This window comes from Cibotium barometz, chromosome 19, assembly GCF_041138505.1.
Source record: "Cibotium barometz isolate CiBa-2024 chromosome 19, ASM4113850v1, whole genome shotgun sequence".
In the NCBI taxonomy this organism is placed as follows: domain Eukaryota; kingdom Viridiplantae; phylum Streptophyta; class Polypodiopsida; order Cyatheales; family Cibotiaceae; genus Cibotium; species Cibotium barometz.
Genome location: NC_141064.1, coordinates 21,987,198 through 22,059,286, shown reverse-complemented (window position 1 = coordinate 22,059,286; position 72,089 = coordinate 21,987,198).

Below are 72,089 nucleotides of genomic sequence, written 5' to 3'. Positions count from 1 at the left end.
AATTCTAGAATCAGTTTGTTTGGTTAGGAGCTCAATTTTTCCTATAAATAGAAGCCTCCCTTGTTGAAAAAAAATATATAGTGTTTATGCATCGTTACTGTACTCCACCTAAGCCAAGAACTGTGAATTCATTAATAATTCACTAGTTTTTGGAGCTTCCCTCTTTCTTCAATCCCCATTGGTGGCTCCATCAACATACTTAACCAATTGATTGGTTGGGGGTCTCTACCGTGAACAAAGAATCAAGCAATTTGTAAGGTAATTAGTGAATATTGATCTTTTCTATAATTTCTCAATGTTTCTCTCTTCTCAACCCCTCTCAAGCTTGAGAAGCTTAATTGGTATGGTTTTTAAATGCTATTGAAGTTAATTGATGAATAGTAGTGAAGAGTTACATAATTTGATGAATGCTATTGAAGTTAATTGATTAATGATAGTAAAGAATTACATAAATTTCCATTTATTTAAATTCTAATGGTTTTTATGTAATTTCTCTCTCTCACTCAAGAAATGGTCATACTCATGACCCATTCTCAATCCAAATGAAGCTTTTCATAAAGCTTTTCCTTAATCCAAGAGCTATGCTTGAGGCCGAATTAATGGCGTTTTTCTATGCTTTTCGTTTATGTATATTGATGATTCAATCCATTATGGATTAATGATCCAATTAGAGATCATTTTAATTATTTTCTTAATGATAAGCTTTATCCCTTAGAAAAATTGAGATTTATCAGTCATAGCAGCGGAGCTATGGCAAAATTTTTATAAAAATTATGCATAAAATAATTTCATTCAAAGTATAAAAAGAGGACTTCCTACCATATTCTAGGAATTATCATCCTAGATTAATTGAAAGAATTTCATTATAATCATGGAGAAATTGAATTTTTATATTATGCATAAAGGATAAGTTTTTATATCAAAAGTGTTATTTTTACCATTTTTATTTTCATGCATAGAAGTATGCATAATGGATAATTTTTTATATCAAAAGTGTTGCTTTTATCATTTTTACTTTCATGCATAGAAGTATGCATAATGGATAAATTTTTATATCAAAAGTGTTATTTTTACCATTTTTATTTTCATGCATAGAAGTATGCATAATGGATAAATTTTTATATCAAAAGTGTTACTTTTATCATTTTTATTTTCATGCATAGAAGTATGCAATTATGCATAGGAAGATACATAAAAGATTGATTTTTAATTCGAAAGTGTTAGTCTCCTTAAATGGAATTTATGCATAAATAAAAATGTAGAGAAATCTTATATCAAATATAAGAATTCTCTTGTATTCTATAAAAAGATATGAAATGTGATAAGACGTGATAAGAGGTGTATGACATGTGATAATATGTGATAAGATGCGTATGGGAAGTGATAAGATGTGATAAGAGGTGTATGAGATGTGATAAGATGTGTATGAGATGTGATAGGATATGATAAGAGGTATATGGAATGTGTAGGGTGAGAATGGATGAAATATGGATGTATGGATGTAGATACGGATATGTATGTATGAATGTGAATGTGGATGTGGATGTGTATGTATGAATGTGAATGTGGAAGTGGATGTGGATGTATGGATATGAATGTAGATGTGGATGTGGATGTATGGATGTAGATACGGATGTGGATGTATGTATGTGGAAGTGGATGTATGAATGAGGATGTGAAAATGGATGTATGCATGGATGTGTATGTAGAATAATGAATGTGAATGTGTATGGGAAATAATGCGTCGTCGATATGAGTGAATGGATGATGATGAATACATATGAACGGGATGTGGAATAAGTAATGTGGACTAAGGAGGATAAAATGGAAAAGACGAGAGTTCGATATAGAAACTGTATTTTGTGAACTGTTTGTAAATGAATGTTTTATGTCAAGAATGCTGGGAAAGCATTTTGACCGTCTTATGGATTAAGGTCAAGGAGACCTAACTAATAAAGTTGCAACTGCTAACGGAGAGTCAATGGAGGACGTCTCGCGTAGGAAGGTCGGCCGAGGTCTTGACCAGCCTCGGTTCGATTTAAATGGTGAGCTTCCGGTACGGTGGATTAGGGACCAAGGAAGCGACCTATGAGTGAAGCGCTAGGTCACCTGCGAAGGATCCTAGAGGGTGCTGACCATACGGTGCTCGGGCTCTGGGTCGCCGAAGATACCCACATGTGCGTCGTGGAAGATATTGGAATAAGGAGTAAGAGTTATTTTCTGAAACCGGGCATGGATCTGGTTGATTGACCTTGCTGGTCCTCAACGGATGAGTCCATGGCTCTTTTATATGGATCTGTGGGTTGATCTTGCTGATCTTCCACGGAGATTCCATTCTATTATATGAATATATTGCCGGTTACTATGAGCTAGGAACTATGGAAAAGGCCCCTGAGCGAACAGGTGGTGAGCGTTCTGGTTGCCAATGAGGCCATAAGTATACCGATGAATGAATGACTGGAAATAAGGATTCAACCAGAGACTGAGGATTGTCATCAGTGACATAATGGTTTCATTAAAGGATTGTTTTAAAGTTAGCTGATGCTAAGAAAAAGGCAATTTCATATTGGGTATGTAAGTGGTGTGACTAGTTTTATGTTTGCATGAACTTCCGGCTAGGGGGCCTTGGAACTCTTTTCCTTGGTACCCGGGACAAAACCTAACCAAATTCTTAATTAGATCCCATCACTACAGTGGTTGGGTGGTTGGCTAACCCATGGGACTGTAGGCTGGACTGATGGATCCGAAAATCGAGATTTAAATTCTATTATTACGATAGATGAAGTAAATCCCGGATAGTAATTGTTCTATGGATAGGAATCAACGGCTGTGCCTCTTGATGGGGAAAAAAGCGTTGATCCCAATGATCCAAGTGTAAGTTTCTTCCTTGATCTGACCAAGTATCGTTAGAGGTGCAGTCGGATCAGTTTGATCAGTAATGATCTTGACTACGTTAGAGTAAAGAGTTATCCTGGTGGAATCGCCCGTGCTTTCTGGGTAAAGGAAGTTTTTCCGGTTTCGGTTTTGGATAAACCGACGGATTAGTCTCTTGTCCGGATATCCATGGGCGAGGCCCAGAGTGTGAGACCCCTGTCCCGCGCCCGATGTGTTACTTCCGCTCCTAGTACCCTGAATCCGTTGCGTGGTGGGAACAGGGATCTCACAGTTGGTATCAGAGCCAAATTGAAAGCTAATAAAGATAATTAAATTCTTATCTCAAATTAGTAATAAGAATTCAGAAACAGCATTTTCATAATGTATTGTCATTCCGTAAGCTTCTTTAATGAAGAAATTTTAATCAAAGAAATTATTTTTTATAGATGAAAGTTCCCCATTTATCTGGTATTCCTCACCTCACCCAGTCTCAAGATATGATTGCATTTGCCTTCGAGCATCTCATCTTTTTCGCTTCAACACGAACAAGCCGAGCAAGACTCGCACGCCATTTTGAGGAATTATATTTTCCTAACCTAGTGGAGAGACAACAGCATAAGTGGTTTGCAGGGCTATATATCCACGCCTCTTGCAACCGGCATGCAATGCTGAGGCAGAACCTCTCATTGGCCATGATTTTGATAAAGTTGAAAATGACGCGTGGTGTCATTCTATATCATTCAACACCTCAAAATTTCAGACTTGCTTGCCGAGTTTATAGACTCTTTAGTCGATTTATCCCTAAGGAGAAAATATTAGCTCCCTTCGCAAATTAGAGAAATTATGTAACAGGGCATGACTATGACCCAGTACCGTCGTCTTATGCGTCTCTCGTGGAGATTTTGAATTTTGGAGCCGAGCCACTCTATGTACTTATTGCAACTTGTATATAAATATACAAATGTTTTTTTATTTAAGTGATTGTTTACGGACGATCGGATAAAGAAAAATCTGTTTATCAGACTTATGTCATAGATCTCCATAAGATCAACTGAGGAGCCAATTATGTCAAAAGTTATCAAGACGCACAAAAATGTTGTAATTGTGTGATATAATTCATACAAATTGTTAATTCAAATTGAAATTCGTAAATTAGTAATTGGGTCTTCAATTGGAAGTACTGCAATTGTATGGAACCCTGACTTGCTTGAGGCCTAGACATGATGGTATTTACCCTATAGTTTCGAGTATCATGACTATCCGTATATACCGAGGGTATAACTGCAGCTCTTTACCGGCAGTATATACGAGTAAATCCAAGACTTGAAATTATAAGCATTAATGCTATCCAGATGATGATTTCGAATGTGATTGATATGATTTTTAATTCAGTTTGGGAACTGATGAATTGATTGGGATTCTGATTGAAAAATAATGATCCTTGAAAATGGGTTGAAATGTAATAAACTGAGCGAAACCACAATATGGATGATTGGGACGAGTCCCTGTGATGATAAATGATGATAATGATTTCAGCAAATCACTATGAGATTAGTGGATTGTGCTATCAAATTACTACTGTTAACACTTGACTCGTTAGATCAAGTTAAGAAATAATAAATTGAGAACTTACTTGTCTGAAATTTTCGTGGGGAAATGTTCATAAAGAAATTTTTCGGTCTAATGGAACATTATCGTGTTAAAGATATGAATGATATGATTGAAAGAATTGTTATGATGAGTTCTATTTAGGGGATAATTATCCCCGTATTCTGTTGGGTTGACGAGAATATAAGGAACCCCAGAATAAATTGGATCTTAAGAAAAAGAGTTGCCATCTACTTTGCGAGATAAGGACATCTCGCACTTTTTAAGTGGGGTAGAATGTAAGAAATTCTCCCCCAGCCTTCGAGGTATACAGGAGTAAGAATCTCCTTTTCTGATCTTATAATTATTCCCTCTCTAAATAAAAGAAAGATTCTGTTTAAAAAGGGAAGACACTTTACCCAGAATACCTTCTCAGGAGCCCACCTGTTTTAAAGATTTACAACGATGAGTTCAGAAGTGAGAACCAGTGTTTTGGATGCCAAGGTTTTGACCATCAGTTAAAAGACTGCCCGACTCCTACCATGGAAAGGGCACAGGGAAGTCTAGAACCCAAATTCAGAGACCAATTCCTTCATATAAATCTAATCAGGGTCCGCCGTCTCGGACAAGATTGCTTAACTCCATTAACTAGGTCCGCCGACCCATTGATTAGGGTCGAGATGACCAGTCAAATGCTTGGCGACTTAGAGCAACAGATGCAGGCAATTCATAAAGATATAAACGCTGCCCAGGATCGACAGAGACAATATACAGATAAGAAGAGGACAGTCAGAGAATTCAAAGAAGCAGTTATAGTCTTCATTTGAATACGGACCAAAAGAATTTCTTATCTCTAGGGGAGTATAAGTAGTTATCCCCTAGATATTGTGGACCAAAGAAAGTAAGTGACTTAGCCTACGAACTTCTTTTATCTCCTCATCTCAAAGTTCTTAATGCCTTCTATAGAAATTTGTGCCAAACCCAAATCATGGAAAGACGGTAAAACTTCAGTGGCAAGATACCGTTGGCTTCTAGGTTACGCTAACTCCTTCCTTTATATAAGTCGTAACTTTTACTTATCGCTCACAGTAATCTTACTTCCATCGATCTCCCTTCTTCTTAATCTCTTTCATGGCTTGGCAACAGGAATTAGTTTTATCCATGGTGATTTCTCACCTTCAAGACGCAAGTGAGTCTGTGAAGAAGGATTTTATAGAACAGTATGAGCGCTCACTTTTTCCTCACTTGGGAACGTCTGTAGCTCAGACCAAATGGCGAACCTATCAAGACATAACTAGGGTAACACCTTGGGGTCAGCAGCACTTTCAATGTCCGCTTGGCCATGGTTATTGAAGCCTTGGGTTTGGGTCCCCGATACTACTGCGTCATGAGATCAAGACATCTTGGGTTTTCTGAGCGGGTCTTCTTACTGGCGTGTTTTCTTCCTCATCAGAAGATATGCCTTTACCCCGTTTTTGGCTTGCCTCTCAGAGGTCCTTTTGTTAGATCACCTCATACCACTGAGATAGGTGTGGCAATAACCAACAGAATTATTCCCATAGATGAGTTACCTTATACGTGCGCAGCTTGTGAGTGCTGCTTTTGTGATCATATGATGGACGGGCTTATGGAAGTGTAAAGAGTTCTTCTATCTTTACTGTATATGTTCTAAGAATGAATAAAGTTTAAATCTTGTTCTTGTCTTGACCCTTACTCTCTTTGAGACTTTTCTTGGTGGTTAATCTTAATTAAAAATTTTCTCTCAGTCTCATACTTGTGCATCTTGCGAAATTACCCCAGTTTGCGAGATGAGGGCATCTCGCGTTTTTCAAGTGGGAGAGAATGTAAGATTCCTCCCCAGCCTCTCAAAATGTCCAGCATCTTCCCCTGTAATCAATCCCTCTTCACAAATATAAAAGACTTGTTTCTAACTGTTTTAATCTAGAGAGAGAAAATATTCTAGAGAGAGAATATTTAGATTTTTAATATTTTTGGATAGAAAATTATCTCATCTTATTAAAATAAGTTCCCCTGAAACAGAAATTCAAAAAGAACTTTCCAATGTGCAATTGGAATTAATTGGAAATGGGTATAAAGGACCGTAGCCTAAGGGTCTAGATTTTTAGAAATTTTTGTATTATGGTCCAATTAAGGTTCCTATGGGCCAATAGCATCAATCCATGTGTAGGGAGGAGATAAATCCAATTTGAAAAAGAAGATACCCAAAAATGAGTAAATGCTCACATAAGATGAAGAGTTGAAAATGTACAAGGTTTATTAGTAAAAAACTATGCGCAATATTAAAAATATGAGATATTTTGGGTATAATGATTCTATTTTGACACATATGTAAGGAAGGGGAGTTCTTTAAAGGAGGTGCATATTTCACATAAGATGAAGAGTTGAAAATGTACAAGGTTTATTAGTAAAAAACTATGAGCAATATTAAAAATATGAGATATTTTGGATATAATGATTCCATTTTGACACATATGTAAGGAAGGGGAGTTCTTTAAAGGAGGTGCATATTTCACATAAGATGAAGAGTTGAAAATGTACAAGGTTTATTAGTAAAAAACTATGAGCAATATTAAAAATATGAGATATTTTGGGTATAATGATTCCATTTTGATACATATGTAAGGAAGGGGAGTTCTTTAAAGGAGGTGCATATTTCACATGCTTGAATGAGTTTTAAACTCATAAAAATTGAGATATTTCATCTCTCCTCTCTCCTAATTCAAGTCTAGTTACAAAAAGTTAGCTCAACTGACCTAAAAATGGTCAAAAATTGAAGCCTCCCTTGTTGAAAAAAAATATATAGTGTTTATGCATCGTTACTCTACTCCACCTAAGCCAAGAACTGTGAATTCATTAATAATTCACTAGTTTTTGGAGCTTCCCTCTTTCTTCAATCCCCATTGGTGGCTCCATCAACATACTTAACCAATTGATTGGTTGGGAGCCTCTACCATGAACAAAGAATCAAGCAATTTGTAAGGTAATTAGTGAATATTGATCTTTTCTATAATTTCTCAATGTTTCTCTCTTCTCAACCCCTCTCAAGCTTGAGAAGCTTAATTGGTATGGTTTTTAAATGCTATTGAAGTAAATTGATGAATAGTAGTGAAGAGTTACATAATTTGATGAATGCTATTGAAGTTAATTGATTAATGATAGTAAAGAATTACATAAATTTCCATTTATGTTTAAATTCTAATGGTTTTTATGTAATTTCGCTCTCTCACTCAAGAAATGGTCATACTCATGATCCATTCTCAATCCAAATGAAGCTTTTCATAAAGCTTTTCCTTAATCCAAGAGCTATGCTTGAGGCCAAATTAATGGCTTTTTTCTATGCTTTTAGTTTATGTATATTGATGATTCAATCCATTATGGATTAATGATCCAATTAGAGATCATTTTAATTATTTCCTTAATGATAAGCTTTATCCCTTAGAAAAATTGAGATTTATCAGTCATAGCAGCGGAGCTATGGCAAAATTTTTATAAAAATTATGCATAAAATAATTTCATTCAAAGCATAAAAAGAGGACTTCCTACCATATTCTAGGAATTATCATCCTAGATTAATTGAAAGAATTTCATTATAATCATGGAAAAATTGAAGTTTTATATTATGCATAAAGGATAAGTTTTTATATCAAAAGTGTTATTTTTACCATTTTTATTTTCATGCATAGAAGTATGCATAATGGATAAATTTTTATATCAAAAGTGTTACTTTTATCATTTTTACTTTCATGCATAGAAGTATGCATAATGGATAAATTTTTATATCAAAAGTGTTATTTTTACCATTTTTATTTTCATGCATAGAAGTATGCATAATGGATAAATTTTTATATCAAAAGTGTTACTTTTACCATTTTTATTTTCATGCATAGAAGTATGCATAATGGATAAATTTTTAATATCAAAAGTGTTACTTTTATCATTTTATTTTCATGCATAGAAGTATGCATAAAGGATAAATTTTTATATCAAAAGTGTTACTTTTATCAATTTTTATTTTTATGCATAGAAGTATGCATAAAGGATAAGTTTTTATATCAAAAGTGTTATTTTTATCATTTTTATTTTCCTGCATAGAAGTATGCATAAAGGATAAATTTTTATATCAAAAGTGTTACTTTTATCATTTTTATTTTCATGCATAGAAGTATGCATAAAGGATAAATTTTTATATCAAAAGTGTTACTTTTATCATTTTTATTTCATGCATAGAAGTATGCATAATGGATAAATTTTTATATCAAAAGTGTTTACTTTTATCATATTTGAATTTCATGCATAAAGGTATGCATAAAAGTTGATTATTTTATTATAAAAGTATGACTTTTATCATAATTGAATTTCATGCATAGAGGTATGCATAAAAGTTGATTATTTTATTGTAAGAGTGTTACTTTTATCATATTGGATTTCATGCATATAGAGGTATGCATAAAAGATATTCTTTTTATACTAAAAGTGTGATTTTCATCATAAATGGATTTTATGCATAACTTAGATGCATAAGAGAAATTTTTTATTCTAAAAGTGTAATTCCTACCAAATTGAATTTATGCATAAGAAGATGCATAAAAGTTTGATTTTTAATTCAAAGTGTCATTCTCATCTAAATTGAATTTATGCATAAGAAGATGCATAAAAGAATAAGATTTCAATTCAAAAGCGTTATTCTCATCCAAATTGAATTTATGCATAGGAAGATGCATAAAAGATGGATTTTTAATTCAAAAATGTCAATTCTCATCCAAATTGAATTTATGCATAGGAAGATGCATAAAAGATTGAATTTTAATTCAAGTGTCATTTTCATTTAAAATGAAATTATGCATAGGAAGATGCATAAAAGATTGATTTTTAATTCGAAAGTGTTAGTCTCCTTAAATGGAATTTATGCATAAATAAAAATGTAGAGAAATCTTATATCAAATATAAGAATTCTCTTGTATTCTATAAAAAGATATGAAATGTGATAAGACGTGATAAGAGGTGTATGAGATGTGATAATATGTGATAAGATGCGTATGGGAAGTGATAAGATGTGATAAGAGGTGTATGAGATGTGATAAGATGTGTATGAGATGTGATAGGATATGATAAGATGTATATGGAATGTGTAGGGCGAGAATGGATGAAATATGGATGTATGGATGTAGATACGGATATGTATGTATGAATGTGAATGTGGATGTGGATGTGTATGTATGAATGTGAATGTGGATGTGGATGTGGATATATGGATGTAGATGTGGATGTGGATGTATGGATGTAGATATGGATGTGGATGTATGTATGTGGAAGTGGATGTATGAATGAGGATGTGAAAATGGATGTATGCATGGATGTGTATGTAGAATAATGAATGTGAATGTGTATGGAAAATAATGTGTCGTCGATATGAGTGAATGGATGATGATGAATACATATGAATGGGATGTGGAATAAGTAATGTGGACTAAGGAGGATAAAATGGAAAAGACGAGAGTTCGATATAGAAACTGTATTTTGTGAACTGTTTGTAAATGAATGTTTTATGTCAAGAATGCTGGGGAAGCATTTTGACCGTCTTGTGGATTAAGGTCAAGGAGACCTAACTAATAAAGTTGCAACTGCTGACGGAGAGTCAATGGAGAACGTCTCGCGTAGCAAGGTCGGCCGAGGTCTTGACCAGCCTCGGTTCGATTTAAATGGTGAGCTTCCGGTACGGTGGATTAGGGACCAAGGAAGCGGCCTATGAGTGAAGCGCTAGGTCACCTACGAAGGATCCTAGAGGGTGCTGACCATACGGTGCTTGGGCTCTGGGTCGTCGAAGATACCCACACGTGCGTCGTGGAAGATATTGGAATAAGGAGTAAGAGTTGTTTTCTGAAACCGGGCATGGATCTGGTTGATTGACCTTGCTGGTCCTCAACGGATGAGTCCATGGCTCTTTTATATGGATCTGTGGGTTGATCTTGCTGATCTTCCACGGAGATTCCATTCTATTATATGAATATATTGCCAGTTACTATGAGCTAGGAACTATGGAAAAGGCCCCTGAGCGAACAGGTGGTGAGCGTTCTGGTTGCCAATGAGGCCATAAGTATACCGATGAATGAATGACTGGAAATAAGGATTCAACCAGAGACTGAGGATTGTCATCAGTGACATAATGGTTTCATTAAAGGATTGTTTTAAAGTTAGCTGATGCTAAGAAAAAGGCAATTTCATATTGGGTGTGTAAGTGGTGTGACTAGTTTTATGTTTGCATGAACTTCCGGCTAGGGGGCCTTGGAACTCTTTTCCTTGGTACCCGGGACAAAACCTAACCAAATTCTTAATTGGATCCCATCACTACAGTGGTTGGGTGGTTGGCTAACCCATGCGACTGGATGGGGTTAGGCTGGACTGATGGATCCGAAAATCGAGATTTAAATTCTATTATTATGATAGATGAAGTAAATCCCGGATAGTAATTGTTCTATGGATAGGAATCAACGGTTGTCCCAATGATCCAAGTGCAAGTTTCTTCCTTGATCTGACCAAGTACCGTTAGAGGTGCAGTCGGATCAGTTTGATCAGTAATGATCTTGACTACGTTAGAGTAAAGAGTTATCATGGTGGAATCGCCCGTGCTTTCCGGGTAAAGGAAGTTTTTCCGGTTTCGGTTTTGGATAAACCGACGGATTAGTCTCTTGTCCGGATATCCGTGGTGGGCAAGGCCCAGAGTGTGAGACCCCTGCCCCGCGCCCGATGTGCTACTTCCGCTGCTAGTACCCTGAATCCGTTGCGTGGTGGGAACAGGGATCTCACAATTCACTTCACATCTATCCCAATCATCTATCTGATTTGCATCACATCTATTCATCTCATATTCTCATCACTTCTATTCACATCACATCTATCCAATCATCTATCTGATTCACATCTTATCTCATCACATCTATTCATCTCATTTTCTCATCACTTCTATTCACATCACATCTAATCATCTCATTTTCTCATCACTTCTATTCACATCACATCTATCCAATCATCTATCTCATTCAATCTTATCTCATCACATCTATTTATCTCATATTCTCATCACTTCTATTCACATCACATCTATCCAATCATCTATCTAATTTGCATTACATCTCATCACATCTATTCACCTCACATCTCATCACCTCTATTCATATAATTTAAACATAGAATTTAAGAGGATCCTAATTTTTGATATAAAGATTCTTTACGCATCAATTTATGCATAATTCAAATTTAAGAAAAATAACACTTTTGAAATAAAATTAAATCCTTTATGCATCTTTCTATGCATAAATTCAATTTTAATGAGAATAACACTTTTGAAATAAAAATAAATTCCTTTATGCATCTTTCTATGAATAAAATCAAAATTAATGAGAATAACTCTTTTGAAATAAAAATAAATTCCTTTATGCATAAAATCAAAATTAATGAGAATAACTCTTTTGAAATAAAATAAATTCTTTCATGCATCTTTCTATGCATAAAATCAAAATTAATGAGAATAACTCTTTTGAAATAAAAATAAATTCCTTTATGCATCTTTCTATGCATAAAATAAAAAAGAATGAGAATAACTCTTTTAAAAAAAATCATTTATGCATCTTCCTATGCATAAAATTAAAATTAATGAGAATAACTCTTTTGAAATAAAATAAATTCTTTTATGCATCTTTCTATGCATAAAATCAAAATTAATGAGAATAACTCGTTTGAAATAAAAATAAATTCCTTTATGTATATTTCTATGCATAAAATCAAAATTAATGAGAATAACACTTTTGAAATAAAATTAATTTCTTTATGCATATTTCTATGCATAAAATCAGAAGTAATGAGAATAACTCTTTTGAATTAACATAAGAATAAACTTTATTTTCCACAAAATTCTGGAAAATTTTGCCATAACCTCCTTTGTATGGCTGACCATTTCTCAATTTTAACATTCAATTTATAACTTGAATTAATGCAATTTGTATTCTAATATCTCTAATCTACTCCATTTTCCAAAAATCAAGAGAGTAAACAATGAAAAGAGTTTAATCAATCTTTTAATTAAACTTTCTAAGATTAAAAAGGGCTGAATTGTAAAGAAGAGAAGGGGGTGGCCTTTCCATCAAGGCATAGCATAAGATTTTAATTCAATTATTTCAAAGCATAAATGTTAAGAAAACCATAGATTTAAAATTCACAAAATAAGTAAGAATTAAGCTTACATGGAGTTTGTAAGATTTCCTTTAGGTTGAGGGATTGAGGGTTCTACTCTTGTTTGCAAAGCAAGAGTGGCCACCACCAGTCTTTTTGGAGAGGATTTAGTCAAAAACAATTGAATTATCAAGTGAATTCAATGTATTTGACTCTAGGGAGGAGTAGAGTAACAGTGCATAAACACTATTAACCTTTTACAATTGAATTATCAAGTGAATTCAATGTATTTGACTCTGGGGAGGAGTAGAGTAGCAGTGCATAAACACTATTAACCTTTTACAAGGGAGGAGGCTGTTTATAGGAAAAAATGAGCCTCTAACCAAGCAAACTGATTCTAGAATTTTCCATATCAGTTTGGTCAATTTTGACCATTTTTAGGTTAGTTTAGCTTACTTTTTGGATCTAGTTGAAACAGGAGAGATGAAAATATCTCATTATTTGTGAGTCAGTTTAGCTTACTTTTTTGATCTAGTTGAAACAGGAGAGAGGAGAGATGAAAATATCTCATTATTTGTGATTTTAAAACTCATCCACACATGTGAAATAGGTGCCTCCTTCATGAGGGAAATTCCCCACACTGAGGTGTCAAAAATGCATCATTTCCTCTAAATATCTCTTCTTTTTTAACTAATAAAGGTTGTCCTTAGTCAACTCTTCATCTTATGTGAGTATTTACTCATTTTTGGGGGATTTTCTTCTATTCTTCAATTTATCTCCTCCCTACATTTGGATTCATCTTATTGGTCCATAGGAACCTTAATCCAAAATTTCTAGAAAATCTAGACCCTCAAGCTAAGGTCCTTTATACCTATTTTCAATTTATTCCAATTGCACACTGGAAAGTTCTTTTTGAATTTCTCTTTCAAGGAAAATCATTTTAATAAGAAGGGATATTTTTCCATAAGATATCTAGAAACTGAGTTATCTCTCTCTAGAACATTTTCTCTCTCTAGGCCAAAACAGATAGAAACAAGATTTGTTATTATTCTGAAAAGGGGATTGATTATAGGGGGAGAAACTGGACATCTTGAGGGGCTGGGGGAGGAATCTTACATCCTATTCCACTTAAAAAACGTGAGATGTCCTCATCTCGCAGGTGGAGTATGATCTCTTTCATCTTCTTCTTCTTCTTCAAAATCACTTCCAGCGTTACTGCCTTAGAAGTGGACGGCCGATTTGGGAACAACTCTCCTTGACTTCCCCTATTCTGAGGCAGAGAGAGTGTTTGAATAAGGGTTTGAAGATAAGAGAATGGCAATGACACAAAATTCTCCATTGAGGAGGCTTCATTCATTTCTTTGAAAGGGAGAGGAGGGCTCCTTTTATAGGTGGAGAATCATCCTCTCTTCCATTGTTACAAACTACAACATAAAAATCTTCAACCCTTCAGTGACATAAGGGTAGATGTCACCATCAATTGTCCTCTTAGGCTAAGTCTTCTATTGATTATTAAATTGAAGACTTTTTGACTTTGAAAGTGTGATGAGATAATAGCCAAGTCTAAGTGGCATGTAGGTGGAGATCCCACTTACACATGGTGGAATTCTCCTCTTCCATGTAGGCATTCAAGAAGAATCTTTCCCAATTATGCACCTACACACACTCCTCCACATGCCTTCCACACTCCCCAACTTGTAGCCTTATGGTGGTGAATACTATATTAATAATACAATTAAAATCCATGTGAGCATGAAGGCCCACTTTTATTTTTTCCACATCACTAGCCTATTTACCATACCAAAGTATTTATCAAGCATACTTGTGGCATTTACAATGTGTGCACCCTAAATCAAGTAAAACCATTATATTTGAAGATAGAATGTTGTTATCAGGGTAGCCGCCAAGCCGCCGCATCACCACGCCGTTATTCCATTATGGGCGCCTCAATCTTCTTGGACAAGCTTCCACCTTATTACCATTGAGAAACCATCAAAATATGTACAAAATTGAAAATGAAAGATATCAATTTTTCATGTCACAATAGATCAACCTTTTGTGCCTGATCTGTAAAGCAGGTCACTCATATATGGATGGTGACTCTAGCGGCTCTGAGTAGAGACTTGATGAGGAGCTTGGCATTCCATCTATGGTAACTCCTAGTGTAAGGAGAGTGAGGGTTGTTTTGAGAACACCTCGCAGTGATCCAGGTGTTACTGTAGAGGAAATATGGCTTGGATATGTCGTCCAAATGGTATGACAGGCTGTAAGCCTATCTTAGTTCCATTGGAGCAGAACACAAAGCTTTCCGTAGATACAAGTGAGCTTTTGGAGGACCCTACTGCGCATAGTGGGTAGCTTGATCTACATAAACATTACTAGGCCAGACTTGAGATATGTTGTTAGACTTGTGAGCCAGTTTATGTAGGCCCCTAGGAAGCCACGCTTAGATGTGGCTAGACAGATTCTCAGGTACATAAAGTCCACAATTAATCATCATGGACTTTTCTATGAGACTAGTATAGAGATACAACTACATTGGTACACAGATGCTGATTGAGCTCGTAGTGTTGTAGATAGGAGATCTACCAATGGTTTTATGTTCTTATTTGAGAGTGCTACTGTAAGTTGGAGCAGTAAGAAGCAGCCAACATTTTCCTTGTTGATTACAGAGGCAGAGTACAGGGGTGCTGCTATGGCAACTGCTTGGCTACTTGGTGATATGGGTGAGCTCGTGGATAGGGCGGTTGTCATTTATTGTGACAACATGGGTTGCATACAGTTGGCCAGTAACCCGTATACCATGCTAGAACAAAGCACATTGAGGTGCACTATCACTTTGTGAGGGAGAAGGTTCTAGTAGCAGATGATGTAGATCTGGTATATGTCATCATAGAGGATCAGGTGGCTGACATCTTTACGAAGGCATTGGACACAGAGAATCTCCACAGGTTTAGGAGCTTACTTGGAGTGTAGTGTGTGGATTTGATCTTGAGGGGGAGTTTTGAGATATCGAGCTCAACTAGTGCTACAACAGACATTGATGACCCGTGTGGTTTGATAGCTTCCGCACTTATGTCACTGGCACGGTTGGTGCGATTATGGTTGATATGCCACCAGTGGATAACAGGCTTTGTGATAGCCACTTTGGAGTACTAGAGTTATGGCATAGATATAGCACCAGCTCATAGAGTCGTTGTATTAACTACTTTGTATGTTGTTGTAGGAGAGTACTTTCCCTTTATGCATGTACTCTTATCTATTTAGTTATATGGTTGTAGAGAAAAAAAGAAGATAGAAGAAAATTCAGCCATCCATCTCTCTCTTGTGTCTTGCACTCTCGTGTGTGTGTGTTTTGCTTGCAAGGAATTGAAGCTCTCTCTCTCTCTCCCCCACATTCTCTTTAGGAAGTGCTAGATGACACTGGAATGGTCAAAACCGACTCAGAACTGGGTCGGCAGCAGGGATAGTCAGTTAGCTGTTGTCATCTCTAGTCTTGCAAAGTTAAGTCTTAGTGTTATAAGTTTTTGAGGGATTGGAAGTGCTAGAGGATAGTAGGATGGTCATAACTAAATCAGAATTGGGTCAGCAGGGACAGTCAGTCAACTATTGTTAGCTCTAGGCTTGGGAAGTTGAATCTTGGTGTTATTTGAAGTTTTTGAGGGATTGAAAGTGCTAGAGGACACTGAGATGGTCAAAACTAACTTAGAACTGGAGGACTTATAGGAAGTTGGGTCTGGAGGACTTATAGGAAGTTGGGTCTAGAGGACATTCTTTGTGCCTGGAGGACTCCTAGGACATCAGACCATGCACCCATAGTTTTTCTATCTCTATAAACTCAATCAAAATAACAAAAATATAACTCCATATCATAAAATCTCATCAATCCAACAACATAAATATACTTTGTGGAAATGCTCAAAAAATGTCTGCTTAAAAAAATTTGCTCGGATATTTCTCTTCATAAAATGTACCCATCCATTTAAGTTCATGGTGGGATACATATGGGCTCAACACATAGACCTCCAAAAAAGAGAAGGCTACTCCTTTGCAGAATTTCCACCCTCTGTTGTTTGACTCTTTGCATCTGGATGTGCCCTTGACAATGGCTTAAGGAACACATCCAACATGACATCATCAAAATCCATAGAGACACAATGCCTTCCAAGCTCCTTGCATGCTTTGGACATGTTCCCTATGCCTGCAAGCACATCCACAACTACGTCTCCGAGTTGTGTGGTGAAACAATGTAGCAAGAACCTACAAGCATATGGGATCGAATGTGATCTCACCAACAAATCAAACATGTTGAAGAAGGAAAAAATAAACTATTTAGGGTTTTAAGACTACTAACCTGCTAAGATCAATTTGTCTCTTAGAACCTCCACATACATGCACTTGCTCATGTTTGCTCATTTTGGCCTCATCAAATGCACATTCTCTTATCTAGTTGCTACTAGACACTGCAACATTCTCACCCACTGATTTGTCAACTCCTAGCCTATCAAATAATTTAGGTTGGTAGTGATCACGCTAAAACATACTAAGTACCAACTAATTCACCTATCAAAAACCCACATTAGAAGTAGTTCGGAGCATGCACATAAGGTATATATCCCATCACAACCAAAGATCCATGGGATCACAATGTCCTTACCATTTCATGAGGCTCTTGCATAATGTACCCATTGTGGATATACACCATCATGGTTTGATAGATCCTAAACATCCATGCACTAGCCACCTTTTGTATCTTATAAAGATCATTGGCAATACAAGTTGTTATGAACCAGCCTCCATCAGCTAGTATCTTGTCCGCAAGTGTAGGAGCTCCACGTACCAAGTCATGTGTCAATACATTCCACCATGGCATAGTAACTTTGTGGCCACATTGTGATACAGGAGTGGAAGTTGGGTAATCAACCCAAACCATATTGGCTATCTTCTTTGTAGGATCCCCTTTCCAAAGCAATCCAAGTGGACTAGTCACCTTCAAGAAGTTCTTCACCTTTTTGGTTGCTCTACAAGGAGTGGAAGTTGGGTAATCAACCTAAACCATATTGGCTATCTTCTTTGTAGGATCCCCTTTCCAAAGCAATCCAAGTGGACTATTCACCTTCAAGAAGTTCTTCACCTTTTTGGTTGCTCTACAAGGTGCACAAACATAATTAAAAACTATAATGTCTCACCCTTTAGGCTCAAATTATACAAACTAAAAAAGAATGCAAGATATTTTGCTTACTTATGTGGTTCTCCTGCATTTATTGCTCGACCAACATCTCCTATGCTAGCTTTAACCACACGATGGTATACTTGGTGACTTGCGTGTCACTTCCATTTATACACAATTCTAAAATGAAGGGTATAAAATCATGATAATGCCATAGAATTTTGCAAACATAAATCATACCATTTATGTCCATGGTCTTATCTACAAACCCTTACTGGCTCCCCTCTCCTGGGGCTGAAACTCCAAGTTCTTCTTCGCTCGTGAGTCTCAAGAAAACTTGGTCCTTTTCTCCTTTTGCTTTAATGATGATCCCAAATCTGTTGTGCTGGCTAATTATTCTTCTTCACCCATTCATCAAACTCTGTTGCATTTATAAAAGATGATAATATAGTCGACATCCAAAAATTAGGTCTATGCAACATGAAAGTGTTGAAAATCTTACATTGCTGAAGGGGAATCTGAGTAGGGTGGATCTTATCACTTGGATAATCCAACCACCAAGGGCAAACCATAACCTCCCAATGAGTCATACCTCTAGCCCACCACTCATGTGGGTACATTGAGGTTGGCCCATTCTCCATTAGCCAATCTTGGCATTCTAATGGAAAGTCTCCGATGGAGTTTTCCATCTTCAATCTTTGTAACCACATATAAACAACACATCACAACAAAATCATACATACTCTACCAAACATGATTGAGTTTATCCAATGGAAGATGTAAATGATTTCTTAACATAAATGGAACTATCCCTATACACTAGACGATGAACGGATAGGTGTTATTTTGCTTGCTTCTTGGGAAGTAGGGAGCTCCTCATCTCACTCTGTAGAGAATGGATGCATAAGTGAAGTGCAACTGGCGACACGCTCTAAAAAACTTTAGCGCATCACCAGGCACTTGCACATTAGATGCCACCTCTATATCTAGGCCCACCACCAAGGCACATGCTAAGTCCATCATTTGACTCAAATAGGTCTCCTTAGCAATATAACGTCGCCATTATTTGTTATCCTTGGGAATATCAAGCTCTACTTGTAGCCTCTCTTCCCTCGCCAAGATCTTTAACACCTCTTTCTTTCTGGACACACATTTTTGCATATCACAAGAATATGGTAGAGTAAGAATATAAATACAAATTATTTAATTAGAAATAAGACAAGTGAGTACCTTTCATGTGATATCTTAGTCGAGGAGAGAATTCCAAGTTTGTCTTCAGTTACAACGTGAGATTTTGCCATCCAATCAATTGAAAAGAGAGTTTGAAAGAAGCCCTCACCCCATTGGCAAGATTGGTAATAGATTGGAGTTTGTAGCCTCTATACTTCACCTTGTCTTTTGCATTCTTTGCTGACTTCTCTTGTGCTTCTACGCATTCTTGAAGACTCAAAGTAGAAAAGTCTACCTTACTGAGCTCCTCATGATACTTATTTTCATATTCCTCTTAGAATATAAGACCCATCAATTTAAACAGATTACATTTGTACAACCGATCTTATGAAAGTAGAAAACCATTAGGAGCTTACCCTTAGCACAAATTTCATGTGTATAAAACCATTAGGAGCTTACTCTTAGCACAAATTACATGTGTAGAAAACCATTAGGATCTTACCCTTAGCACAAATTGTGAGAGAACCACCATAGGCATGTCATACCATGGCTTCATCCCAGCACTAGTTCTCTCTTTTTCCATCATCACCTCAACATGTATCAGTTCTTCTTGGGTGAAGTAGCGCTTGAGGGTCTCCTTCTTGGCTTGGCCGAATTTTTGCATCAAATATATGTCATGTGCAATGGTGGGGCACATGAAGTCGTGAAAGCCTATAAAGAGATTATCATATCATTTATATAATTTTCACATAAACAATTTGTGGAATGGGAAGGTTGGGAAGGATGCATACCTATTCATCTCTACAAGTGGAAGGAGGACCTCCCCTTCTTGTGTATGATCAAAACTAAGAAATTCGAGGCACACCTTGACATGCCTTTTCTTGCTATCAGCTCACACTACACACCAAAAGAACATAATTAAGATGTTGACATTTAATTGGATAATAATCAATGTGTTTATGAGTATGACAAGGAACCTGTGCTTATGCGTTGCAACCATGATTTTAAGAGATGGTTTCCATCCCACACAAGAAATTTCTTTCCTTTGAGAATTTGCCACTCATGGTTTTGCTGACTTTCTGCCTCAAACTCTTTGCACATTGTTTGCCACACAGGGCCCCAATGCTGAATATCCTCTTTGCTCACCTTCACATGTTTCTCCCCAAGACTTCCAAATATGACAAGGAAGTCTCCCCTACTAAACACATATCCTTAGCTCTATCAAATTTGGTTGCTAGTTCCTGAATAGTACCACCCACAATTTTAATGGCCTTGTTTGGGAATAAGCCTATAAAGGGACATGTAGGGAGGCTCTGTTTGCTTCTTCAAAACTGATGTTGTCCATCACATCCTGCAAGATGTCAGTTTGAATCACCTTCCAAAACTTGTCGTAGCCCACATTCCTCTGTACCTTTTTCTTTTCTCTTTCTTTCTTTGCCTCTGATGGCCCTTTTGAAGGTGCTACCACTACCTTCTAGAGCATGTTTTCTCCATTGTCAGGAGTCTTCAAGATCAACTTGTGATGCACCTATCCCTCCACTTTGCACAAGCACCTCAGATGCAATAGAGGCCTCTTGATCATTGAGCGCAATGCCTTTATTGGTATCTTTCCTTTTTGTCTTGAGGTGATCTCTAATAGGTCAGATGCTTTGTCTTTTTCCCTTTCCTCTCATGATCTACATTGAGATCATAGGGAGTACATGTGCTTAGGAAATTTTCAAATTAAATGAGTCAAGTAAGAAAAGATTACATAAGGCAAGTAAGAGAAAGGCTTCATGCCCCTTGTGATGCCCTGTGTCAGCCACCAAGTGGTTTTTTCTTGGCAAAAATGTTGCTTTGGCTGGAAGCGGGGAAGAGAAGGAGAGAAGGAAATACCACATAATTACCACCGGGGCTGGTTTTTTCCCAGCAAAAACATTGGCATGGTTGGTCGCAGGCGGAGAAAATGCACTCAAGTTGCCATGTGACAGCCACCGGTGAGTTTTTGCCTGGCAAAAAAGCTGGCTTGGCTGGAAGGGGTCAAGAAAATTGAACTCGGCCACCGACATATTTTCGCCCACTGAAAACATTGGCTTAGTTGGAAGTGGCGAAGAAAATTGAACTCTAACACCGGCTGGTTTTTTCCTAGCAAAAACGCTAGCTTAGCTGAAAGCAGGCAGAAAAAATTGACCTTAAACAACCACCAACTGGTTTTCACCTGGTGAAAACCATCTCTTGGCGTGCACATGCGCCGTCCCACCCATGCTGCTGAGATACAGTATTTCTTCTCTGACTTGCCCTTCAATGACTTCACAAATGCATTGCTGGGATGCATACGCAAGGCTGGATTACACTAAAGGTTCTTGGATTCTCTTACTTGACAGCAAAATATCACTTAATTGTTTAGTATGCGTATGTATCCAGCATGCGGGTGAAGATAGAATCCTTGTGTGACGAATATAGTGGCACGTGGGCAAGTCCTTGTTGCCATCTTTGCATTCCACCTGGCTTGATTTAAATGTTTTGCCTTTCAATTGCATTTCCAATCTATTAAGAACTCTAGTGTTCGCTTCAATTTCTCAACTTCATCAGTAATCAGTTGGTAGCCCTATACTTAAATAGGCACCAGCTACATCCCATAACCCATTTCAAGCAGATTTAAGAAGAAGAATATGTCTGATAGCTAATTTTGGGTGGGTCAAGATATTATATATGCTAACCTGCATTCAAAGAGTTTGAGCTAGAGGAGTTCAAAATATTATTGTATTTGGTTCTCATATTCACAGACTGAGACAGAATCATAATTAGGTTATAATATTCACAGAAGTATATCATGGAAAGCATCAGTTGGTAGCCCTATACTTAAATAGGCACCAGCTACATCCCATAACCAACGGACGAGGAGCTGGTTACCTTTTATCTCTCCAAAAAGATTGAGGACGCCCACTTCACTGCGTTAGCAATTGCAGAGGCAGACCTTAACAAGGAGGAGCCTCCACTCCTTCCTGGTAGGTTTAACCGCCTTGTAGAGATACCGTGCTACGATGACGTCAAGTCTACTTAATCACCTTGTGCAAGCTTACTCTAATTAAAAGAATATGTCACAATACTGTTTATGGACACGGCGTAAACTATCTGTCCTTTACTGCTGCAGCAGCTTACTTTCTTTAATTTTCTTATTGCGAATATATATGGTTGATAGGGAGAGCTACGATGGGCGGGGAGAAGGAGTGGTATTTCTACAGTGTGCGTGACAAGAAGTATCCCACGGGGGTACGCGCCAACCGGGCCACCCAGGCGGGCTTCTGGAAGGCCACCGGCAAAGACCGCAAGGTGACGAGCAGTGGGGTGCTAATGCTGAGCTGGCATGAGAGGGAAAGTGTTTCATGCACTCCCCCGCTACACGACAAGGGGGAGCGCATGAAATATATCCCCAAGCCATGTGCACAGGGAGTAAATGCTAGTGCTGAGCTGGCATGAGAGGGAAAGTGTTTCATGCACTCCCCCGCTACACGACAAGGGGGAGCGCATGAAATATATCCCCACCCCCGAGAGAAATGGAGAAAGGCATCTTGACCTTAAACAACCACCAACTGGTTTTCACCCGGTGAAAACCATCTCTTGGCCGAGAGAAATGGAGAAAGGCATCTTGATGTAGACAAAAGCTTTGCAAAAACACAGAGGTAGGGCTGGTGCAGAAAAAGGACACGAACGATACCATACCAGATTCGTATGCTCTTCTTCTCCTTTGGGCTTCTTTTATGCTCTTCCTTTCTTCTCCTTTACGCCTTTGCTCTTCCTTGCTATCCACTCTCTTTCACTCTTTATTTGTTTTCTCTTACACCCCTTAGCACTCTTTATTACTTAAACGGGCATATAATCCACATTAAGATTTGTCTTGACCTTTTAAATGTTCAAGACCACTTTTACCCATATTTTATTAATGAGGCACAAAATGGATCATCAATATGGTGGATGGGCGCCCGTTTTTTAAAAACATCTACATTGTTTTTTTTAATACAACTTCTTTTATGTGGTGGCTGGGCACCCATTTTTTAAAAACCTCTACATTGTTTCCTATGTCTTATATTACACCCCCTTAAATAAGCTTGTTAATGGTTTGAAGGTTGTGCACCATCTATGGGTTTTTTTACAACTTTTTCTTTTAAACCTCCTCTCTTGCAACCTATCCACATCCCCCTTGATGGTGGAAAATGTGTTGTTAGCAAAAAATTAATTAAGTCTCCAAACTTCCTCTAGGAACTCATCTACAACATCTCAATGTAGTAATACAGATGCCAGAAAGCACGGACTCTGTGTTTCCCTTAGAGGAACATAGGGACATATAGATTTCATCATTGATTAGCCTCTCTTCATTGTATGTTTCTTTAGTCCATGGTTACAGTACTGATGTTGGGTTACAACCATCTTCATCAAGGCCTCCAATGGAGCATATTGACGATGGTGATCTTAAGAAGGAGGAGCATGCTACCAGTGGTCCAACATCTTCACATGTTCATCCAATCAACATTTAATTGGATGTGTCAAACAACACTTCTCAATAAATCCCTATTTCTATGCCATATGATGCTGAGGATAACCATGATAGCAGTGATTGGATTGAATGTATAGCACCTCCAACATCTATTAACTCAGGGTTAAAATCATCCTTGCATGCAACCAGTATTTATAATACTCTCTCCTCATGGGCAACAAGCTCTCAAGCATGTGGGTCATCCTCAAAATTATCTATTCTAGTTGGAGAGAATACCTATAAAGGAAGTTGACCCCACTGGTGACACTTGACTTTAGTGATGATGAGATACTCTTCAAAGATGTCCTTCAAAAGGAACAACTAGGTGAGAGCATTATTCCTATCATAATGTCAAAGTATAGCAACACCATCTGGTGAGGCTAATAAGGAGGGTGGGAAATGTGTAACTTGTTGATGAGATACCTCGAACATACAATGGGGATTGTATTTTTGAGATGCCACTCGGGCAAGGTATGGCTAGGATGGAGCAAAAGTACGATGGACACCTATGGGACAAAGCCTACGACAAGCAACATAGTGTTTGATGGTGTTGTGTGCATTACTCATTGTGGAGGAGATTTTGAGTGTTGTAATCCTTCTTGTCCACATTTATTAAATATAGGATCCATGAATTATTATCTCTTCCAGGGCCTATTGACAAAGAAACTTGAGCCCGGGTTTCTTGCAACAACAAATGGGGGGTCATTGAAATGTCATTTTTGCAAGAGCATTATGATGTGTGTGGAAAAATGTCCATGTACTTGGCATGTCACGAATTAATGATACACTTGGGCTAAAACTCCCACAAAGTTCAAGAAGGGACTTCACGAAATCATCTCCTATGGGTGAAGAAATTGGTCAAAGATACTATCCAATTGCAACACAATGTAGGTGCACGAAAGGTTCAAATGGATGTTGCAAAGAGGCTAATTGAGGAATTGGTAATGAGTAGTTCTACTAACACCATGCATCAATTTGGTGACGCTGAGCTAACCCATATGTTTGAGGAGATGGGGCCTCTTGTTGCAAACAAAAATGTATGTTTTAATGTACATTATTTTGAAAATATTACAATAAGATGATTTTGGTTTTTAAAGAGTCAAGGCATTCCAAGAGATACACAAATTTTAAAAATATGTGGATCTCCTTATTCCCAAGGCATTCCAAGAGATACACAAATTTTAAAAATATGTGGATCTCCTTATTCCCAAGGCACCTTTCACATGTATTGTAAGAGAAATCATATATAGTTACTCTCAAGACTATCGTGTTGTGCAAAGCCTTGCCTTGGGAGATTTACAAGAAGCTGTAGAAGCCTTGCCTTGGGAGAAATCATATATAGTTACTCTCAAGACTATCGTGTTGTGCAAAGCCTTGCCTTGGGAGATTTACAAGAGAAATCATATATAGTTACTCTCAAGACTATCGTGTTGTGCAAAGCCTTGCCTTGGGAGATTTACTATCGTGTTGTGCAAAGCCTTGCCTTGGGAGATTTACAAGAAGCTGTAGAAGCTTTTTTGGTGACCTTTTTTGAGGATGCAAACCTTTGTGCTATCCATGCCAAGAGGGTTACTATTATGATGAAGGATCTTAAATTAGCTAGACTTTTGCGTCATCAAGACTTGTAATCAACTGTGGTGCTATGTAAAAATTTATCTTTTTCAATAGAAAGGTCAAATTTTTTTTGTGTTGTCTCATTTTAACCTTGTATAATCATGGATTTTTATTTTGGGACACATTTTAAGTTTGAAATATATTTTTATTAATGTACCATGTGCAAAATTGAACTAGATTGCACCAATTCACTCATAGCAAGTCATAAAACACATAAATGCAATTCCTTTTAAGAGTTTACAAATTTACAAAATTATTTTATTCAATTGAATTGTAAAATTGAATTCTAAATTTGTAAAAGAAATTTCAGAAAAAATGAGATTTTTTTTCCAAGAATCTGAAACATTTTTTTCAAGTCCATGTGCGCCTTCTTCCAAGCCCTCCCCCAAGCCTCAGGGGGGCTAGATGGGCCCAAAAGGCCCCAGGCTAGCACGGTTGACCCAAGGCTTGACCCAAGGCTAGACACGCTTGGCCCTCCCCCAGGCCTCAGGGGGGTTGGATTGGGCCAAAAGGCCCTAGGCCAGCACGAGGCAACTTGGGGCCATACATGCCCCAAGTCGCCTTGTGCTGGCCTCGGGTCTTCTGGGCCCCAAGGCCTGATGGAGGGCTTGGAAGCCCCACAGGGGCTTCAAAAAAATATTTTGGATTGTTTGATTTTTTTGGGGAATTGATTTCAAAAATAAATTGCTAAAATTTAGGAAATTAAACTCACTCCATTCAACTGCAAATTCAAAATCAATTGCACAGTTAAAAAATTCACTTCATGTAAAATTAAACTACAGAAATTAAAATTGACCCTGGCGTAGCTGACTTAAAAACAAGTGTATTTTTATTTCTAAAAAGGGGGATTACATGAGAACCATTACAATTTACATCCCCATTTTTTCAAGTCTTTTGATTACTTCTTTTGAAGCCTTGTGCCTTCTCTTGTTGAGGGGAAGAGTGCTTGACACGATGGAATCCACAATACACTCGGCATCTATCTCTCCTACACTTTCTATGATGGCTGTATTTATTGACAAGGACCTTAGGAGCATAGCCTCCTTGAAAGGTTGCAAAAACGGTCGACTGCGCGTTCGTGGAGATACTAGACAAGCACAACACTTTAGATAAGGCCTTGAGAGAAAAAAGTTGGAATCCTCCCATACGGCTAAAAGCATTGTGGACAACCACAATGTCTTTAGTTGGAATACGGCCCATGTAATGGGCCAATTATGAATTAGTTTCAAAGGGATCCCTTGTGCTGCCCTTACAATGTGCCCAGGCATCCAACTCCATGACATGCTGCATACAAACCACATTTTAGTAATCAATCATGCTATGAATAGGAGTAAAAAACTAGGGATTATTAACTTACTAAGTGTAATTCATCAAATTCTATCACATTTAGCTACTCAATGTTAACTGAGGTTCACAATAAAATTATCCAATTATACTCCTAATTGCAATTCCACACCCCGGTCCCTCCAAGAATGACGAACCATGAAAGACTTCTCCAATCTACACAAACACATATGAATAAATATCATCAGAGCATGGATGGTTAAGAAAAATCAACTCAAAAATTAATGAGGAAAAAGCCAATACCTTTTGACGTTCTATCTTGAAGCTTGCATCTTGTACTTCCTCAAATCCCATGATTAGTAGGTGTTCTCGAACATCTGCTAAGCTCTATTCTTTGCTAGTGTCGACAAGGTCAAAGGCCATTATGTAGTTTGACCAGTAGTTCTATGTGTGAATCAACACCCTCACATGACTGCAATGGTATCCACTCCCCCTTTTTCTTCATCCATCACGCGTAAAAGAATCGGATGTATAAATTTGAGTGTGCTTTCAAGTATTGAAGTGTGATACTTAAAATCACAACTCTGAAAGAATATACATCTCCCTTATGCACCCCTTCCACTAGATTCCATGCATTTCCAGATAAACCATTCATCTATTCAGATTGCAATTTCTTGCAAATGAACATTGTTGGAGTGCCTTGTGGTAGGAGCTTACAAAACACGTGCACAAGAAGATGAATGGGAGCATGCCAACTAAGACCTACTGGTCGAGAGGGCTTCGAAAATTTTAAAGAGCATTGGATATCACTAATCAACTTTTGTTTGAAGGCATCTACACTCCATTTACTGTTGGGTCCTCCCATTCTCCAAGCGAAACTTTTTGAGCAAGGAAAAAATCGAGCGGCACATTCCAAGGAAGAGACAAACTAGAAGGCTAAGGCTAGTTAATGAGAACACCATAGGTGTGCAACACAAATTCAACACATCTAGGAATGGATAACTTGTGTTTTTGTATAGAGCTTTTCCTTCACAGCATCTAGTACCCCTTCAGACTTCATTAGTAAATGGAAAGTCACATGCAAGTCATTACGATTCAAAATCAATTACACCATCACAATGAGCACTTAGGAGTCTGAACCAACACCAAGCATACAACACTTTTCAAACTTCCTTAATAACAGTGCAAGTAGAAACTTTCCAAAAATGCATCAACTCTAGTGGATTACAAAAACATAATGTGGACAAGAAGGCATAGCCCACCTAAAGCAGTAGAGCCCCAAAATGTGGCACATAAATACTAAGATGGATGGGGATGATAATATCAAACAATATCAAGAAGCAATGTTATGGTGTCTCCCACCTAGTGCTTGAAACAACTCCACCTTAGTGAGCTTGTACCACACGCTTCAAGCCAAGCACCTAGATGTAAATATAGTAAATATGCTTGCATCAGACATCTGTCAAATTTTTTCTCTCTTTTCTAAAATCCTTCACATGAGCACCTAGGGAACTCAGTGATTGTCTCACTGAATAGTTCAATCCCAAGGCCCTTGACCCTTCTATGCTAACATTAAACACATGAGACTCATTAACAAACTGCAGGTGCTTCCTTCGCATCCAATGTTCTCCCTTTTTGAATATTTTCATGAAAGTCCTTGGTCAATTTGTTCCTCCACTTAACAATCTTTCCATCCAGGAACATTCCTCATATTGTTGGTGGTACCTTGCAAAGGAGACACACAGGGAGTAGCAGCCCTTACTATCCCCATCATAGAAAAGGGTGAAGGTTGAGGAGATTCTTATGCTTCTCATGTACAGAGCTTAGAGGAGGCTCTCTCTACCCTCTTGTTACTTTTTGATTTTTTGGGCGTCCCTTCTCTCCTTTCATTTATCAAAGCTTTGCGAGGATGTGGACTCATGCGCAGTAGTCACCCATGGCATACACAAAAAAAATTGCCTTGAAGGGGGCCACACTAGCGTGGCCTCCTCCACAAAAAAAAATGGTGATGACGGAAGTGTTTTTCTTTGTTGTATCTATGGTTATGGCATGTCTCCAATTTTAAAAAAAAGAAATTCATAAAAAAGGAAGTCCTAAACATCTTTCACTACATACGCATGAAATTCACCATAAACAAAATGCCCTAAAGGAGGCTGCACCTCCTTCAGGAGGGTAGCTTTTTTGTGATGGAAGTGGTGTTCTTTGCTGCATCTATGGTTATGGCATGGCTCCAATTTAAAAAAAGAAATTCACAAAAAGGAAGTCCTGAAAATCTTTTGTTGCACAAGTATGAAATTCAAAAAAAATTATTGCAGCGTCCTTCAGGGATTTTTTTTGGTGACAGAAGTGGTTCTTCACAAAAAGGAAAGGAAGTCATCGCTGCATAATCATGAAATTAAAAAAAATAACACATTATCCGCATAATCTTGCATGTTAGGCAATGGGGGTGGATATGCCATGGCAATGCCTCACAAAGAGAATTTCCCACGTGAATCCAACTGCCCTGAAGGCACCCTCACACAATGAATTTTCGGGGTAATTTTTTTTGTGTGAATTTCATGGATCCATGCTATAGCCACACCTTAACCATAGATGCAATAAGAGATTTTTAGTATTGTCATTTTTGTGAATTTTATGACATCTATCTTTTCTTTTAAATTGGAGCAATACCACAACCATACATGCGACCAACAACAAAGGATGATTTTTCATCTTTGGTAACCCAAAAAAACAGCCCCTTCGCTTCTTGCATGGTCTTGATGAAAGAAAAAAAATGGGGCGGCCTCTTTTAAGGCTTTTTTTTTGCACCCCACCACTAATAGCCCTTCGCTTCATGCATGGTCTTTATGAAAGAAAAAAAATGCCATTTCACCCGTGCACAACCATAGATTTAGCCAGCAACAAAGAATGATTATGTGTGGTTGTGTGGCCATAACCGTAGAGAGCAGAGAGAAATCATTATGCACAATATGTACCCAATATCTTTTTTTGGACGCATGGAATTAAATTCTCAACATGTCGCTTGATTTTGTTTTGTAAGGCCACCTAACACGTGCTCACACGTGTCAGCACATGCAGAGTTAAGTTTTGCATGGACTGTGCTCCTCTGTCGTCTGCTCGTAATATATCACCCTCACTCGTCTGTTCGGCTCGTCATTCCATCTCATCTTGCATGCTCCCCGTCTGCTCGTAATATGTACACCCTTGCTCATCTGCTCGTAATATGTACAGGAGGGAGCACATGCACAGTTAAGTTTTGCATGGACTGTGCTCCTCCGCCGTCTGCTCGTAATATATACACCCTTGCTCGTCTGTTCGGCTCGTCATTCCATCTCATCTTGCATGCTCCCCGTCTGCTCGTAATATGTACACCCTTGCTCATCTGTTCGTCTGCCATCATGCCTTGTGCTGACTGCTGGATTTTGTTCCATCTCATCTTGCCAATAGGGTGGATTTTTGTTGTTCCATCTCATGCAACCAAAGATGAGTGCTGCTGTTGACTGCTAGATTTTTGTTGTTCGCCAAAGACGGGTGCATCTCTCGTGGAATGCCATCATGCCTCGTGCTGACTGCTGGACTTTGTTCCATCTCATCTTGCCACAGTAGGGTGGATTTTTGTTGTTCCATCTCATGCAGCCAAAGACAGGTGATGCTGTTGACTGCTGTATTTTTGCTGTTTACCAAAGACGGGTGCATGGAATGCTGTTGACTGCTGGATTTTTTGCTGTTTGCTGTTTGCCAAAGACGGGTGCATGGAATGCTTGTAACTTGCTATGTCGTAGAATGGTGGTAACTCGCTGTGTTTTTTTATTTATTTAAAAAAGCTAATTTATTATTATGGCCTGCTCTGGGTAAGTTTCTCTGTCATCGTGGAATGATCGTAACTCGCTTTGAACTGTGGTAATTTATTCAATTTATTTTATTTACCTTTCTAGATAACTGTGTTAATTTATTCAATTTATTTTATTTGCCTTCTAACTGTTCCGCGTTTCTGGATTCTGTGCACATTCTAACATGCAACGGACCCAAACGTTTGCCACGTGCATAAGGCACATGCTATTTCTTATTGCTGCTACTGTAGTGACTTCTAATTGTTCCACCTTTTTAATTTGAACTGTGGTAAATTATTTAATTTATTTTATTTTCCTTTCTGGATATGTAGTAAATTATGGTGCTGAACCTACATCATACGCATGCAAGCATCAAAACGACACATGCTATTTTTTACTGTACTGCCTTCTAACTGTTCTGCCTTCTGGATTCTGTGCACATTGCCACGTGCATACGACGCATGCTATTTCTTACTGCTGCTAAACTGTAGTGCCTTCTAACTGTTCTGCCTTTTGGATTCTATTTCTTTGTACATGCAACGGACACGTGTCTATAGATACTTAAAAACTTTTGACAACTGCATGTAGTTCTCTCTGCAGCACGATGTTTCTTCTTTTGTTCGTCTTTCTTCTAGAAGTATAGATTTCTTTATCTGGTATGTTGTACGAATCATTTAGCCCATACTGTCCTATGGGTTTCTTATTCTAGACATAGCATTGCTTATTTAAGACCTTTGAACATAATAATTTCTTCGTTTTACTGATTTCTGCCCTGCTTCTGTTCTGTAACCGAGATGCCTCCCAGAAGAATGCCCTTTGATAACATTACTAATATAATGAAGATAGATCGAGGCCCTTGTTCTTCGTTATGTGAACGCATGGACCCTGGTCCATCTTGTACGTCGTTACTCTCTGTGATGAGGCTCAACCCTTTGCATCGACTGTTCCAAGAGCCGAGTGCATTCCTGCAACGTCCAGAATCATGATGCTACCAGAAGGATCCTTTGTTGTTTACAATCTGCGTGCGGTGAAGTAGAAAGCCCGGTCCTCAGGTGTGCAAGTAACCCATCAAATATTGTACTGCTATCTTTTTTTCATGTCACTTGATTGTTTATTACTACATTCAATCCTGTTTGTGTTGCAGGTTCATATGAAGCTCCAAAAAAAAGGCAAAAAGCTAATGACACCTTCTGTTGCCCCTCTGCCCAATGATAAGAATACAAAGTCTGAACCTTCTGTTCAAAAAATCCCTAAATATCCATCTGAGAAATGAACTAAATTGTTTGAAGTCTCTGTCACAGTTGCTATAGGAAGTTGCTATAGGAAATAGAGATATTGATATTCACTCATGGGAACCACTAGAAGAATTTGTTAGGATGGAATGCCTCAAGGGTTTGTTTGCCGTTGAAAAAGGACGTACTCTAAATCACCTCCATTTTCAGATGGTAATAACTATCATGGCTCCTTCACTCATTAGTATTGGTAAAACCATCAGACGATACATAGGATGGGAGTTCTCTAAACTGAAAGGAGCCATAGTCATGTGCAGAGGGCTACAACAGATTCGAATGCACACATTCGAAGGCATTGTCGATTATTGCATGAAATATCTTCACAATGCACACTTTAAATTCTTCTCGCACAATGTATCATCAGAAGAAATAATTAGAGGCAGACAGCTTTACGCACTGTACGGAGAGGCTGATCTTAAAAACAAAGTTTGTTTGTCTCTTGTTAATCTTTTTGAGAGAGCCTATGTTTTTATGGACAACTATGTATCTAACAAGCTAGGTGCATCACTTGAAAGCACACTTTTGAAAATGGTATGCACAGGCAAGTACTACCCTGCTGCGTCGTGGATAATTCCAAAGACAGGAAATGGGATGAGCAGGAGGAGGTCAGCAGCAGCAGCAATCTGTAAAGTAATGAAATTGCCTCACCTAACACAATGTATGGAAATAGATGAGATTTTTTTTACAGAGAACCCAGGTGGTAGAGCGAGATATTATGATCCATTGTACCAACATCCAAATAGTGATGAAGATGAAAATTGCAGGAATGAACGAATAGATGCTGACATGCAGCCCGGGAGTCAGAACAACCCTATTATTATAGATGATAATGATGGAGGTTTTGAAGCAGAGCCAAATTATAGTCAATCTTATCTCTCTGTTTATGAGAAAACATATAACTTCAAACAGCTATCGTGGATGGTGAAGAGTTTGTCCCGCTGTCACCTTCGGTTTATATATATGTTGGGCTTACAAAGGAAGAGGGTTGATTTCTCTAGTCATTTTTATCTTTGGTTTGTAACAGTCTGGTTTTGATTTGGAGTTCATTTGTAACTTACTATGCTTTTCACAACGAAGATAACTTTGATGCTGTCCTCTTGAATAGGATCAACAGTTTTCGAACTATGTATTTCTCTGAATTCTCTTGTATTTTGGCTCGTCGATATAATATAATATGCAATTCTTCGTTTAGGACTTTTGTCTCGTTGGTTTTACAACCTTCTTTTTTCGATGAATGTTCTGTAAATTTGTTATTTACTTCAGTATTAATTTGAAACCTTTCTTTATCGAAATCACGATACATTAATTAATTAATTATATGCACCCACAAGGATTTTTTTCTCCGCTTGAATTAAATAGATGCGAATTTGCTAAAAAATGCAAGCCAATCTCTCTCTATCATGAGGGGCGGGACGTTGAGATGCTTGGGAGCCTAAGGTCAGACATTAAATTACATTAATTATTTAATGTACCCACGATAAAAAACTTGAATACGTACCCACGATAAAAAATATGGTGATTGTATTAAAAAAAACCCCTAGGGGTTTTTTTTAGTTACAAATGACAGGCCACGCAGTGACGTGATCTATGCTCGCCCTGTGGCCCGTTCCAACCACGTGCGCACTTTTCGGCGGCCGATTTTGAGGGTTTCTCTCTCCGCAGATATGGCGGCGTGCTTCTGTCCTGCAGGATCTGTTTTCGTCGGTTCGTCGCAATCCTGTCCAGCCCCTCTTGAAGGGGTTTTTTTTTTTTTAACAACCGACGCATAGGTGAACTTAAGCAACTGTATATGTTGCGCACCCACGCGGCCTCTTGAAGGGGGGGTTTTTTCTTAACAACCGATGCGTAGGTGAACTTAAGCAGCATCGCCGGCTGTATACGTTGAGCACCTCCCTCACTCGCCTACCATACTTGATAACAACAATCGCCTACCATACTTGACAATAGCCATCGCCTACTACTGCATACGTCGAGCACCTCGCATACTTGACAACAGCCATCGCTCTCCATCTCTCTCTCTTGCCCCATCAGCACCGCCTTCCCCATCTTCTCTCTCTCTCTCTCTCTCTCTCTTTCTTTGCGTGTGTTGCACCCATCGAGCGCTCCATTCACCTATCTTTGCATGCGTTGCTCCCTTCACCGCAACATTCTTGGCCAGATCCTTCTAGGTGGCCACCGTTGTTCCACAAGATTGGGAGCGAAGAAGAGCATTTACTTTGACTTGGAGGACATTGGGAGCTGTTTTTGCGAGAAGAGCATTTACTTTGACTTGGAGGACATTGGTAACACTACCGGTGCATGGGATCTCTACGGCTCCGCCATACAACAATTTGCAAAGCAAGACTTTCTTCGAGACATTTCGCGGTGGCTTCACTAAGCATGGGCTTTTGCTCAAATTCTTGGTTCTGGTGGTGCCCATTCTTACCTTTCTCAGCTCCTTTGACTCTGGTGATATCTTGCCCATATATCCTCTCCACCAATAAGCACCCCGATCTCCACTCCTCATATTTTTTACAACTGTTCAAGCAAACCCCCCCACAACCCTGCCTTTATATTGTGCCTTTATATTGTATAGTTCAGGACCTAGATAGCCACCCCTCCCTCGCAGTTGCTCAAGGGCGAGTGTGATCATCTTCACCCATTGCCTCGTGTTTTCTATGTATGCCTAGGTTATCTGCTAGATGCTTTTCCCGAGAGGTTGTGCCAAAGAGGTGTGCTCTTTTTACAGTTGGGTTGTCTTGGCAGATGCTTTACTTGTTGGGAGGTAGCACCAAAGGAATTGTCTCAGGAATGAGTTCATGCCTCGAAGTTATCTTGTTGGATGCTTTACCTAGGGGACAAGCTTGCAAGATGAACAAGTGTATCTACTTCTCTCAGTATTCACTGAAATGGTGAATGGAGTAGTGGTGGGTGACCTATAGATGGCTAGCCATGTCCTCTACCATCTCTCCAAGCTCTCTAACCTCATCAGTCCCACTGTAAATCGCTCGATTAGACCAATCTTTTGATACCTTGACTAAATCAGTTTTGACTGAATCAGTGCTGATTGAATTATTTTTTACCGAATTAATTCTGACAGTGCCAATTCTGACTGAATCAGTGCCAATTCTGAATTAGTGTTGAGACTGAATCAATTCTAATTGAATCATGCTGATTGAATTAATTCTGACTGAATCAATTCTAATTGAATCAATGCTGATTGAATTAATTCTGACTGAATCAAAATCAATTATGGCTAAATCAGTGTGTTGACTGAATCAGAATCAATTCTGACTAAATGAATCAGTGTGCTGACTGAATCAGAATCAATTCTGACTGAATCAAAATCAATTCTGACTGAATGAATCAAAATCAATTCTGACTTAATGAATCAAAATCAATTTTGACTGAATCAGAATCAATTCTGACTGAATGAATCAAAATCAATTTTGACTGAATCGGTGGTGCTGGCTGAATCAGTGCTCGTTGATTCAGTGCTGAATGAGTACCGAGATTGAATCAATTCTGACTCAATCAATTTTGACTCAATCAATTCTGACTCAATCAATTCTGACTCAATCAATTATTCTGACTCAATCAATTCTGACTCAATCAATTCTGACTAAATCAATTCTAACTGAATCAGTGCTAACTGAATCAATTCTGACTAAATCTTTTCAGTCGTATGCTTGGTGTTGGTTCAGACTCCAAAGTGCTCACTATGATGGTGTAATTGATTTTGAATCGTAATGACTTGCATGTGAAGTCTGAAGGTGTACTAGCTGTGAAGGAAAAGCTCTATATAAAAACACATGTAATCCATTCCTAGATGTATTGAATTTGTGTTGCACACCTATGGTGTTCTCATTACTCGCCTTAGCCTTCTTGTTTGCATGTTCCTTGGAATGTGTCGCTCGACTTTTTCCTCGCTCAGAGAACAGGAGGACCCATACTGCCTAATGAGGGAAATGGAAGCTTTTCAAGTCTTCCATAGTCTTTAGGCCTAGAGGGAACTATGTAAGAGTGTGTGAAAAAGAATATTCTACTACCAAGAAGTGTCCTAGGTTCTTGTTAGGAAATAAAACCTCACCTATGGTGGAATGGAAAGCATTAAAGGCCCCTATTATGCTCTTCAATGGTTGTTCCTCTATGTAACTTGATGGGAATATGTCTGCATACACAAAACCACCAAAAAACATGAAGTGAACAATAAGGGTATGGCAAATTGATTTTAAGAGAACCACATTAATAACAAAATGCTTACAATTACAAGGAAACTTGGTTTTTTCCATTTGAAGAGGAAGATGAACGTTTGAAGCCATGTATACATGTTGAGCCACTGCCACCATGCCTTCATTTGGAGTTTTCTTGAAAGCTAGTAATATTTCCTTCCAATGATGTTCCAAAACACCAAAAGCTTTGACTCTGTGTGGCCCTTTGGAGCTTAGTTGTAAGTAAACCCAGTCATTAACCTTGAATCTCTCTCCAACCCACATACCTTGCTCATTCCTAGAGTTGTTAAGAACATACTCAGAGATGGAATCACTAGGTCTCCTATTAGATGTTTCCGTAGCTGAGAACTTGCTTATAAGAAGATAAAGTGACTTGAGTGGGATTAGAGAAGGAATAGGGAGGTTAGAACGCTACTAGAGGATTAGACAAGAGCTTAGAGAGCCATTAAACCTTGCAGCAAGATTTAAAAGTTGTTGGAGATTGATTAAAGAGATTATAGCAAGATTAGTAGAGATATGGAAGCTTGTAAGACAGTTAGAAACTTGCTGCAAGATTAAGGAAAGATTAAATATAGACAAGAGGATTGGAGAGAGATTACAAGCTTATAACAAAGATTAGAAAGAGATTAGAAGGTTGCAGTCAATATTAAGGTGGTTGCAAGATCAGGGTGCCCAGTTTTGTCCACTCAGGCACCCTGTAAACAGTAAAAAAACAGGCATTTGTTTACCTTTAGTGGCTAATCTCTCCTAGTAAATGAAGGAATTTCGTTTCAAGTTCTTTTGTTGGAACATCATATTCAAAGGTGGAAATATAGTTGCATAATTTGATTAAGCATTAGATAGTCAAAAGTCCTCATTTTCTTAGGTACAAAGTCAATGTATACACCCTCTCCCAAATTTGAACTGATTCCATAAAATGCTAATATCTTTTACATATAAACTCATATGAGATTCCCACTTTGTACCTTAGATCTTCACATAATATGGAGCTTAACTTGATTTTTTGAGAAAATTTTAAGATATTTGTCTATTTTCTTTAATATTTCAAGGTCTTTAAAGTGTTATAATATACGCCACTTTTTGTACCCACAATAGCTACCACTTAAAATCCTCAATCTTGTAGATCAAAAGAGTGGTTAGATACTGAGACATTAGTAGAATGTGGTGATTAGTAAAAATTGCAAATCCAATGGTTGGATTTTTAATGATATCTTTTTCAAAATTCTTCCAGACTATCAGAAGGCCTGCAAATATTAATAATCTAATTCGTAAAATTACATTTTTGATGTGAATCATCTAAAATCTATAAGGACTAGTGTACTTGTAAGGGTGCATCTATGGAAAAATAAATTGGATCACTCTAAGTATGGAAAGATCATTTGTTTATCATTTCATCATATTTTTGATTAATTTTGATTAATTAGATTAATTTATACTAATTTAAGTTATATTGGGTTAATTTAAGGGTAAGCGTATTTTCTATTATTTGCTTGATCTCATTTTAAGTACCTTGCCCCCCAAAATTTGCTCTCCAAGAATTGTCCCAGTCCAGCATAAACTGGATAAAACTGGACACCCTGATCTTGCAACAACCCATTAGAGAGGGATTAGAGAGCTCTAGGACTAATGCGTTACAGGTGTAATTAGTTTAAGAGCATAGAAAGGGGCTAGGAAGCTTGGAAAATCCTTTTTTCACTATAGAATAATATGGAAGCACTTTTTTGGGGGAAAATCACATTTTTGGAGGGAAACAAAAACTTTCAGTTTTTAGGGTTACTATTTGGCCGAGCAAATGTGGTGGGGCCCAAGGGAGGTGAAGTGACCCCTAAAGACACTAGTGGGGCTACTAGATAAAAAGGTGAAGTGACCCCTAATGACACTAGTGGAGCTACCAGATAAAAAAAGGTAATGTGATTGGGGTTACTAGGGGGACAAGCCTAGAGTATAATAATAAATACCCCTACTTTAGGTCCTAAAGCTAGTGGATAGAATATGCACTCCCCCCCTCCCATTAGTCCAAACTTGATTAAAATGTCATTGAAATTAATCCTAAAGGGTCATTTTTGTAGTCCATATTTCCTTTAATGTTTTTTCCTTGCAACAAGGAAAGACATCGGAGGATAGATGCTTTCTCTTTAAGATGTCGACAACAACTAGTCCTGGCTCTACAATGCAACAATGACTAGTCCTGACTCTAGTGTAAACACAATGCAACGAATGGATGCAGATGGTGGTGGAAACATGCAGCACTCTGAGTTTGTTTTGATCATGTTCATTGTATTGAGAGTGGGTGGCATCCCATGAAAATGGGGGCCCATGTTTATGATCACTTATAAGTTCCATTGTCTTTTTGTCTATTAAAGGCACTAGGAAATTGCATGTGTAGCTCATTGGCTCCAATATTTGAACAAAGTAGGAGAGTTGTTAACAATTACAACCTGTGATTTCAAAGAAGAGGATGAAGTAGCACAGATTATGTTTTGGGAGACTGTGAATGAAGTGATGATTGAGCATATTGGTAAACCTGCCAATTTCTTTGGGTTTATGGCAAATGAAGTGGGTGCCAATTGTAATGCTATCCAAGTAGTGTACAATGCTGGGAAGGGGATGATCGAGAAGGAGAGATCTTGAATATTTCATTGGAAGGACAATCTTAGGGTCCATACTGAAAGGTATATTTATGCCCAACATAGGGAAACATACTTGGAAATGTGTAAGAGGTGGAGGACCTCTCCTACAAAAAATGATGCTCTTGTTCAATTTCGCAAGATATATGCTTGGTGGGCAACAGGCAAGGCAACGAACAAAAACATTCCCAACCTAGCTAGCTAGCTAAGTTGGCATTATAGAGCAAATCGATGGGAACATTTTATTTTGAAAGTACATTCTTTCTCAATGTAACCCAATGCAGCATAGTAGCTTAATGGTTGGTCATAAACTAAATAATATTGTGTTACTTACAATAAACAGGAGGGAGAGCCAATTATCAATGCTTTGGTGCCTAGGACAAATTTATCAAAGTCCAAACATGCCAGTTGGCTTGCAAGAGAGGGTTATAAACACAAAAATATGCCCTATACAATGCATGTGTTATAGATCTTATTAGTGTCTCCTTCCAATGTGCTCGTCAGCTCACCTTCATGGAGGGAAAGTATAGTGGCAGTGGTCTTGATCTAGAAATATTGATTGAGAGAACCTTGTCAAGGAAAACATCAGCTGCCTCTCCTGCTACAACATCAAAAGCAATAGATGATGCAGTTATGGGAACCCCAATGTTTTCAGATAGAATAAAATTCAAGGGTGTGAAGAAGACTATACAAGAAAAATGTCCATTACACCAAGTAGAGGAGGGTAATGTTGGTAGCTCAAGTCATTGACCTGAATATGTGTATGTGACAGTAGACAAGTACAAAGGATTTGAATGTCAAGGGTGTTGGAGACAATGTACAGGTGGAAGAGTAGGAGAGACTAGATGAAATAGAGAAAGATGTTCATCCGACAAAGTGGGCTATACATAGAATTTCAATTGGGAGCAGGCTTAAATGCAATCATTGGGCATCGTGTCGAAAGTGTGATCTACCCATACGTAATGGAGATGCCGCTTCATGTTTTTGGAGTGATTGCCAACTTTCTTCATGGAAGAAGCAAAAATATTTCTATTTTTGCAATATTGATGTGAGGCACACGTGGAAAATAAGTAGTTTGGTGTTGCACCCTCCCACTAATGTCCCCAATATGTGGCCTGTTGTTGCTAAATGTACTACGCTCAAAATTGCAAAGGTAAAAAAAAACTTGTGAAGGGTGGATTTGATATTGGTGTTACATTGGAGGAAATTGCAAACAAAAATCATATAGATGCAAGCAATGAGTGTCAGGAGTTGGAGAAACAAAAGTATCCATATCGTAGAGGCATCTCCAAAGTTGCATACGTCCATATCAACAACATTGCAAATCACTACATAGGCCATTGGTGGCCATTTGCATAAAGAAGGGCTCAAAGAAATGTTTGGTTTGAGGATAACCAATGTCAACCAATGAGCAGATGCTTCCATATGAGGAGGTGGTTATTCAAACACATCCATCTTGTTCGTGTGCAGAATTTAAGCAAAGAGCAAAAAATAAGAAGCCATATCTTCTATATGTAAACATATATATTTTGTATCTGTAAGATTCCTCCTCAGCCTGAATATTAAATAAGCCTCTATTTCAATCCCTTGTAATCATTCTATGTTTCTGAATACAAGAAAATATCATTTTTTCTTGTTTTGCCTAGTGAGATAAAAAAATTCTAGAGAGTGGTAATCAAAATTGGGATATTTTTAGATAAATAAATTCTTCAAATATCAAAAAAATGTTTCCCTAAAATAGAAAATCAAAATAGATTTTCTAAGGTGCAATTGGAATTAATTAAAATTGATTCAGAAGACCTTAGCCAAAGGGTCCAGATTTTCAAATTTTTTATTATTATGGTCCAATTAAGGTTCCTATGGACCAATAAGATTAAACCAAGTGTTGGGACAAGATAAATCCAAAGAACAAAAGAAAATACCCAGAAATGAGTAAATGCCCACATAAGATGAAGAGTTGACCAAGTACTAGGTTTATTAGTTAAAAATTATGGTGTATTGATAAAAAATGAGATATTTTGGAGTAATCATGCATTTTTGACACATGTGTAAGGAAAAGGGAGACTTTTAAGGAGGCGCCTATTTCACATGCTTAGATGACTTTAAAACTAAAAAATAATTGGATATTTTTGTCTCTCCTCTCTCCTAAATTAAACCAAATCAAAAAGGGAGCCAAACTGGTCCAAAACTTGTCCAAATCTAGCCAAACTGAAGCTGGAAAATTCTAGAACTCAGTTGGACTCAGTTAGTGGCCTTCTTTTGCTATAAATAGACCCTCATTCCTTTGTATTATTATCTGTGAACTAAACTATGTCGGTATTACTCTAAACTAAGCTTAATTTCTATTATCCTCTAAAAACCTCTACAAAATTGAACAGATTGGAGCTTCTCTCTCTCTTCAATCTTCCTTGGTGACTCCCACAACATACCAACCCAATTGATTGGTTGGGGCCTCTACAGTGACTAAAGAATCAAGCATTTTAGGAGGTAAAGAGTGGATTATGGTCTTTTTTCTATAATTTCTAAATGTTTCTTTCTTCTCAACCCCTCTCAAGCTTGAGGAGCTTTAATTTGAATGGCTTTTGACTATTATTGAAATGTTTTAATGTATTGTAATAAAGAAACACATAAATTTTCATTCATGCTTAATTTTAATGGTTTGTAAGCATTTCTCTCTCTCCTCCCAAAGAAAGGTCATTCCTATGACCTATTCTCAATCCAAATGAAGCTTCTCATGAAGCATTTCTCTAATCCAAAAGTAATTTTTATGCTTGTTTAATTGGAGGCCAAAATAATGACTTTTTAATGCTTTTATGATATTTATTTCATAGAGAAATTATGAATCAATCCATAATTGGATAATGATCCAATTAGTGGTCATTCTAATCATACTAATAATATTAAACTTCATTCTCTCAATTAAATTGAGAATTATCAGTAATAGTAGCGGAGCTATGGTAAAATTTCTGTAAAATAAACACATAAAACATTTTCAGTCATAATATGAAAAGAGGACTTCCTACCACATTCTAGGAATTATCATCCTAGATTAATTGAATAATTCTCATTGTAATCATGAAGAAATTTATTTTTATGATTATGCATAATTAGTAAATTAGGAAAAAGAGAAAATTTTGATAATTTATTTTTATGAGTAATTCCCAAGAAATTGGAAATCCATGTATTCCAATGATTTAGAGAATAAAATTGGAATGTTAAAATAATTTATAATTTATGAAAGATTTTAGTTAAATTTAAACTTTTATGATGAAAGAGGAATTCCCACCATATTGAAATTCAAATATTTAAATAAGGAAAGTATAATTCCTAGTGCAAAGAAATTAATGAAGATTTTTATTGAATTTTCAAGAGAAAATATAGTTAAATTTATCTTTTTGTATAGATAAATTTTTATGATGAAAGAGGAATTCCCACCATATTGGAATTCAATTAATTAAATGAAGAAAGTATAATTCCTAGTGCAAAGGAATTAATGAAGATTTTGATTTAATTTTTAAGAGAAAATATAGTTAAATTTATCTTTTTGTATAGATAAATTTTTATGATGAAAGAGGAATTCCTATCATATTGGAATCCAATTAATTAAATGAAGAAAGTGTAATTCCTAGTGCAAAGTAATTAATGGAGATTTTTATTTAAATTTTAAGAGAAAAATTTAATTAAATTATCTTTTTGCATAGATAAGTTTAAATGATAAAAGAGGAATTCCTACTATATTGGAATTCAAATGTTTAGATGAGAAAAGTGGAATTTTTAGCTTAAAGGAATTAATGGTTATTTTTATGTAATTTTTAAGAAGAATTTTAATACATTTAATTTAGGGAAAAGAGGAATTCCCATGATAATTGGATTGCACTCATTGAAATGAGAAAAAGAAGGATTTCAAGTTTATTCAAAAAAAAGGTATTGATATTTTAGTTAAAAGATGAATTTCCATGATAATTGAGAAAAGATGGATTTGAATTAAATTCTAATTTCAAAAGATGAATTTCCATCATAACTCTACCTAATGAATTAAGGTTGAGAATTTATGTGAGAAAAAGAAAATCTTGGATAATTTAATTGGTAAAATCACTAAATGGATATTTACCCAAAAATTGGATGTTTAGTTGAAAGTAATCCTGGTAGAACTAAACTGAATGATTTTAATTAGACTACGTGAGGTCAGACAGTAAAGCTAATTGTCCTTCTCTCGAACTGAATCAAATGAAAACTTCGTGACCAATTCTAGTTACTAAATCCAAAGAATAGACTACCGGAACTAATCTAGTTTTTCCCTGACCAATCTCACCAAGAATCTAGTTGGATAAATGGATAAAATGACGGGTAGATTACCCTCATGAGAGATCAAGGATCCTCATTATTGAAACTGGGAATTATTGGAAAAAGGGTCTTTGGAACCAATCTCAAACTGGAATCTCACTTGCATTGGAAACTCTGTTTTTCATTCAAAGGACTGTTTAACGCCAGAATGCTGGAGGAAGCATTTGGTTTATGTTTTTCTAAAGGAGGTTCGTTGGAACAGCTGGCAGGGAGTCATCAAGGGACGTGGCCCGCGGCAAAGCCTGCCGAGGTCCTGACCAGTCTCGGTACGGTTAAAATAGTGCACTTCCGGGTACGATGGGTGAGGGCCGACTTCCCTGAGTGAAGTGCTAGGACACCTAAGGAGGATCCTAGAGGGTTCTGACCAGGCGATGCACGGGCTCGCGGTTTCTAGGACACCTAGGCGTACGTCGAGGAAGATATCTGATGGACAAAAAGGAAAGGTTTTTGGGAACAAAAATTTGATACTGGATCTCGTTGGTTGGTCAGCTGGTCTTCAATGGAGAGTTCAGATGATGCATTTTTGTAACACAATGGACTTGGAATTTCGGAAAATGATGATCGAAAATATTATGATTTTATTTAAGGAGTCTTAAAGCCTGTCGAATGTGTTATAAATGGCAATTTCATATTAAGTGTGTATGTGGTGTGCCTATTTGATTTTTGTATGAATCGCCTCGGCTAGGGGGCCTGGGAACTCTTTTTCTCGGTACCCGGGCAAAAACCCAATCAAATCTTTATAAAAGAATCCCACCAATTCAGTGGTCAGGTGGTTGGCTAACCCATGGGCCGGATGGGGTTAGGTTGGATCGGAGGAATCTTGAGAAACAACTAGATACGATTAGTTACGTTAATCAGTTTAAATCCTAAGAAGACCTTGTTCTGTGGGAAGGGATCATCGGCTGTGCCTCGAAAATGAGGAAAAAAGCGATGATTCCATGGACCAAGTGCAAGTCTCTTCTTGATCTGACCATGTGACTTTAGGAGTGGTCAGATCAGTTTAATTTAGTGAAGACTTGACTCGTTAGAGTAATCTCCTAGTTAAAAGATTTTTCACCTTCCTGGCGGAATTGCCCCCGTGTCTTCCAGGTGAGGGGAGTCTTCCGGGCCCGGTCTCGGAGGGACTGCCCCCTAGGCTAGCCTCTCATCCCGGACATCCGCGGGCGAGGCCCCAAGTGTGCAGGACCCCCGCCCCGCGCGGGAGGTCGAATGCCGCTTCCGTCGGCAGGAGCCTCGGAGCGGGCGGGCGGGGACCTCACAGCTGGTATCAGAGCATTGTTGAAAGCTAATAAGGATAAACAAATTCTTATCAAAAATTGATAATAAAAACTCAGAGAAAGTATTTTTCATAATGTATTTTCATTCCGTAAGCTTCTTTAATGAAGAATTTTTAATCAAAGAAATTGTTTTTATAGATGGAAGTTCCCTATTTATCTGGTATTCCCGACCTCACCCACTCTCAAGATATGACTGCGTTCGCCTTCGAGCATCTCATCTCTTCCGCTTCAACTCGAACAAGCCGAGCAAGACTCGAACGCCATTTTGAGGATTTATATTTTCCTGACCCAACGGAGAGACGATAGCATAAGTGGTTTGCAGGGCAGTATGTCCACGCCTCCTGCGGTCGGCGTGTAACGCTGAGGTAGAACCTCTCATTGGCAATGATTTTGTTAAAGCTGAAAATGGTGCGTGGTGTCATTCTATATCATTTAACGCCTTGGAATTTCAGACTTTCATGCCAAGTCTACAGACTCCTTAGTTGCTTTATTCCTAAGAGAGAAGATAATAGCTCCCTTGTTAGTAAGTGAACGTTTGTATCAGGGCATGGCTATGGCCCAGTACCGTCGTCTTATGCGTCTCCTGAGGAGATTTTGAATTTTGGAGCCGAGTTGCTCTATGTACATATTGCAACTTTTATATAAATAAAGAAATATTTTCTAGAGAAAAAATCCCTGTTGTATAAGTGATTGTTCATGGATGAACTGTTAAAGAAAAATTTGCTATCAGACATATATCATAGATCTCCAATAAGATCATTGTCTTGTTTAAGAAATTATTTTCCGAACCTCTTAAGTCTTAGGATCTCGTGGACGATATCAAAATACAAATTTAATAATATATAATTTTTGGCAGAATCATGAGACGAGGAAACCGTGGTGGCTGTCAGCTAGACCCTGATGTTCGCAAGGCTCTTTATAGGACTCAGCTAGGACCCTTCAAAGGAGAAGGGGAGAACCTGGGTGAGACTGTGGAGAAATGGGTGGAAGCCATGGAAGAATATTTTGACGTCACAGGCTACAATGAGCGAAGCAAAATGGCTCTTGCCAGGCTGAAAATAGTGGAAACAGCCAGGGTGGCATAGAGGAACCACTGTGACACCAACCGTCTGGACAGAAATACTCAGTCCTGGACCGATCTCAAAACATATTTGAGAAAGAGATTTTGTCCCCCTGGATTTTTGGAAACCAAAATGAACGAATTCTTAGAACTAAAGCAGGGGAGCAAAACCATCAAGGATTATCACGAGGCCTTTGCTCTTCTACTCAAATATTCACCACCTCTAGATGAAGAGCAACTCATGGCCAAGTTCATTTGGGGAATGAACGAACCCTTGGATACACTGGTCAAAAATGCCAAGCTAGTATGCATGGCAGAAGCTGTCAGAATGGCGAAGGACTTTGCCAAAGCCTTCATCGTAAAAGTTTCGCCAAAGCCAGCTCCCTCATCCTTCAAGAGATTTCAGACACCGAGAAGTTCTTCCAACTTTTCGCCTCCAAAGAGACACCAAGGTTCTAACTAGAATATGGAGACGCGAAGCTTCAGAACTGAAGGAAGACCTTTCCCCCGAAGTACATTCTCAGGAACTTCGGCTCTTTCCAGAATGCAAAGGGAAGACCTTCGAAGCGAGAACAGATGCTTCGAATGTCAAGGACTTGGGCACCAGCTCAAGGATTGCCCATCTCCTTTTGTGGGCCAAGGAAGCTAGGGTCTTAGAGTTCCGAGACAGACTCCTTCATATTAGTCCAATCAGGGTCCCCAGTGCCAAAATCAAGGTAATCCCAGAAGAGTGCCAGCTCAACCTACAGCCTCCATGCAAAGCAGTCTTCGAACTCCCTCCCAAAATTGGAATAACCAAAGAGAGAAAGTTCCACCACCTCAGAGTGCAGCAGCCAGAGCAGTCACCATAGCTGAGGAAGTGGAGGAAGAGAAAGGACAGATCTATGCAGCAATTGAGCATCAGGGGAATAACTATCAATTCTCAGTCCTCCAGACTCCAGCAGAGTACCAAGGTAAGAAATTCAAGCTTTTGATTGATTCAGGCAGTACTCATTCTTTTATTTCCCTAGGATGTCTACGTAAATTAGTCCTAAATAAAAAATCAGGAAAACCTATGCAAGTGGAATCAGCCACCAATGGGAAGATTCTTTTCACTCACCTTGAGACTGACCTTATTCAGTTTAGCTTAGATGGGAACGTAACAAAGTGCCAGTTCAGAGTATATGACGGAATCCTTGGGATGGATTGGCTCTAAAAGAATCACGCTGACATTCATTGTCACAAAGGAACCATCTCTTTCCTAGACCTTCACGAGAATAAAGTTCAAGGAATTGGAATTTTCGGATCCCCAGTGCTACAATTAGTCAAGGCTTCCAAATTATTAAAAGGGCTCAAAAAAAGGCAAGCTGTGTATGTTGTTAAAATGAATCCGGTAGACATAAAATGCAAGGCTAAAGAACCATAGTGGTTAAGTGAGTATGCAGATGTATTTCCTAAAGAGCTGACTGAGATGCCTGGAGAGACGGAATAACTCTCTCACTTGTAGCAAGAGTAGTATGATCCACACTTAGCTCAATCCAATGGGATTTGCATCCCTTTCGGAGCTAGGGATTCAACCCGTACCGGTGCACAAAAGCTTATCCATTTGATGGAGAGAATGTGAAGAAAACTACTACTATTGACATAGACTCAACACACACTCAAGCTCAATCTTGCTATTGCTCAACTCCACATTCCATTCATCCATACATCCAAACAAGAAGAAAGCCTAGCTATTGCTTACACAAGATCAAGCATTCTTCATTCTCAAATACTCATTTCCCTAGCATGCACACAACTCTTGAAACTATCAATAAGAAACATGCATACTAGAGAATTGATAAAAGAAGAGAGACAAATATCAACTCATTGCATTGAATTAACAAAAGAATAGAACTTACAACAATGTGGATGGGGAGTGAGAAGAGTTTGCACCTCTATGGAAGAAGAGGGAGAGCTAGTCTCAAGAGAGCTCAAACATGAGTTTGCCCAATGTGTCCATGCTCTCAAATGAGCCACCTTTTATACAAAAATTCTAGAACTCTCAAAAGTTCCCATGTGGGATTATTGTGAAGCCCTCTCCCACATTCATCTACAAAGTGGAACTCTTTACAAGAGCCCTAAGTATCTTTTTTGTTGCTTCCTTGTATTGATCTTCATTTGCATGCAACACTCCCCCCTTTCTATTTTGCGCACGTCCTCGAGCGCGGTAGTAGCAAGAGCTGCAACAAAAAACAATTGATACATTAAAGTCTTTTATTGAAAAGAAAAGAAAAGAAAAGAAAAATCAGCAATGATGATTTCACACGTGAGTATACAAGTGCAAGGCTGATTAAAGTTTTAATGAGTCCTAAAATAGGTGAGTAAAGACTAGTCCAAATGAGACTTAAGTGGTAGATAACGCTATGCAAAGGCAAGTGTGCTTTGTACACCGCCGGTTATGACCGCAGTCTCAATGTTCTACAAGTATGTAAGTTATTCCTAAGTGGCAAACCTACTCCTAAATATGAGCAAAGGTGATTGGAACTCTTTTTTTTTTCTTTTTTTTCTTTTTTTTTCTTAATATGTGTGTGTAGAAGGTGATAAAGATTAAGGTTCTATCCCAAAGAGACCCAAGCATTGGCCCAGAGACCTCCGCCAAGAGAATCTAAAGACCGCTAAGTATCTCAAGAGCGACAGACCCTTTTTCTTTCTGTTATGACCTAAGGAGTACCCCTTGAAGATGAAAGCATCGGTCTTGAGGGCCCATAGTGTACCCCCGAGTCCTACCAACATCTATCAAGGCGATAGATTCCTCAAAGTTCTTCTTCTGAAGTTTTTAGACATCAGTGTTCACCCCATGAAAACCAAGGCATTGGCCCCAAGGTGCTAAGACAACCTCAGGTCCTACCAAGCATTTCACATGGCGGTAGACACTTCATGTCTCAATTCACTTTGTATATATATATATTTTTTAGGGTATATTTTCGTAAATTTTTATTACTCCTAGCACCTAGCTCATATCTAAGAGGTAACCACCACTAGGGATAACTAATATACCTTGAAAGCATAAGAACTTGGCATACTCCCTTGGTATATATCCTACACTGTCTTTAGATAGAAATATCTTTTCCTAAGTCTTCTAAGACTCTAGAATTCACTCACCATATTTTAACAACTAATCAAAAACTTTAAGCAGCCAACATTGTGTGAACATGCAAACCATATATTCGAAAGATAAGAGCACATAAAGAAATAAAGATTAAGAGTTGAATACACCTGTTGTAGTGCCCTGTTGATGTTGTTCATTTGCATTGATGAATTGCTGATTTTGTGCAGATTGTTCCTCCTTGATCTTTGTAGGCGTAGCATGTCTCCCCCCTTCCTAATTTGTTTGCACAATAGGTGGACTAGTGGGGCGTGTTTGATGCTCTTGTTTTTTTCGGAGATTTCTGTAAAATTTTTATTAACAAATATGAAAAGAAAAGAAAAAAATAAAATAAAATTTGCCATTGGTGCCAAACACCGAATATAGCCGAGGGGAAAAACCCAATGGGAGAAAAGTGCCCTGGCTTGTCGATCTTATTGTGGAGTCGATGTGCTTACCCTTGCGCTGGTGGTGGATCCGTGTCCTTGTCTGCTGGAAAGATGGTATCAATTTCCTCAGGATGCAGAGACAACCCCTCACAAAAACCTGCCGCTGGAGAAGGTGGTAGAGGAAGGAGTGCTTCCTCACTAAAGTATGGCATTGGTTCTATGGGAAGGTTAATCAGACAGTTTCGATTTTGGAACTGTGCAATGTAGGTACTCATATTGATCCAATATTGACATGTGGAGGCTTGGGGAAGGAGGGCTTGCAAGATCGGTGGTTGCAAGTCATTTAGGCTTGTATCCCTCCATTGTTGTGCTTGAACCTCCTCAGGTAATCATCGTTGATTTGGTCCCCTCTCTGGTATTCTCACATTAAGAAGATTATGGCGTTGGGGTGTAACTCCCACAATTTGCTTCATTAAGCCCGTGCCATATCGTCTAAAGTAAGAGCGGCATATCCAACAAATATGTGAAGCTTCTTCTAATACAAGCCGTGCACACTCTTGACAATGTGGAAATGGGTGATGCTGTTGATAGAATAATGTGACAAAGTGATGCCCACAGCAATTTTCACCTAAGGGAGCATAGAAGTACCTAGAATGTGTTTGAAATGGAGGAGCACTATAACCCCCGCGATGATCTGGTCGAGTACTATCAGGATCAATGCATGGTGGACATGTATCTCGCCAAATATCCATCAGGAGTTATCTGGACGTAGAACAATGAAATTTAGAACACTCATATCCATCATGACAATTCCAATCAAAAACAAGATTATTTCAAAGAAAACACATTTCTAAAGGCATAAGGAACTACATTATTCAAACATTGATCTACCAAAGAGCTTTAATTGTAGTGTTAATGCCTTATCATTAGTTTTTGGTATATCCTTTTTAAGAGGTGGAGACTTTAGCAATTGTCTTGGAATTTGAGCAAGATAAGAGGTTTTAGGCATTGAAATGCTAGAGTCTATGCTCAAATGAGACATATTTGTACTTGTCGTAGGTACACAAGTTGATGGTTGAATTGTGTAACCAGGTGAAATCGGGACAACAGGTGTTTCAATACTTGTTTTAGGAAGATCAACACAAGTAGATTTGTAGGTGCTATCACAGCCACCTTTTCTTTCTTGAATAGTTTGCGTTGATTTCTTTTGCACCCACTGATATGGACAATCAATTGTGGCTTTTGGAATCTTTCTGAAACACTCTTTTACCCCTGTCAAAGCATGGCATTTTGGAAGCCAAATTGCTGTTGCACCCTCATAATAGCCTTGTGCTTTGAGAACATGTTTTGGGACCCATCGAGTAACAATCCGAGGTTTAGGCTTGGAAATGATGTGCTTCTTAAGAGGCTTAGCAACTGGACTAGATGGTACAATTTTGTACGCATCTTTGGGTAGCCACATTGATAATTCCTTGTTGCCTGGCCTTCTTTGAGCAGCAACTAGATTAGTTGGAACATGCCAGCCATGGCCCTCACTTGAGTACTCATCAATTATCCACATCATTTGTTTTGGAGCTTCAAGAGCAGATTTTGAAAGTGGGTTTTTGAGGGTAGAAACACCGCCCTTTTGACATGATAAAGCTTGTTGAGTAGCAAAGACTTTCTCTACATACAGTGCTGTTGTGGATGCATTCCTATAGTACAAATCATCTAGAAGATTACGTGGTTGTACCATTCGTATAGGAATAATATCATATCCATCTGAGTCACAAAATTGAATTGGCTTCGGTAAAGCACATGTCGATAATGTTGCAAGGACATGACTCCATTCTAATGGATCAATTAAATGCTCAGGGAAGGGTTGTGGAATGTATGCCTCGTCTGATACACTTCGATTACCCTTAAGTCTCTCAGTGTTGAAATCCCTACATGAGGCTCCGCACATCCATAGATCTTCTCGCCCATCGGACAATGTAATTTTTGAGCCCTCAGATGAAGCAGAATCAAACTCATCTATTGGAGACCTTGTTACATCACGATATGAGTGATTTCTTAGGTTGACCCTTGTGATGACAGAATCATGTCGGAGGTACAAATAATTGTATCCCCAATCTTGAATCATTTGAAATTGTCGCATGAATGGTCTACCCAATATCACTTCGTAGTTTGGATGTTTTCCAAAATCCACTACTGCGAAGGTGTGCTCATATTCAATCCCACATGTGGTGACCAATATGTTCTCAAGCAGCCCAAGGGGATGTTCTAAGCTTCCATCTGCTAGCTGCAAGCACATCCTGGTACTCCTAATAGCTGGTTTGCCGCACTTTTCCCAAATGGACCGTGTTACAATGCCCACTCCTGCACCACTATCAAGTATTGCAGTTGAAGATACTTTTCGCACTTCTAATGGGAGGGTAGCATTTCCCTGATCGTCCTCACAAAATTTTCCCACTTTGTTGATAGGAACTGGCATTACATGCTTTGTCTCAGGGTGTATAGTACACTCATGGTGACCCTTTTGTAGCAATACCTGCTCTGACAAACATGTGGCAATATCATTCCACAACTCAGGTCGAATTTTTATCAAATCAAGCAAAGGTAAGGTACAAGCCACTGGTGCTGACAAAATAGCTTGCACCATACTCATATCTTTCTCCTTTGTCAACCTTTTATGCATGGAGGGTATCCTCAAGGTTTGAGAACAGTTCTCATATTCTCCCAGATATGATGGTAAGGTTTTCATTGTATGCTTACTTCTAGGAGAAACAATTGTTTGAACTTCCTCCTGAATGCTTGGGTGTCTAAATTTGTTTTCCGTGCCTCTGGTAAAATCCACCTCAGAGAATGGAGGCGAATTAATAGAAGACATGTGCTCATGAACTTTCTCGTGAACTGCAGCCCACATCTCATTTGCCATGTCCTCATTAGCATCAATAACTTCATCATTGCATGGGAAGACAAGGCTAGGTGATGGCAGAATGTCATCTTTCAATGGAGTGTCAATTGGTGCAGACCTTTCACTTTTCATTTCCCGACTTGATGACACTTCTGGTATGGTTTCTAATGTTGGCTTAAGAGAGGTTGGGCCCCGAGGAATAGGTGGTGGTGGTCCCTCAAGTATTGACTGAGCTTCCCTAATGAGTTGCTGATGTACAGCTAGATTGATCTTCTCCTCACGAGGGTTTGGGTATTCTTGAAGCTTCTTGGGTAGCTCAGATAAAGCTGCAATGCGACTTCTATGAGCATCAATGATGGCATCTAGAGTCTCATTCACTTTATCCACAAAAACAGAACCCCCAGAACTATCCTCAGTCGTACTAGCCTCATCTTGTTTAACACTAGGCCCAGGTTGAGGTTGATGTTCCTCATGCACTTCCTGGGATGTAAAAGTTTTATCCTTTATGTTTTGTTTAGAGGCTTCTTGAGAACTAGTGGATGTACTTTTAGTTCGCGTGTTTCGGTTCTTCTTCCTCCTAGTGGTCTTTTTTCTATTGGACTGTAGGGTCTTGTCCACTAGATTTGTCTTTGCATCCCTAGTTCAAGGTGTCTCATCAGTTTGTATTTCAGCGTTTCTTGTCTGTGATCGAGTCATGACTCTAAGTGGCACAACATCCTCATTCTCAGATGAAGGTGGTGATGGAACTGTGCCTACAAGGTTGAGTGAAACCTTTGGTTGAGAGGTGCCTTCCTCATGTGGTTTCAGCAGACAATCCTTTGGGAAGTGTTCTACACAACACCCTAGACAATATCTTTCAATTGGTGGAAACTGTTGTACTGTGGTATTTGACCGAGATGCTTGCCTTGAGCGATGTGGACAATCACGAGCCCAATGGGGTTCTCCGCACTCATAACAGGGGCCCATTGGTTTGGCCTCTACTTTCCTTGGCTGCCATTGACCTGAGGGGCCTGGAGTCCTAGGTTGGTAGCCGCCTAGCAACATTAAAGAGTTTTGTTCCCCTGATTGAGCGTCCAGTGCTGGGCTTGGGTATGCGGGACTTTCAAAGAGATTATCCTTGGATGAATATGATGCGTATTCTTCTTCCACATAGCCTGGGTTTACCAAGTCTCTACACATATTTGAATTGTCATAATCGACAACCCTCACAGGAGCAGTCCCTGGAGCAGGAGGTTGAGCACCAAGAACAGGTCGTGCTTGCTCTTGTGTCATCGGTGGCTTACGTTCAAAATTAGTATATTGTTGATACATTTGTGGAGCCACTCCACCCCTTGGCTGCTCACGTTCCTGTCTCATTATCGCAATGCGAGTACATTCCTGTGTAGTGTGGGTAAAGTTCCAAGCACAGGCTTGGCACCACTTCTTTGTGGGTTGGTTTGTGACTAGAGGAGAAAAGGTATTACAGTCCTCTGTTTTATGGTCACCGCCACATGCTCCACAAAGATGAGGGCCTTTAGGAAGTACACTCCTCATTCTCTGCTGCTGTTGTTGTGGCTGCATGGGTGGACGATAGGTCTGTCCCAATCTCCGTAGTACTAGGTTAGCTATCTGGTCTGGATTTACTAGCGCGCTAGACCCTGATCTTTGGTCATCACCCCACTGATCTCTAGGTTTCACCTCGGGGCCAGAACCATCTTGGAACTTGAAGTTATCGGTGAAATCCATAGCATCATGGCAACACTCATTGAAATTTGTATGTTTCTTCGCATAGAGATGTGTATGCAGTGTCGAATTTTTGAGGCCTTTTAAGAAGAGAGAAATTAATCGACTTTGGGCGGGCTTCTCATCTTCTGGGCAACGATTAATGTACTGCTTCATTCTATTTACACAGTCTCTAACACTCTCGTTCTCGCCTTGCTTGAAAGAGTAGATGTGTGCTACCGTGTCATGTTGAATTCCCATCAAGGAAAAAGCAGCAATGAATCTCTCTTCCAAAACTCGTAAAGAAGATTTGTCTGAAGCCTCTAATGCCTGAAACCAAGCCAGGGCTTTTCCTTCAAGAGTGAGTCCAAAGCCTTCAATTTGAGTATGCTTATCAGCCACTTGCTCAGCTCGAACTGCTTGCCTAAATGCTGCTACATGGTCGTATGGATCTCCCGACCCTTCATACTTCTTTACCAGTTTCTGAAGAGTTGATGGCCTTACTTGTCTTGAATACTCGTCATAGGGCCTACGGCCTCTCACTCTTAGCGGGAATTGTTCCTCTCTTTGGAAAGATGGTCCACATGTATCCAAAATTGGTGTGGGTACCCTATTACCAGCCTCACCAAACCCCTCCAAAGATCTTGTCACCCGCATTTCAGGAGGTGCATTTATGGGAGGCCGAGTTGGCTCCCCTATCCTCCGATTGTTATAGTGAGAAAGATGTTGGTGTGGTGTGACCTGTGGTCGCACATTTGGTGTAGGACGATATCTTGGTGCTAGAGTTGGGCTACTAGCAGTGGTCCACTTAGATGTTGAAGGTCCCTCTCTAGTGAACTCTCGTAGGGGAGGAGCAACAGTTTCTCCAAGAGAGGCTGTCTCTCCTGGTTTGGCTGTATTTAATGAGAACACTTCCATAAATAATGGTTGTCCTTTCCACGTGAGTTCCCGAATCTCTTTCCAATCTAAGGTTCGGTATTCATTGGCCCATTTATCAATTATTCTGTTCATGTGTCCTGCAAGCTTCTCAACTACCACCACATGAGCTAGAGGAAGATCCAGCTGTGGCAATTTAGTTGTGGCATAATATCCCTCTAACGAGTCCTTATAGACCTCTTGAAGTGGGTCATCCTGTAAGACCTTTGTCACAGGAATTTGTCGTACAAACTCCCATTGGCATTCAGCCCCCTGATCCATTTTACTCTTGCCTTTCCTATCCCTTTCCAAATTTAGATCTACAAGAAGTAAATCATCTATGGATGGCTTTGAGGACTGGGCATTGGATGGTCCAGGCATGTCCGGCTCGATGAGCCAATCATCTCTAGACACCCTTGCTCTGGAAAGTTCTGATAAGTCTAAAAACTCGGTTTTAGAGAGCTCCCCTAATTTGTCTACCTTTTCTGGATGGTAGGTGACTTCGTAGCGAACACCATCTCCACCCATATACATGTTACCCTGGTCATTGACTAGAGGTGCTCTATCAAGTTCTGAGAATATGTCGGCGATCTTAACAAGATACCGTTGTTGTGGATCCCTAAAGATCTCAGCTCCTTGAGCATTTGTGTAGACATATTGGAGTCTCACATTGAGTGTTAACCCCATGGTGTCGGCTTCAAATGGATTAAAGGATCTTGAGGGTGTCCTATTTGGGGCTATGGAATGACTATTTGTCGGCCCTAGATTGTCCATGGACAATGAACTAGTTGTTCTAGAGGAAAGGGTATCGGATTGAGATTCAGAAAGGGTTTCAGCAATATCTGCCAAGTTTCCTACCGATTGGGTCCCACTTTCTTGCGTAGGTACTCTAGAAGGTGCCCTAGGCCCTATGGCAGAATCTACAAGACGTCCCGACCGTAAGTGCATAAGGTCAAAATTTTTTTGGTTTTTGGGTTTTTATGTGTTTTTGTTTTTGTTTTTGTTTTTTTTTGTTTTTTGTTTTTTTTTGTTTTTTTGTTTTTTTTGTTTTTTTTGATAAATATATATATATATATGTATATATATATATATTTTTTACCCTACCTAACCACTAAAGACAACTAAAAAAGAATATGTGGCGTAACTATCTATCCTATTTTTTTATTTGTTTTTTTAAATGTTTTTTTTAATGATTTTATGATTTTATGATTTTTACTTTTTTTTAAAAAAAAATAATATACACAAAATTATGAATCACACTAAAAAAATACTAATTATGCACAAAGTTACAAAAATTAAAAAAAAATGCAGGTTACACTAATTATGCAAAAAATTAAAAATATGAAGAATTACAGAATATGCAAAAAATAATAGACTCCTAAAAAATCAAAAATTTTCTTTTGTCTTCTTTTGTTTTTTCCTCCTTTTTTTGGTTTTTATTGTTTGTTAGTTTGTTTGTTTTTATTTTTATTTTATTTTATTTTATTTTTTTTAAAATAAATTTCGTGCCAAAAAATATGAGTTTACTAATTATGCATCATTTACATACTTCTAAAAAATAAAAATAAAAAATGCAAGCTTCTTTAATTATGCAAAAATTTAAATGATGAACAATGATTTCAAAATAAAAATTGTTTTTTTTTCTTCTTTTTCTTTTTCTTTTTTTCCTTTTGTTTTGTTTTGTTTTGTTTTTTTGTTTTTTCTTTTTCTTTTCTTTTTTAATCTCTTTTTCTTTTTTTTAAAAAAAATATTATTATTTTTTTATTTTTTTATTTAAAAATATAAAATAAACATAAAAAATTAATGAAAATAATAATAATAATAATAATAATAAATAAAAAAATTCCACCTACCTTATCCGCCTCGCCGCTCGCTGCTCTCTGGAGGTGTCGCTGCATCCACGTGGGTCGCCGTCAACGCCTCCTCGTGCTTCTGGTCGCCTGCTACTACAGCTGTTTTCCACGCGGCCTTCTTTACACAGCCTTCACGCCATCACTTCGAGTTGCTGCATCGCCTTCACGACTCCACACAGGCCGACTTCTTCCACGCCTTCAGTGTACTCGTTTTTTTTTAAATTATTTTTCTTCGCTCTGCTCGCGCTTCAGTGCCAGCCGCTTCGACGCCACCTTTGGCCACGTCAGCTGCTGCAGCCAGGCACTGCTAGGCCTTCCGCCTGCTGCCCTTTTTCTGCCGGTGCTTCAGCCGCCTTCGGCTGCTGTCCACGCTCTGAGGCGGCTTCTTGCCTCTACGCACTCTCCTCTCCTCTTCGACTCGCCTGCTGGTGCCTTCACAAGTGCTGTGCCTCCCCACGCCAACAGCCGCCCTCTACTCCTTCGCTTCCACACAGTCACCTTCCAGCCGCCGTCTGCAGCTGAGGCCTCTTCACCACCTTCTTCTTTCTCCTTCGGCCACTTCACCCAGGCGCCCTCCACTGACCAGCCTTTGCTGCCCGGCCTTCTTGCAGCTGGGCGCCTTCGCCTTCGCTCGCCTACGCCTCACTGCAACTGGGCGCCTACTTCCACGTGATTATATATATATATATATATATATATATATATATATATATATATATATATATATTATTGCCGCCTTCGCCTGCACTTGTTGGCCTCGCGACCCCCTCCACGATGCACCTCTCAAAGCAACTGTAAAATAGAAATATATATCTATATATATATAGATTTATATTTTTTTCTTAAGGCCGCCTTCAAGGCTCTTTCAACGGCCACTCAATACTTCCACGCGGCCATTCTCCACGATGCAACAGCCTATGCCTTTTGTGTGTTTTTTTTAAAAATATATATATATATATATAACAAAAATAAAAAATAAAATTTGCAACCACTCTCCTCCTTTTTTTTCCTTTCTCCCTTCTCTTTCCCTCTCTCCTCTCTTCCTTGAGTGGGCTTCACGCTTGGGAGTCTATGGAGCTTGCATAAGCTATGGAAGAGCTTAGCAACGCACCTCTTTTCTTTTTTTTTTTTCTTTTTTTTACTAATCACGTGTTAACGAAGAGCATGAAAGCATGAAATGGCAAAAAACAATGAATGTAAGCATAATGACGGTACTTGAAAAGGAATAAAATCAATAAAACTTAAAAAACAATGCGGGAGAAACCTCAACCGCTCAATAGTTTTTTTCTTATCCTAACCTTATCTACTCACACCGGGATCGCACACCCGAACTTAACCTAATCACTCAATGGTTTTGCAACCAAAAGAGGAAATAGTGGTGGTTTCCACACACTCTCAACCGGATTTGAGTCTTCTCCTCGGCAGCGGCGCCAATGGAGAGACGGAATAACTCTCTCACTTGTAGCAAGAGTAGTATGATCCACACTTAGCTCAATCCAATGGGATTTGCATCCCTTTCGGAGCTAGGGATTCAACCCGTACCGGTGCACAAAAGCTTATCCATTTGATGGAGAGAATGTGAAGAAAACTACTACTATTGACATAGACTCAACACACACTCAAGCTCAATCTTGCTATTGCTCAACTCCACATTCCATTCATCCATACATCCAAACAAGAAGAAAGCCTAGCTATTGCTTACACAAGATCAAGCATTCTTCATTCTCAAATACTCATTTCCCTAGCATGCACACAACTCTTGAAACTATCAATAAGAAACATGCATACTAGAGAATTGATAAAAGAAGAGAGACAAATATCAACTCATTGCATTGAATTAACAAAAGAATAGAACTTACAACAATGTGGATGGGGAGTGAGAAGAGCTTGCACCTCTATGGAAGAAGAGGGAGAGCTAGTCTCAAGAGAGCTCAAACATGAGTTTGCCCAATGTCTCCATGCTCTCAAATGAGCCACCTTTTATACAAAAATTCTAGAACTCTCAAAAGTTCCCATGTGGGATTATTGTGAAGCCCTCTCCCACATTCATCTACAAAGTGGAACTCTTTACAAGAGCCCTAAGTATCTTTTTTGTTGCTTCCTTGTATTGATCTTCATTTGCATGCAACAATGCCTCCATCTCATGAAGTAGATCATGAGATCGAATTAACCCTTGGAGCTCAACCAGTAGCCCAGCGTGCATACAAAATGCCAGTCCCTGAAGCCATAGAAGCAGTTAAGACAACTGTTAGAGCAGGGATTCGTCAGACCCAATGTCTCACCTTGGGGTGTGCCCGTTCTCTTTCAAAAGAAGAAAGATGGAATGTTAAGACTCTGTATTGACTACAGAGGACTGAATCAATTAACAATTAAGAATAAGTATCATATTCCTAGGATTGATGAACTTCTCGATCGATTAAGTGGTACCCAAATGTTTACAAAGATAGATCTCAAATCCGGGTACTACCAGATCAGAATCAAGGAGCAAGACATCCCAAATACAGCATTCAATACTCGCTATGGGCATTATGAGTTCAGAGTCATGCCGTTTGGATTAACTAATGTCCCGGTGACATTCAATCATCTTATGCAAGATATTCTCAGAGAATACTTGGATGATTTTGTTCTTGTCTTCTTTGATGATATCTTAGTATACTCGAAGAATGCTGCAGACCATGAAGATCATGTGCGCAAAGTCCTGGAAATCCTAAGGAAACACCAACTCTTTTCAAAGAAGAGCAAGTGTTCCTTCTCTGTTGACCACGTGGAATACTTGGGATTCATAGTGTCAAAGGATGGGATTTCTCCTGACCCCACAAAAATCCAAGCAGTAGTTGAATGGCCAGAACCCAAGTCAGTAAAGGAAGTTAGAGGATTCCTACGATTAACTGGATGGTATAGAATCTTTATACCTAGGTATGCTCAGATAGCATCTCCTTTAACTAACCTTCTCAAGAAAAGTACACTTTTTCAGTGGAGTGCAATGTGTCAGAGTGTCTTTGACAAGCTAAAGACAGCCTTAGTAACCAACCCTGTCCTTAAATTGCCAGATTTTACCAAACCCTTTGAGTTACTAATGCCAATGGATTTGCCTTAGGCGGTGCTCTAATGCAGGAAGGTCATGCAGTGGCCTATGAATCTAGAAAACTCAGAACACATGAGAGGAATTATGCTGTCCACCATGACTTGGAGTTACTCTCAGTACTGTATGCTGTGAAGTTGTGGAGACATTATCTTTTGGGACAAAGATCACCTTGATGACAGATCATCAAAGTCTGAAGTGGATCTTCACCCAAAGGGATCTCAACATGCGTCAAAGGAGGTGGATGCAGACCCTGCAAGAATTTGATTTTGAAATAAAGTATCGGTCAGGGAAAGAAAATGTGGTTGCAGATGCACTTAGCAGAAAAGCCTCCTTGCTTGCAATTACACTGGTGTCAAATCCATTGATCAATGAAGCAAAGGAGAAAATCATGCAGGACAAATTCTTTGCCCCTATTGCTATCCTTCTGATGCAGGAAAGCAAGACTCCTCAGGAAATGAGTTGAGTTGTTGGATACAAACTGGATGAAGGATGCATGTATTATAATAATCGGCTATGTATCCCCAATGATGTGAGAATAAAGGGAAGAATTCTGAGAGAAGCCCATGATAGCCTGATAGCTAGACATCCAGGGTTTATAAAAACCTATATGTCTGTGAAGAAAAGCTTCTTCTGGCCAGGACTCAAAAAGGATGTACTTGATCATGTAAGGAAATGCTTAATGTGCCAAAGAGTCAAGGCAGAGAGAGTCAAGATGCTAGGGAAACTACAGCCTCTAGACATTCCACAGATGAAGTGGAAATGCATCAGTATGGACTTTGTCACTGGATTACCTTCAGTGCAATCAGGTTACAACTCCATTTTTGTGGTAGTTGACAAGCTAACCAAAGTTGCCCATCTGATTCAAGTGAAAGAAACATACTCTGCAGTGGATGTTGCCAGAGTTTTCCTTAAGGAGATCTTCAGATTGCATGGTTTACCCAGGACGATAGTAAGTGACCGAGATCCCAAATTCACATCGAAATTCTGGACTGCATTCTTTGAAGCAGTAGGAACTTTCTTGGATCTCAGCACAGCCTACCACCCCGAAACAGATGGCCAGACGGAAAGGGTGAATCAAGTAATTGAAGATATCCTTCGGTCATACTGCAGCAGCAGGGAACCCAAGAAGTGGTTAAGTCATTTGCATATGGTCGAATTTGGTTACAATGCTTCTTATCATCGGAGCATTGGGATGAGTCCTTTCAAAGCTTTGTATGGACAAGATTGTCTTACACCGTTGACTTAGTCTGACCCATTGATCAGAGTCAAAATGTCCAGACAAATGCTTGATGACATGGACCAGCAGATGCAATCAGGCAGCCCAAGACAAGTAAAAGCAGTATGCAGATAAAAAGAGATCTGAGAGAGAGTTTGAAGAATCAGATGTGGTCTTCATTCAAGTACGACAAAAAAGAAGTTCCTTTTCCTTAGGGAAGTATAAGAAGCTCTCTCCCAGATACTGTGGACTGTATGCTGTCATAAAGAAAGTGGGTGATCTAGCCTACAAACTTCTTCTGCCTCCCATCTCAAAGTACATGATGTATTCCATGTCAGTTTGCTTAAGAAGTATGTATCTAGTCCGAATCACGTGCTGGATGATGAGCAATTGATCTCTCTGACTCAAGGTCAGATGGTACTCAAACCTGAGGAAATACTTGACGCTCGGGAGAAGATTCTCAGGAGCAGAGTCCTCAAAGAATTATTAGTAAAGTGGAAGTTCTTCCCTCTAGAATATGCCACCTGGGAGAAAGAAGAAGAGTTGGCGAAGGATTACCCTCACTTTGCGAGATGAGGACATCTCGCGTTTCTCAAGTGGAAGAGGATGTAAGATTCCTGCTCAGCCTGAATATCAATAAGCCTCTACTTCAATCCCTTATAATCATTCTATGTTTCTGAATACAAGAAAATATCATTTTTCCTTGTTTTGCCTAGTGAGATAAAAAAATTCTAGAGAGTGGTAAATCAAAATTGGGATATTTTTGGATAAATCAATTCTTTAAATGTCAAAAAAATGTTTCCCTGAAACAAAAAATCAAAATAGATTTTCTAACGTGCAATTGGAATTAATTAAAATTAATTCAGAAGACCTTAGTAGCCTAAGGGTCTAGATTTTTGAATTTTTTTTTATTATGGTCCAATTAAGGTTCCTATGGACCAATAAGATTAAACCAAGTGTTGGGACAAGATAAATCCAAAGAACAAAAGAAAATACCCAAAAATGAGTAAATGCCCACATAAGATGAAGAGTTGACCTAGTACTAGGTTTATTAGTTAAAAATTATGGTGTATTGATAAAAAATGAGATATTTTGGAGTAATCATGCATTTTTGACACGTGTGTAAGGAAAAGGGAGACTTTTAAGGAGGCTCCTATTTCACATGCTTAGATGAGTTTAAAACTAAAAAATAATTTTATATTTTTGTCTCTCCTCTCTCCTAAATCAAACCAAATCAAAAAGGGAGCCAAACTGGTCCAAAACTTGTCCAAATCCAGTCAAACTGAAGCTGGAAAATTCTAGAACTCAGTTGGACTCAGTTAGTGGCCTCCCTCTCCTATAAATAGACCCTCATTCCTTTGTATTATTATCTATGAACTAAACTATGCCCGATATTATTATAAACTAAGATTAATTTATATTATCCTCTAAAAACCTCTACAAAATTGAAGAGATTGGAGCTTCTCTCTCTCTTCAATCTTCCTTTGGTGACTCCCACAACATACCAAACCAATTGATTGGTTGGGGGCCTCTACAGTGACTAAAGAATCAAGCATTTTAGGAGGTAAAGAGTGGATTATGGTCTTTTTTCTATAATTTCTAAATGTTTCTTTCTTCTCAACCCCTCTCAAGCTTGAGGAGCTTTAATTTGAATGTCTTTTGAATATTATTGAAATGTTTTAATGTATTGTAATAAAGAAACACATAAATTTCCATTTATGCTTAATTTTAATGGTTTCTAAGCATTTCTCTCTCCCCCCAAAAAAAGGTCATTCCTATGACCTATTCTCAATCCAAATGAAGCTTCTCATGAAGCATTTCTCTAATCCAAAAGTAATTTTTATGCTTGTTTAATTGGAGGCCAAAATAATGGCTTGATATTTATTTCATAGAGAAATTATGAATCAATCCATAATTGGATAATGATCCAATTAGTGGTCATTCTAATCATACTAATAATATTAAACTTCATTCTCTCAATTAAATTGAGAATTATCAGTAATAGTAGCGGAGCTATGGCAAAATTTCTGTAAAATAAACACATTAAACATTTTCATTCATAATATGAAAAGAGGACTTCCTACCATATTCTAGAAATTATCATCCTAGATTAATTGAATAATTCTCATTGTAATCATGAAGAAATTTATTTTTATGATTATGCATAATTAGTAAATTAGAAAAAAGAGGAAAATTTGATGATTTATTTTTATGAGTAATTTCCAAGACATTGGAAATCCATGTATTCCAATGATTTAGAGAATAAAATTGGAATGCTAAAATAATTTATAATTTATGAAAGATTTTAGTTAAATTTATCTTTTTGTATAGATAAACTTTTATGATGAAAGAGGAATTCCCACCATATTGAAATTCAAATATTTAAATAAAGAAAGTATAATTCCTAGTTCAAAGGAATTAAGAGAATTTTTATTTAATTTTTAAGAGAAAATATAGTTAAATTTATCTTTTTATATAGATAAATTTTTATGATGAAAGAGGAATTCCCACCATATTGGAATTCAATTAATTAAATGAAGAAAGTAAAATTCCTAGTGCAAAGGAATTAATGAAGATTTTTATTTAATTTTTAAGAGAAAATATAGTTAAATTTATCTTTTTGTATAGATAAATGTTTATGATGAAAGAGGAATTCCCACCATATTGGAATCCAATTAATTAAATGAAGAAAGTGTAATTTCTAGTGCAAAGTAATTAATGGAGATTTTTATTTAAATTTTAAGAGAAAAATTAAATTAAATTTATCTTTTTGCATAGATAAGTTTAAATGATAAAAGAGGAATTCCTACTATATTGGACTTCAAATTTTTGGATGAGAAAAGTGGAATTTTTAGCTTAGAGAAATTAATGGTTATTTTTATGTAATTTTTAAGAAGAATTTTAATAGATTTAATTTAGGGAAAAGAGGAATTCCCATGATAATTGGATTGCACTCATTGAAATGAGAAAAAGAAAGATTTCAAGTTTATTCAAAAAAATATGTATTGATATTTTAGTTAAAAGATGAATTTCCATGATAATTGAGAAAAGATGGATTTGAATTAAATTCTAATGTCAAAAGATGAATTTCCATCATAATTCTACCTAATGAATTAAGGTTGAGAATTTATGTGGGAAAAAGAAAATCTTGGATAATTTAATTGGTAAAATCACTAAATGGATATTTACCCAAAAACTAGATGTTTAGTTGAAAGTAATCTTGGTAGAACTAAACTGAATGATTTTAGTTAGACTACGTGAGGTCGGATAGTAAACCTAAGTGTCCTTCTCTCGAACTGAATCAGACAAAAACTTCGTGACCAATTCCAGTTACTAAATCCAAAGAATAGACTACCGGAACTAATCTAGTTTTTCCCTGACCAATCTCACCAAGAATCTAGTTGGATAAATGGATAAATGGATAAAATGACGGCCCTCATGAGAGATCAAGGATCCTCATTATTGAAACTGGGAATTATTGAAAAAAGGGTCTTTGGAACCAATCTCAAACTGGAATCTCACTTGCATTGGAAACTCTGTTTTTTATTCAAAGGACTGTTTTACGCGAGAATGCTGGAGGAAGCATTTGGTTTATGTTTTTCTAAAGGGGGTTCGTTGGAAGAGCTGGCGGGGAGTCGTCAAGGGACGTCGCCCATCGTGGCAAAGTCTACCGAAGTCTTGACCAGCCTCGGTACGGTTAAAATGGTGCGCTTCTTCTGGTACGATGAGTGAGGGCCGACGAAGCGGTCCCTGGGTGAAGTGCTAGGACACCTAAGGAGGATCTTAGAGGGTTCTGACCAGGCGATGCACGGGCTTGCGGTTGCTAGGACACCCACGCATACGTCTTGACCAGCCTCGGTACAGTTAAAATGGTGCGCTTCTTCTGGTACGATGGGTGAGGGCCGACGAAGCGGTCCCTGGGTGAAGTGCTAGGACACCTAAGGAGGATCTTAGAGGGTTCTGACCAGGCAATGCACGGGCTTGCGGTTGCTAGGACACCCAGGCATACGTCGAGGAAGATATCTGATGGACAAAAAGGAAAGGTTTTTGGGAACAAAAATTTGATACTGGATCTCGTTTGTTGGCCAGCTGGTCTTCAACAATGGAGAGTTCAGATGATGCATTTTTGTAACACAATGGACTTGGAATTTTGAAAAATGACGATTGAAAATATTATGATTTTATTCAAGGACTATCTTAAAGCCAGTCGAATCTGTTATAAATGGCAATTTCATATTGGATGTGTATGTGGTGTGCCTATTATATGTGAAATGAGAATAAGTGACATATATCCTTTGGTGATCAATCGAAAAACATATGTGCATCATTGTTATTTCACTGAAGTCTTTTCTTTCGCGTTTAGAAAGTACATATCACTCATTAAACTATTATGATAAATAATTTAAATTTAACTAATCAATAAACATACCCAAGAATAAATTTTCCAATCTTGCTTGACAAAAAGGTCACCTATGGACTCTAAATTCGTTTTTATATTGAACAATGTAATAGAATGAGTTTTAGGCTTACCTTGCTAGTCATAGAAGTCATGATTTGGAGTACCCTCTTGATTTGGTTGGTTGCCATTGCCTTCATCTTCAATCGTTCATGACTATTCACATTATGGACCGCTTGTATATACTCTAGCATGTGTGTTAGTCACTTTATCTCCTTAGTAGACCTATTTTGTTGAAGAAGAAGGAGAACAATTTTCAGCCTCTCACCTTGTGTGTTCTCGTCTAGGGTTTGTGAGAGCGTGTGTGTGCTTGCAAGATCTCAAGCTCCCTTGTCCCTTGCATCTTTTCATGATTTTCAATAGCTCGTATCAAGTTGACACTCCACTAATCCAAAGTTGGTACTCCACTAATCCAAAGTTGGTGGACTTTGGCAAGTTGTTTAACGCCTCTAAAATTTGCTAACTTGATAAAGAAACTCACCGAAAGCATCAACAGAAGTTTCCAATCCACACTTAAATCCATCAATTTGAATTGGAGAGGTTAAATGCAAAAGTGGTAAGTGGCTAGAAATTTGACCAATCTGTTGTAGAGGCTGTGAAGAAAATTCAAAAATTTCTTGGGTAACTTTTTGGATTTTTCGGGCTCTTTAAGTTTCTGTAGGATTTTTGTGTTAAGATTTTAAAATAGCTAAAGCTTTAAGTTTTAAAGCTTTTAAGACTAAGATTTAATCAAAGCTTTTAAGACCAAGCTTTTAATCAAAGCTTTAAGTTTTAAAGCTTTTAAGACCTATTAGTGCTTTCATTTCTTGCTGCAACCTATTAGTGCTTATTAGTTGAAAAGGAAATAAGAAAATTATAGTCCTCCACACCACCATTTATGGAATTCAAACACTCCTACTGGTCTTTTTTTTTGAAGGTACAAGAAATTTTAGAAACACACACACACACCCAACCTCCGTGAGGTGGAGGCGGCCCTGCCGGGATGAGGGCTGGCAAACCCATCGTACATGCTTATAATCAACCCATCAAGGGTAGGTACCTAACAAGGCCCCCAAGACTTGAACACAAGACCTTGGGAGTAGAGACCAACGCTCTACCAGATGAGCTAGCACTCGTTGGTTCACTGCTACTGGTTTAGCAATCTTGTTGCCTGTCTAATGATCCTCCTCTTGCTAATTCCATCTATAAGGGTTGGATTAGGGAGAGGTTAAGATATTCAAAAAATCTCTTTTGATCTTACAAATCCACTTGTGGTTTTCCACCTTCTTTTACCTTGTGGTTATTACCTTTTGGGGGTAAAAGCTTGAAACCTTTCAATCCTTTGATTTTTTAATAAACCTTGTCTTTGTCCAAAGCTCTTATACCCTTGCTGCAGATTCTCCTCTTCCCTTGTAAATATTTTGAATTTGTAAAAAAAGCCTTCAAATTTTCTCCAAGCTAATAACCTTTTGAGAAAAAATCAATTTCTTGATTTTTCTTTAAGTCTCCGAAACCCAAATTCAATACTTGAATTTGTCGTGCTCTGATACCACTATTACAAGACCTTTGGTATATGGAGATTTGAATATTCCATAAATTGACATAACAACAATTGGAAATCATTCACTACCATGCTTTACACATAAACCATACATCACACATAATTAATCGGATTCATTCCCACATTGGATTCACTCACAATGTCTTCACATGCATCGCACGTGTTGCAGAGTTGATCGGATTCATTCATAATCAAACTCACAAATTCCTTACATGTGTCACACATGTCACAACTAGTTGGATTCACTCACAACCAACTTAGGTCACCCTCTAAAGAATTAATCAGATTTGCTACCCTCTAAAGAATTAATCATATTCGTTCTTAATTCTTATACCACACTTGGGTCACCCTCTAAAGAATTAATTAGACTCACTCTTACAACTAATTCTTAAATCACTCTTGGGTCACCCAAGATAAATAGTCAATTTTATTATTCGTAACTCTTCAACTCTTTTTCTCTCTAGTTCTCTACCTCTCCCTCTCCCACTCTCCCACTCTCCAACTCTCTCTCTCTCTCTCTCTCTCTCTCTCTCTCTCTCTCTCTCTCTCAATATTTCTTACTCTCTCTAAATCCCTTTATTTCTCTCTCTAACTCACTAGCTCTCTCTCTCTCTCTCTCTCTCTCTCTAACTATCTATCTATCTCTAACTCTTTCTCTCTCTCTCTCTCTCTAACTATCTATCTCTAACTCTCTCTCTCTCTCTCTCTCTCTCTCTCTCTCTAACTCTCTGTAACTCTCTCTATCTCACTTTCACTCACTCTCTCTCTAAGTCTTTCTCTACCGCACTCTCACTCATTCTCTCTTTAACTCTCTCTCTCTCTCTCTCTCTCTCTCTCTCTCTCTCTCTCTCTCTCTCTCTCTCTCTCTCTCTCTCTCTCTACTATGCTTTCATGCCATTGTCACTCTCTCTCTGTTGTGCTTTCATGGCTTAACATCAACATAGAGCTATTAATCCAACATTACTTGGCCTTGGAATTCTTTTCTCTACTTGGAGCTCATCCGGTTGTGCAACTTGTCACCTAAGTAGAATCATGACCTTGTGCGAAATCACCAATGCGAATGTGCCATCACAACGATGCAAGGTGGATTTGCATGTTCGAGTGTTGGAAGAGTATGTATGTTTGGGCAAGGGTCATCTCACAGAACAAGAGAAGATTGCACGAAGATAAGGTGTTCACACAAATGTGGATCTGTGGGTTGATGGAAATCTATACCCAGCAACACGGACCCTTCTATGTGATACTCACCAACTTTCAGAGACTTTCCCTCATTTATTCTGGGAGATGGTAACAATGGGATGCTCGGGTATTGCAAGAGATTATGAACAAGTGATGCTGACATAGTATTCTACTTGTCCTTGGCAATTGCATGCTCTTCAAGGTACGTTAGGTGGTTTGCACCAAGCCCTACTTCAGTCTCACGCCAAGGTTAAGGAGCTCGAGGATGCAAATCGAGAGGGTGCAACATGCATTGAAAAGCTAAGGCAGACCACATCGGCCACATGAAGAGCACCCTTGTTGGAGCCAGGGAGTGTAAGAGGCCACTCAACCACATTGAAACACTTGCTATGGGAGGGGGTGCTTGTAAGCGAAGAGTTCATGTAGTGCGGTATGGCTCTTAACCATTCTACTAATAACGTCGATGCACTGTCAGTGCACTTCCAAGTTAGAAATGTCAATGCTTTCTTTTTGCTTTGTAGGGTATTCCTCCAAGATGTTACATGTGCTGATAAGTTTGGGGACTATAATGAGATCTTGCGCTCAATCACAAAACGAGGAAGCATGTGCTTAAAATGATCAAGGGTCCATGTGGCACAAGAAGATACGTTTGGTGGTGGCCAATGATATTATGTTCGAGGTAGCCCAAACTATTAGCATTGCTAATGTTGTTAATGCGTGCGATGAGGTAGGCATTGAGGGTATCATTATCTAAGGGAGTGGGCAATGAAGACGTCAAATGCAGATTGGTGTACTATCACATCCATGACATCCTCTCCATTACAGCATGGGGGAAAAAGAAGACCGCACATGATATGGTTTCATTACCTTACAATGAATTCAACAACATATTTGTGGACCTGTAGATGCTACAAAAGGCTATGATATTATTCTATGGATTGCCTGTAGGATGTGTGTGGGGTTTGTAACATTATAATGCTTTTGTTCGTGTTGTGCACATTTTCACAAAACGTGTAACATTGTGTTTGTTTGTGGATTTCATAGGTTAAACAGTCTCATTCATTTTGAAGTTGGATGAGTGATAGATAGTGAAGGGATGGAGGCTAGAGAGAGTGAGTATTACACTCATGAAATACGCTATGGCAGAAGCCTTTAAAGTTGGTGATGGTCGTTGAGGAGCTAGAGAGTGATGGAGCTGGTGATGGGGAGATTGATGAAGCTAGTGATGAAATACGCTATGGCAGAAGCCTTTAAAGTTGGTGATGGTCTTGAGGAGCTAGAGAGTGACGGAGCTGGTGATGGGGAGATTGATGAAGCTAGTGTGATGAAGCTAGTGAGATGAAGCTAGTGATGAGAGTAGAACAAACACTAACTTTTCGTTTATTGTTCAATCAGAGAAAGAAATATGGTGGTTGGGAGCCTTTGAGGTTTCCAAGGAGACACACGAGGTGATAGCATGGGTCTTTGAGAGATTTCCTTGGGTTAGTAATGTGATTAAGGCACAAATAAGGGGGGAGCACTTGGAATGTTGAGGGTCTAGGAAGTTTTGCCATTGATTAGCATCTGGGTGTGGTGACATGAAGACAATCAAGGGCATGCTTGGTTGCACTCAAGGTGCAAATACTTCTCATCCATGCCCTTGGTGCATGTGTGGAGTGAAACAAAAAGGCAAGAAGAAATGCAAGGGGAGAGACGTTGGTGAAGAGGAATGTGACGAAATGGGTAGTTGCAAGGGTGAATAGGATGGTGGTGTACTTTCATCACCTATGTTGGCACCTCCAACAAGGGATTTGCGAGATAATAGTTGCAACCCCATTCTTCCTTTTCCTCTCAAGAATGTTCAGTTTTGTACTTTGCATGCTTTTATGCGTATCTTTGACCACCTCTTAAAGTGTCACAAAGACCATGCTTTCACTATGCCTGGTAAAGCTCGATAAGATGATGCGATTACAAAAGTAGAGAACATTCTCAATGAGATTGGTTGTCATGGTGGTAATGTGGAGATTTGAGTGAACCAAAAGACCTTAGGAGGTTCTCATATGGTTGTGCAGAAGGTTTCAATGAGTAGTGCGAAGGCCAAAAAGCTTCTCCAATGGCCTGCAAACATAGGCAAGAAGTTTCTAGCAAATGCACTAGGGAATGTGTGAAACTCATAGCTTCAAAGAGATGGGAGCTGTGGAAAGAACTTTGTGCTTGTACTACCGCATGGACTGCTTGGATGCAAATATTGTTGTCTTGCACGAGGAGGTGTGGGTAGATTTCAACAAGGTTGTGCTGTTGATGAATCTAAGCAATACAACTGAGGAACAATGCAAACAATTTCAAGCACAGTTGCAAAGATTCATTAAAGTAGGTCAACACAGAGGGTGAATTGAATATCATGCATTACATGGTATTCCATATATTTCTAAGCTTTGCACTAAAGATATCTTCTATTAATGCATTTTATAGAAATGTGGTTTTGTTCTCTGACTACAGCACATACTGTACGCTCATGGCGCATGGTTCATGAACATATATGGCTCCCTTTACATGTAGAGTACCCAAGGAATGGAGAAGAGTCATTACCATGCAAGAGGAGTGTACTTCAAAAACACACGACATGGAGGTGGTAAAACTTGCACAAACTATCTCAAGGAAATGTTTGATTGGTTCTTCCGATACACCTTTGGCAAAAACATTTCAAGGGAGAGGGCTTAATGGTCCAATCCTTGGATTGGGGGCATGATGATGTCACTTTGTCTCAAAAGGGACCTAAGCTAGAAGTGTCCATTTTGTAATCTCAATGATGTTTGGGTAGATGTTTTGCAATCTTACTCAATTTTGGAGTTGGCTGTAATCACTCTGTTATAGAGTTTTATAAATATATTTATTTTTTAAGATACTTTGGTTTAATGAATAGGCATTTTGGTTTATTGAAATTTTATTTTGTGGTATGGTTGGTTTATTTTCATACAAACCTTACATAAATACCCAAGGCCCTTTTTAGGGGTTTTTTTTGGTCCAGTGTGATAGGACACAAACCATCTATAAATACCCAAGGCCCCTTTTATGTGTCATTTTTTTCTTCGCACTTTCCAGAGAGCTAAAGCACCTAAATATCCCTCCTCATCATGACGTCCCTAGAGCAATTCATGGACTTTCTACGTGAGACTGACTTTGCATTTGCACGCTATGTTCACTCGCATGGTTGTTTAGACCTCCACCATCCGACTACACTCACATCTATTTGGTGACATGCTCACCTACATGGAGACCCACTTGAGGCCACACTTGTTGAGATATCGAGGTCATCTAGTGAGGCGGTGGACACTAATGACCCGCCTGGGGGATAGGCCCCACACTTACACCACTAGCATGGTTAGTGAGATCATGGGTGATATGCGGCCAGTGGAATGCTAGGCTGTGTGACAGCCATTCTAGAGACTGGCATAGTTATAGCGTCAGCTGTTTAGTTGGGTTCACACTATAGAGAACCCTAGTATGTATTTGGGTGAGTACCTTTTCATATTGTGTACTCTTATCTTTGTATATGGTGTGTTGAGTGTTGAGTGAAGAAGAAGAAGAAGATTTTCAGCCTCTCACCTTGTGTGTTCTCTTTTAGGGTTTTGTGAGTGTGTGTGTGCTTGTTGCAAGAGCTTAGGCTCTCTTCTCCCCTGCATCTTTTCATGGTATCAGAGCCTGGTTCATGTTGAGGGTTGAGCTGCAAGCAAGAGAAGCACATGAAGCGGTACGAGGGTAAGAGCTTCAACTACTCTCCCCTATTTGTGTTGGCGACTACACCCTTGTCGGGAGCTCTACAGGAGGCATCGGCAAACGATCTCTGATTGAGGAGCTTTCATCGCGGGAGTAAAGCTATAGGGCAACTATTTTGTCCTATCGTATCGGACATCATTTTTCGGGCCAAAAATGCGTTTCAAGCGCGTTACGACCTTCATTTTTCAGAAAGCAGGCGATTTCGAGCACTATGGGTAAGTCATCGATTCTCTGCAGAACTCTGTTTCAAGAACTGTAGGAAGACAGATTGGTTGTGCAGAAATTGTGTGTGTTGCAGGAGGTCAACAGTTGCCATTGGGTGTATGTATGCACATTGAGGTCACTGGCTGTGACATTTGAGTGTAGTACAGTACCGCTATAGAAAATACAGCAGTTTGTGCAGGACAAACCAGAGTGCTGTTTGTGGTAAATTTGTGTGTCTGGCAAGATGTCAAATGATGGCATAAACCAGATTGTTGCTGAGAAGCTTGATAAGAACAACTTCCATGCTTGGAGGTTCAAGCTGACAAATTTCGTGATGGGAAAGGGTTACTGGGACTATATAGAAGGTGAGCAGCATAAAGAGGCACCGGAGATACCGGAGATCAATCAGACTGCTGCAGATGTGAAAGAGTTCAAGGATTGGAACCAAGGAGCTAGAAAAGTTATGTATTGGCTCTCTATCAGTATACAGGACACCATGATTGGGCACATACAGGATGCCAAGTCCCCCAAGGAGGCATGGGACATCTTGGTAAAACTCTATGAAACAAATACCAAGGCACGAAAGATACAGTTGAAGAATGAACATACTGTGGAGAAAAAGAGTATGTCTATGAATGACTATGCATTGAAGATAAAGGGTATTGTGGAATCCCTTGCATCTATTGGTGTTTCAGTAGATGATGATGATAAGGTAGAATTCTGTCTACGTGGTCTTAGGCCACAAGACAAGGC